At 53.0% G+C, this 69,446-nt stretch overlaps 1 protein-coding gene across 1 annotated transcript; it reads left to right on the top strand.

The window, feature by feature from the left end:
• The first annotated feature begins 24,349 nt into the window (after positions 1-24,349).
• Positions 24,350-45,035, top strand: LOC103824129 (cytochrome P450 26B1). Its single transcript, XM_030239006.2, has 6 exons — positions 24,350-25,503; positions 27,379-27,603; positions 39,803-40,078; positions 41,054-41,209; positions 42,966-43,247; positions 44,599-45,035. Exons 1-6 carry the CDS (start codon positions 25,300-25,302, stop codon positions 44,989-44,991), a joined length of 1,536 nt encoding a protein of 511 aa, XP_030094866.2. The 5' UTR covers positions 24,350-25,299; the 3' UTR covers positions 44,992-45,035.
• Positions 45,036-69,446: the final 24,411 nt, after the last annotated feature.

Genomic DNA, 69,446 nt, shown 5'->3' with positions numbered 1-69,446 from the left:
CCCCTCCCAGCGCCCTCCTGCTCCCTTGGCACTTTTGATCCGCCCCGTCTGCCCGGGAGTGCGATGGGCGGGGGAGATTTGCATGCTGGAATTCCAACCAGGAAGTTCCCTGGCGCGGGAGGGGACGGATTCCTCCCCTGCTCTGGGGTTTTATTTGTTTTTCCGGTCGTCCTGGGGACAGCCTTGGGTGGTTTCCCCTTCCGAAGGCGCTACTCGAAAGCAGGTGAAGGTGACGTGGGACATCCGTGACCCCGGGGTGACCCTGCCCGCCTTCCCAGATGGATAAGCCGGTGACTAAGGCACATCCTGGCTTTCCTGAGACACACCCAGCCGCTTGGATCCCTCCTAAATGTTGTTTTCCAGCCTCTCTCTCCCCACCCTCCCCGGGAAATTCCTCCCAGGGAAAGCTGAGGGGGTTTGTCTGGGGGCGATGCTGAGGGAAACACCAAAAACGATGGGAAAGGGAAGGAGTGAGCTGGGAATGCTCCAGCCATCCCGTTGTTTTGGTGACAATGATCCCAAATTTTGGGCTGTGGTGCTGGAGCCAGTCTGGAATTGGGCTGCTGGGAGATCAGAGGGGTCTGGGAATGCTGGCCAAGGGGGGAAGATCCCAAAGTCTGCAGTTCTTTGGTTGAGGAAAACGTTTTCCAGCGGCCTCCAAATCCATCACAGGCTTCTGGAATGTTCTCTGTGCTCGCCAGGAATTGGCTGGAATGGGATCCAGAGAGGTTGGGGTGGTGGGGATGGGGTGGGGGTCTTGGGGCTGCAGCATCTCCAAGGGTGGGCAGCCGACAGGAGGGGGCTGGGCTGGAGCAGGGCCTGCCCAGGGATCCTCGCACCGGTCGGGAATGGGCTGGAAGCTCCTCCAAAATCCATCCCAAGGCATCCTGGTCCTGCTGAGCACGGGCAGGAGCCAGCTCAGATCCCCCAGCTGTGGGGTCAGGAGGTGGTGGCAGCTCTCCCTGGTGGGGAGCTGGGATTCCAATCCAGGAACAAGCGCGTTTAAATAACTCCTTGGGGGCTTTCTGTGTTTTTATTCTGGGTCAAACCCAGCTCTTCCCAAAACTGGGAACAGTTCTTGGAGCAGCTCTCATTCCCACCTCTACTCTCGGGTGTCCCCCAGCAGAAATTTTTCCTTCCCAAACCCAGAACTGAGCAGTTACCTGAGGCTCTGGCCGAGGTTGGCCACGAGGCCCCTCCAGGCTCATCTCAGTGACAAAAATGAGGCTCCTTCTGTCCCCTCTGGGGGGGCTCCAGCTGGAATCAGCTCCCAGATTTTCCCACCTAAAGGTGGAGGGGCAATTCGAGCACCTCGGTGACCTGGGAGCCCCCCTGGCCCCCAGCTGTGGTTCCAGGAGGATGGAATTCTCCCAGAGGTGCCGAGTCCTCACAGTCATGGACAACCCCAGGATCCCTGAGGTTGGAAAAGCCCTCCAGGGTCATCAAGTCCATCCTGTGCCCCATCCCCACCTTGTCACCTGCACCACATCCAGAGTGGGGATTCCAAACCTCCCTGGGCGCTTCCAAGGCCTGACCACCCTTTTCCATGAGGGAATTCCTGCTGGTGTCCACCCTGAGACAATGTCCCCTTGTCCCATCCCGGGAGCAGCGCTGACCCCAGGCGTGGGGCGCTGCTGGGGTGGCTCCTGTGGCCTGGGGCTGAAGGTCACTCGTGGTCAGGGAGCTGCTCCCAGCTCTTGGTGTGGTCAGAGCAGCCAAGTCCTGCTCAAACAGGCTCCTCCGTGGGCAAACAGGGAAGGGGAAGGAGCGATCCCGGCGGAGGGAGCAGCACTGAGGCCTCGGGGGACGTGGTGACCTTGGTGGCGGTTGGGCTCGGTGACCTGGAGGTGTTTCCACCCTCGGGGTTCTGTGAGTCCATCCCTGAGTGTGGGAACTCAGCTCATCCCTCCTGATGTCCAAAGCTACCGAGAGAGCCCTTGGGGGCCTCGGGAGCCTTGGAATGTTGCCAGAAGCACTTGGTGGATGGATTTTGATCCATCAGGGATGTGCCAGCGGTGTGTGAGGAGATGGAACCTGTGGGAATCACTGGGGTGGGAATGGTGAAGGGAAAAACGTAATTATAGGGTAAATCACAGATTTTGGGGTTTTGTACAGGGGGGTTATGGAGACAAGATGGAGGAAACAAGGCAGGTCACAAGACTCTTCTTTCTTATTCTTGTCGTCCATCTCCTGGTGTGGTGTTGGCACTTGGGGATTGGTCTGGGGTGAGGGTGCACTGGATGACGAGGGTGACAGGTATTGGGGATAAAAGTAAATCTGATATCGGTAGTTTTTGTTATAAAAGATGTGCCCGCCTTGGGGGTGGTCAGAGTGCCTTTGGCTGCCCTGCTGGTCAGATCCAGGTCGGGCAGAGAAGGGACTTTGTAGATAAGAAACAATAAACAATTCTGAAGACCGAAAAACCCTGGAGTCCAGACTCATCTTTTGAGACACAGCCTGCCAGAACCGTCCTAAGCGTGTGTGGGGACAGAGACAAACAGCCGGACCCCACACCTGAGCGCTGGGGTGGAGCCTCTCCCCAGCCTCGTGTCCCTGTCCATCGTCCGTCCCTCCTTCCCCGTGTCCTGCACAGGCACAAAACTCCTGATTTCCATCAATCCCAGAACTGCAGAACATCCACAGGGATCATCCATCCAACCCAGGCCCTGCCCAGACACCCCAAAATCCCACCCTGGGCATCCCTGGAGCAGTGTCCAAACACTCCTGGAGCTCTGGAATTCCCATTCCCTGGGGAACCTTTCCCTGAAATCCAAACGGAACCTCCCAGACCCAGCTCCAGCCTGTGACAATTGTGTGGAGTCCTCGTGTGTCCCGTGGGACCTTCTGCAGCTCCGACTGCCAGGGCAGGTGAGAGAAAAAGGAGGTTTTATTATTTTTATTATTTTTTTCTTTTATTATTCTGCAGGACCTTCTGCAGCTCCGATCGTGAGGGAAGGTGGGAGAAAAAGGAGTTTTGTTTTTTTTTATTTATTTTTTCCTTTATTATTCTGCAGGATCTTCTGCAGCTCAAATCACAAGGGCAGGTGAGAGAAAAAGGAGGGTTATTTTTATTTTTATTTATTTTTTTCTTTTATTATTCTGCAGGACCTTCTGCAGCTCTGATTATGAGGGCAGGTGAGGAAAAAAAGAAGGTTTTATTTTATTTTTTTTTTCTTTTCTTTCATTATTCTGCTGGATCTTCTGCAGCTTTGATCGTGAGAGCAGGTGAGAGAAAAAGGAGTTTTTTTGGTTTTTTTTTTCTTTTATTATTCCTTATTATTCTATTTATTATTTATTTTATTATTCTTTTATTATTCTATAATATATAATATCATTTTTCTCTATTATTATTATTTTTATTATTTCTTTTCTTCAATTACTCTGTGGGACCTTCTGCAGCTCCGATCACAAGGGCAGGTGAGAGAAAAAGGAGGAAATTTGGTTTTTTTTCTTTTTTCTTTTATTGTTCCTTATTATTCTATTTATTATTTATTTTATTATTTATTTTGTTATTCTTTTATTATTCTATAATATATAATATCATTTTTCTCTATTATTATTATTTTTATTATTTCTTTTTTTCAGTTACTCTGTGGGACCTTCTGCTGCTCTGATCACAAGGGCAGGTGAGAGAAAAAGGAGGAAATTTGGGTTTTTTAAATTTTTTCTTTTATTATTCCTTATTATTCTATTTTATTATTTTAATATTATTTTTTTATTCTTATATTATTCTATAATATATATTATTTTTCTCTCATCATTATTATCATTTTAATATTTTCTTTTCTCCAGTTACTCTGTGGGACCTTCTGCAGCTCCGATCACAAGGGCAGGTGAGAGAAAAAGGAGGAAATTTGGGATTTTTAAATTTTTTCTTTTATTATTCCTTATTATTCTATTTATTATTTATTATTTATTTTGTTATTCTTTTATTATTCTATAATACATAATTTTTTTTTACATTATTATCATTACTTCTTTTTTTCAATTATTCTGTAGGACCTTCTGCAGCTCGGATCACAAGGGCAGGTGAGAGAAAAACGGAGTTTTTTGGTTTTTTGCCTGTTCCCTGGCACTCCTCAGGCCCCGAGGTGAGGCTTTAGCTGCAGGAGGGACTTTTTCCAAGTTCCTGCTGCAATTTGGACATTTTCAGACCTGGTGAGCCCAGAGCAGAGCCCGGATCTGGCCAAGGATGGCTTAACGAAGTTCCTTGGTTAATTAGACACAAACAGGTCCTTGCCAGGCACCAGGAGGGGTGGGAGGGCAGAGCTGATGGGGTTGTTAATCCCATAAACCAGGGAAAATCCAGGCAATAACTCCTGTGGGAGCAGCCTGTAAAACGCTGGGAGAGCAGCGCCGCTCCCAATCCGTCATTTTTAGTGCCAGAATTCCCCGTTGGATTCGTCTGCTCCTCTCCAGGGGGGATTTGCTGCTGGGCACGGGGCTGAGGGGTCACCCCTGGCTCCACATTTCCGTCACCTCGGCTGGGGCTGGAGCCTGGAGGGTGGCTGAGGGTGCCAAAAGGAATCGAGGGGGAAAAACATCGGAGAAAAACGATCCCAAAGTTGCAATGGGAAGAAATAACACCCAATTCCCTCATTCCTGGGAAGCTGGGGCTCCGAGGACCCCAAATCCTGCTCCCTCCTCCAGGTGTGGGTGAGGGGTTCATCTCCACCAGCTTTGGATCCCTGGAATCCTCGCAGAGCTGGAAGAGAGGAGGTGTCTCTGCCACCTGGGATTCACCTGTGGGATTTGGGGTGGCCAGGGCGGGGTGAGGGCCCTGAGGAAGCCCGGACAGGTGAAATGTCTGTGTCCAGCCAGGAGAAATGTTTGGGAATCTTGGTGTCTTCCCAGAGGATGTCCTGGCTCAGCCAGGGATTTTCCCAGTCTCTGCTCCCTTTTCCCAGCCCAGAGGGGATCAGCCAAGTTCATTCCTACTGCCATGGAATTGGGCCGTGCCAGGCCATGAGGCACTTCCAGGAGATCTATCCCATCCCCATCCCATCCCCATCCCATCCCCATCCCATCCCCATCCCATCCCCATCCCATCCCCATCCCATCCCCATCCCATCCCCATCCCATCCCCATCCCATCCCCATCCCATCCCCATCCCATCCCCATCCCATCCCCATCCCATCCCCTCCCTCCCCTCCCCTCCCCTCCCCTCCCATCCCATCCCATCCCATCCCATCCCATCCCTCCCATCCCATCCCACCTCCCATCCCATCCCATCCCATCCCATCTCATCCCATCCCGAGGCACTTCCAGGAGCTTCGTCCCATCCCAAGGCACTTCCAGGATATCCATCCCATCCCAAGGCACTTCCAGGAGATCCATCCCATCCCAAGGCACTTCCAGGAGCTCCATCCCATCCCGAGGCATTTCCAGGAGCTCCATCCCAAGGCACGGTCACTTCCGTGGGAGGACAGCTCCTGCCCCTCTGAGCCCTCGCTCTCAGGAGGAGATGCCTCCATCTCTGAGAGTCCCCGGGAATCCCAGAGAGCCATCCTGGAGCAGATGCCTCATTTATGGATCCACACGGGTGGGATGGACCCCCCACCCCGGCAGCAGCGGGATCCCAGCGTCGCTTTTCCACTGGGATTCCTCAAAGGTGTTGTCCCCTCACAGGTGACATCACTTAGATGCCAAGAGAACTCCTCTGGACAGACACTGGGAGAATTTTCCGGGAGCTGCCGATGGTTTTCAGAAGGAATTTGGGACCTCTGGTCATTCCATGACCCCAGGAGCGTCTCCCAGGAATGTCCTTCATGGGAAGAGGCAGGGCAGTGTCCAGGGAGGATGTGGGACATCCCTGAGGACAGCAGCAGCTGGATCTGTCCCTCAGCATCCCAGCGAGGTTTGGAGGGGATCTGAGGGGACTTTCCGCGTGTCCCTGGGAGGAAAGCTCGGGAAGGGCAGGGAGGATGAAGTGCCTTTCCCAAAATTATCCCCCTTATCCAAAATGGGACCTCTAAATGGGCAGTGCAAGTTGGGAATGTGGGGATTTGGGATGGGGGCTGAGCTTTGGGGCCAGAGCTGCTTTTATCCCTTTACGATCCTTGAGCCCCAGACCACGGAATCATGGAACGTGCGGAGAGGGAAGGGACCCCAGGGATCATCCAGTCCAACTCCTGGCCCTGCCCAGGATCATTCCCAAGTCTCCCATTCCACCTTCTGCCTGTCTGACAGGGCTCCTCCTCTTTCGTCTCCCTCCCTGATGGCATCTCCTGGCATTCATTTGTTTTTTCCTTGTCTCTCCCCACTGCTCTCCCGGAGCTCTGCTTCCGTGAAGGAGCAGAGAGGAGGGAAATCCCCCCAAAATCCCATTTTCCCTTCGCCCAGGGCAGGTGCTGAGTGGGATCCCAGCTCTCTGCTCGGCTGTGTGGGCCGGGAATCCAGGGAAAAAGGAACAGTAGCTTTTTCTCTCCCGGGCGACGCCGACGTGGTGATCAGAGGAGCTGGCCAGAGTCCTAATGAAGATAAATGAGTATTCCCACTCCTCCAGCTCTTCCAGCTTTTATTGATGGGCTGTGGGGTGAAAGGCGAGGGCCGGAATGCTCATTCCAGCCGACGTCACGGGCTGGGGTGGAGGGGAAGGTGCAGGGAGCAGCGCCTGGTGCCGGGAAGTTCCTCCGCCGTGAGCACACTCCAAGGCTTTACACGGCTCTCTCCATTCCTTCCCCATCCATCACTTCCCGGGATCCCTTTGTAAATGCAAATTGCACTTTGATAGGAATAATGCACTGAGCCCCATTAGTGTCGGGTACTGGCGAGGGTGATTTTAACGCCATCCTTCTTCAGACGGGGCACCGAGGAGCTCCTCTGGGGCTGTGCATCAAAAACCCATCTGGGACCGGGCTCCTCCCTGTCCGACCGGCTGTCTGTCTCTGTCTCTGTCGGACACGCGTAGGGTGGTTCGCGTGGGACGGTTCGCAGGCAGCCCGCGATGAACAGACGAGTCTGGACTCCTCTATAGTTCAGTCTTCAGGTTGTTTATTATGGCTTATCTCTAAGGTTTTTGTTCTGCCCAGCCGAGATCTGACCAGCAAGGCAGCCACAAGCACTCTCTGCCCCTTTAGGGCGGTCGCACATTCTTATACTGATAATTGTGTATGTGATATTTACAATTTTTCTCCAATACCCATCACCTTTATTAAACAGTGCACCTTTAGCATGAACCAATCTAAAATGCACACATCACAGAGAAGATGGATGACAAGAAGAAGGAGAAAAGCCACGAGGTCGGGCCTGAATCCTCCATCTTGCCTCCATTAGACCCCCCTGTACCAAAATCCTAAAACCCACATTCTATTCTACAAAAACACCTGCCCTACACCATTCAAACCTCAGAAACCTCCAGACCCTCATGCTTAGATAGCACGACCCTTGAAGGGTCAAAATCAAGCCACCAGGTGCTTTTGGCTACATTCCAGGACTTCTGAGCCCCCCAAGGAGTCTCCCTGGGACTCAGAGCATCCGAGGTGATGCGCTGAGTTCCCACACCTCCCACCCCCGGCCTTGGCAGGAGCTGGGATGGGTTTTATTGGGGATTCTGGGATGGGTTTTATCTGGGCCCGAGACTCCGGGGTGTTTTGTACCTGGGGCTTGGGAATCTTTGGGTTGGGGCTGGGGATGTGTGGGGCAGCGCGAGGGTTTGGCCCCGTTAACGAGAGCTCGGAGCTGGCCCTGTTCAACCTGGTCCCAGGGCAAGGAGGGATGGCTTTGAAATGGAATTGGGGAGATTCAGGTTGGATTTGGGATGGAATTGTTCCCTGTCAGGGCAGGAATGGGCTGGAATTCTATCCCAGCCCCAGGGAATTCTCTGGGAATTCCATCCCAGGAGAGCTGTGGCTGCCCCTGGATCCCTGAGAGTGTCCAAGGCCAGGTTGGACACTGGGGCTTGGTTCCACCTGGGATAGTGGGAGGTGTCCCTGCCCATAGAATGGGATGGTCCCTAAGGACCCTTCCCACTCAAGCCATTCCAGAATTCTGGAGCCAGGCTGGGAGAGCTGGGAATGTTCCCCTGGAGAAGGGAAGGCTCCAGGCAGAGCTCAGAGCCCCTGGCAGGGCCTGGAGGGGCTCCAGGAGAGCTGGAGAGGGACTGGGGACAAGGGACAGAGGGACAGGAGCCAGGGAATGGCTGCCACTGGGAAAGGGGAGATTGGGCTGGGATCTGGGCAAGGAATTGCTGGCTGGGAGGGTGGGCAGGGGCTGGGCTGGAATTCCCAGATTTGCTGTGGCTGCCCCTGGATCCCTGGCAGTGCCCAAGGCCAGGTTGGATCCACCTGGGACAGTGGGAGGTGTCCCTGCCCGTGACAGGGTTTTAAGGTCCCTTCCCACCTAAACCATTCCATGATTCCATGGCAAGTCTGGCCCAGACTGGAATGCCTGGATCATGGCCTGGTGGGATAACCCACTTCCTTCCCAGTTTTCCCTGTGGGGAAGGAGCAGATGGGATTTTAGGGGGCTGAGATCCCTCATCCCCAGAGCTGTTCCTTCCCAGGCTCTCCCAGGTATTCCCAGCAGGAAGAAGCCGGCTCAATCCCAGCTCAACCCATCTCCCATGGCATGGAATGCTGGAATGTGCAGAGCAGCCCCTCAGATCCCTGGGATGTTCCTGCACCACCAAGTGGATTTTCCTCATGTCCCAGCCCGAGCTCTCCCTCCCAGGGTGAGCAGCAGCAGCAGCTCCAGCGCTGAAATCGGTTAAAGCTGCTGTAAAATTCCAGAAAAAAGGAACATTTGAAGGCACTGAGATCCCCCTACACACTCACACTTTGGGAGGTCAGAAGAAAAACAGCTTTGAAGTGCTTAAAAACAAATCTGGGGCCTCGTTCATCTTCATTAATGAGATATTTAACCAGGCCCTTTTAATAACTTTTTGATGCCTGTGCCAAGTGAAAAAATAAAAAAAAACATTTTCTGCTTAAAAGACCTTGAGTTTGGTCTCTTTGCTGATTAAAAGACCATTATGCTCCCTGCCTTTCCCCACCTTAATCCCTGAATCCTCGCTTTTCTTGTTTTCCAGGTGTCATCATCGCATTCCCTCGGAGCAGCTGCACCATGGGCACCACCCGGATTTGTGCCAGCCAGGTCAGGGAAAGGAGGTGACTTCTCCCACCTCTCCCAGGTTTTCCACAGGGCTTCCATGCAGGATTCAGTCAATCCTGGGGAAATCAATCCCGCTGGATCCCTCTCCCTACCTGTTTGCATGTGAATTATTCCTGGGCTGGAGTGGATTTTCTCCGAAGAAAGATTCCCAGGAAGAACTGGGAATCAAAACCATCCCGGAGCTCCTTCCCCAAGGACGGCTCCAAAGGTGTGGCTCTCCGGCACCTTCCCAGCGGAGCTGGAATATTTAGAGCCCGTCAGGAACATCTGAGCGAGTCCCAGCGTGGCTCTTCTGAACTCCGGGGTGGGAACCACCGATTTTGGGGGTCCTTGACTCCCAAAACGAAGAATTTGGGGAGGGAAAAATCCTTTCATAAATCAAGCATGGAGAACAAAGGCAGGGAACATGGAAAACAGAGGGGAGACTTCCCTGTTTCTCCAGGAGCAGAAAAAGAGGGACGGGGATGGGGATGGCAGCGTCGTTAAAGTGAAATCCCGACTGGAACGACAAAAGGAAAAGAAATTAAAGCCAGACTTGTTCCCCTGGGCCGGAGGAAGGAGGATCCCGTTGGATTTGTTCCTCCTTTCTTGTTCCCTTCAAAGCCAGGAGATCAATTGCGGGCCTTAATGAGAACCGTCTCGTGCCAGAGGTGGACAATGGAGCGGGACGGGGACATCCCGGGGATTTTACGGCAGCTCGGAGCATTGGGATCCATCCCTGCAAGTGCCAGCCCATCCCTGGAAGTGCCAGCCCATCCCTGGAAGTGCCAGCCCGCCGTCCCTGGGCTTTGTGAGCATCCCGGCGCTGAGCCCGAGCGGGGAGCGCTGGTAGCAATTCCCATCCTGATCCCAGGGATTGAAGTGTCCGTGGGTCCATCCTTTCCATCCCACATTGGGATCTGGAAATTCGGGATCAGGATCTGCTTTTAAATCCCCCATCCCTGGGCTGTTGTGCATTGTGAGTATCCCGGCGCTGAGCCCGAGCTGGGAGCACCGGCGGCAATTCCCATCCCTGATCCTGGATCTGGGAAAGCAGCTCGGCCTTCCTGGAGACCCTCAGGGAGATGGGGAGGGTCTCATGGAAACGGGAATGGCCTCGGGGAGATGGGAATGGTCTCATGTTGATGGGAATGGTCTCAAGGAGACAGGGATGGCCTCCTGGAGATGGGAATGATCTCAAGGAGATGGGAATGGCCTCCGGGAGATGGGAATGGTCTCAAGGAGACAGGAATGGCCTTGGGGAGACAGGCATGGCCTCATGGAGATGGGAATGGTCTCAAGGAAATGGGGATGATCTCAAGGAAATGGGAATGGCCTCGGAGGAGATGGGAATGGCCTCATGGAGACAGGAATGGTCTCAAGGGAATGGGGATGGCCTCGGGGAGATGGGAATGGGCTCATGTTGATGGGAATGGTCTCAAGGAGACAGGGATGGCCTCCTGGAAATGGGAATAGTCTCAAGGAGATGGGAATGGCCTCCTGGAGATGGGAACAGCCTCCGGGAGATGGGAATGGTCTCAAGGAGACAGGAATGGCCTTGGGGAGACGGGGATGGCCTCATGGAGATGGGAATGGTCTCAAGGAAATGGGAATGATCTCAAGGAAATGGGAATGGCCTCATGGAGATGGGAATGATCTCAAGGAAACGGGGATGGCCTCAGGGAGATGGGAATGGCCTCAGGGTGATGGGGATGGCCTTGGGGAGACAGGGATGGCCTTGGGGAGATGGGAATGGCCTTAGGAAGCGGACACTCAACTCATGCCAACACTGAGGCCCCGTCTCCCACATCAAGGCAAGAAGGACGCAACACGGGGGATCAAATTCCCAATCATCCTGGGAATTACCCCCAGTCTCCCGCTCCGTGAGCGGCTGCAGGAACTGGGAGAGCCCGGACACATCCCGGTGCAGCGGAGCCTCCCAAATCCGCGGAGCCGCCTCTTCCGAGGCCTCCGCGCCGGACCCTGGGGATGAATCTTCTTTCAGAGCGAATTCTTTGCTCTGTCACCCGATCGGCCTCGGTCCTGGAGCTCCAGCGGAGAGAGGGCAGGGGAGGGGGGAGGGCTCTGCTAATCACCCCGGGCTCTTAATGAATGCAAATGAGCTCTGGCCGAGGGCTGTGCAAGGAGGAGCGGGTTCCTCCTCATTCCCAAATGTTAACAACTTCCTGCCCGCATCCCGGATCCCTGGGAAACTCTGGGCGAAGGATTTGTCCAGAGGTCTCCTCATCTGGAATGTCTGAGGCTCATTTGGGGATTTATTCGGGTTGGGGGTGTTTAAAGGGGGCAACACCCCCGTTATCCCACACCAGCACCCCACTTATTCCTTAAAATCCTAATTTCCCTTTCCGTCCTCAATCTGGGGTATTCCAAGCAGGAAAATGGGGTTTTTCTCCTAAAAATCTCCTGGTTTTCTCTTCCCATCCTCAATCTGGAATATCCCATGCAGGATAATGGGTTTTGCCTCGTAGAAATCCTGAAAATGGCTCAAACTAAATACAAATTCATACCCCTGAGTTTCAGCTGGGAGCGTGGATTGATTTTGATTTTAAGACAATTTTCCAATAAAGAAAAGGAAGTTTCCATGATTTTTCCTAAAAATAATGGAAATTTCTGAGTTTTCCTAAAAGGAAGGGAATTTTCTCTGAGTTTTCCTAAAAATAATGGAAATTTCTGAGTTTTCCTAAAAGGAAGGGAAGTTTCTGTGAGTTTTCCTAAAAATAATGGAAATTTCTGAGTTTTCCTAAAAGGAAGGGAAGTTTCTGTGAGTTTTTCCTAAAAATAATGGAAATTTCTGAGTTTTCCTAGAAAAACTAATGGAATTTCCGAGTTTTCCTAAAAGGAAGGGAAGTTTCTGTGAGTTTCCTAAAAATAATGAAATTTCTGAGTTTCCTTAAACTAATGGAAATTTCCAAGTTTTCCTAAAAGGAAGGGAAGTTTCTCTGAGTTTTCCTAAAAATAATGGAAATTTCTGAGTTTTCCTCAAAGGAAGGAAATTTTCTCTGAGTTTCCAGAAAGGAAAACTCTGTGAGAGGAATGGGAAAACCTTCCTGGAACTCGGTGATCCTAAGGGAATCTGGAGAAACCTTTCCTGTGCATTCCAGGGTGTGCAGAAACACTCGGAGCCAGCATCACCCCGGGGTGATATCCCGATTTATTCCATGGATTTCCGTGGGGCCGCTGTGTTTCCTTGGAACCACAAGGCCCCATCAGCAGTTTGGAAGATCCAGAGTGGTTCTGTTGGAAAGGGGATGAAGGATTTTGGGAAGGAACGGAGCCGTGGTGCTTTCATTCCACATCCTTAAGGGAAGTGGAAAACTCCCCCAAACTTCCCCAAATCAGGAAAAATTTGATCTGGAAAATTATCTTTTCTTCCTCTTCCCCACTCCCTTCCTCACTCACAAACTTCCCTCACTTTTTCTGGGAACGGAGAAGAAAATCCCTTCTTGCTTTGATAAAAATCCCACTTATTCCACATGGAACAGGCTCCCATCCCTTCCCAATCCCGCTTTTCCGGGCCACCTCTGCCCTCAGGGTGACATCCTCGCTCCAGGGCCTCATTCCAGAGGTTTTTCCCTGTTTTTAAGGCTCTTTGGCTTGTGGAGTGGGTGGGGGGGGTCCCTCACCAAGGATGGGCCCAAAATTTTGTCTGTTTGAGCCAAAAAAAAAAAAGGAATTAAAAAAAGATCCCAAAGGGCAAAGTGGAATTTCGGGAGTCCTCGAGGAAGAGGAACCCCAGGGTGGTGTCCAAGGGCACCGAGCCCTTCGCTTCGGCAGCAAATCCCACCTGGAATTTCCTCTGGATGAGGCTGGCATTTGGGGCTCCGTTTGGTTCCTTTCCTTTCTTTCCTCCCTGCTTTTCCCTGTTTTCCCAGTGGGTTCAGGAAGGAAAACTGCCGGGATTCAGGGATGAGAGCGGAGCCATGGGCAGGGGAAACGGGCTCGGCTCCAGCCTGGAATCCCCGCTCCACAAACACCCCTGGGATATAAAACCTCTTTTCCCAAGGATTTTGGGATGAGTGGGAAGAGGGACGGGAGCAGGTGGGAATCTCCAGCCCGGGGAGAAGGATGGAAATTCGGGATAATGGGATCAATCCCAGCCACCTTCTCAGGGAGGAAATCCTGGATTTGGAGAGAGAGCAAACATTGGGATATTCCCATTCTGAGGGTCCTTGGAGCTGCCTCCTCATCCAGGTTTCACATTCAAATGTTTGGGATATTAAATCATGTTTTAACCACAGCTCCAAAATCCCATTTATAAAAACATCCATGGATGTTTTATCCACGGATTTCCCCTGGATTGCATTCCCTGGAATTTTGTGTTGGAATGAAGGGAGAAAATTCCCTGGGGTTTCTTCTCCTTCCAGAGTGGGGCAAGATGGTTCTCATTACGCCTCTGGAATTTTCTCCATGGCCTGGAGAAGAGTGGAGGCTGGAATCTTGCAAGGATGCACAAACCCCTCACATCCCACCTTTTTTTTGGGAATTATGGGGAGATCCAGACCAGTGAAAAGCTGAATGGGTTGGAAAATCGGCTGGAATTTGGGAGGATGGATTTGCTGGTAGCAGGTTTTAAAAGAAAAGGAAGATTGTTTGGAAAACCAGGATAAATCCCAGGCAGTGCTGGCAGGTTGGGATTTAAAGATTTCTGGTTTTTCGGGAATGTTTGGCAGAGAAAGGGAGATAAAAGAAATGATCTGAAATAAATAAAAAATTTAAAAAATTTTAAGAGGGGATACTCATGAAAAGGATCTCTTCTTCCTGAGGAGAATTCCAGACTGAGAGACTTCAAGGAAAAACTCTGGACTCCTGGGATTACTCACAGAAAATATTCCCAGTTCCATCTCCGCTAATCTGACCCAGAAGGGAGCGGAAAATCCTGCAAAATTCTCCTGATTGGGGAAAAAAAAAAAAATGGAACAGAAGCTCAAAACTTTCCCTGTGCAGCCCCCACGGGGATTTCTGCTGGGAATTTGGGATTTGGGATGCTCCGAGGGGATTGTTGCCTTGGGATTGGGTTTGGAGGAGGAATGGAAGGATTTTGGGGAGGAAAGGGGCTGAGAGCAGCCACGAATTGCAGGGAAAGGGATTGGGAACGGGGATAAATCGGGTGGGGCTCCATTTATCGTGAAACCCCAAAAAAGCCGAGTAAAATCCTACAGAAACCCAGCAGGAAAATCCCATTTTTAGAGGGATTTCTTTGGATTTGGGTTGGGCTGTCCCTGGAGCATCTTCCTGAGGACCCATCCGGAGCTCGGGGTCAGAGCAACCCCAGCCCGGCCACTTCTGGAATTTTTAGGAGATCAAAAGTTGGGTTTGGGTGGGGTTTTGGTGGGGTTCTGGTGGGGTTTAGTGGGGTTTTGGTGGGGGTTTTGGTGGGGTTTTGGTGGGGTTTTGGTGACATTTGGTGGGGTTTTTGGTGGGGTTTTGGTGGGGGTTTTGGTGGGGTTCTGGTGGGGTTTTGGTGGCATTTTTGTGGGGTTTTGGTGGGGTTTTTGGTGGGGTTTTTGGTGGGGTTTTGGTGGGGTTTTGGTGGGGTTTTGGTGGGGGTTTTGGTGGAATTTTTGTGGGGTTTTGGTGGGGTTTTGGTGGGGTTTTGGTGGGGTTTTGGTGGGTTTGGTGGGGTGGTTTGGTGTTGGTGGGGTTTGGTGGGGGTTTTGGTGGGGTTTGGTGGGTTTGGTGGGGTTTGGTGGGGTTTTGGTGGGTTTTTGGTGGGGTTTTGGTGGGGTTTTGGTGGGGGTTTTGGTGGGGGTTTTTGGTGGTTTTTGTGGGGGTTTGGTGGGGTTTTGGTGGGGGTTTTGGTGGGGTTTGGTGGGGTTTTGGTGGGGTTTGGTGGGGGTGTTTGGTGGTTTGGTGGGGTTTGGTGGGGTTTTTGTGTGGGTTTTGGTGGGGTTTTGGTTGGTTTTGGTGGGGGTTTTGTGTGGGGTTTGGTGGGGTTTTGGTGGGTTTTTTTTGTGGGGTTTTGTGGGGTTTTGGTGGGGTTTTGGTGGGGGTTTTGTGGGGTTGTTTGGTGGGGTTTGTTGGTGGGGTTTTTGGTGGGGTTTGGTGGGGTTTGGTGGGGTTTTGGTGGGGTTTTGGTGGGTTTTATGGGGGTTTGGTGGGGTTTGGTGGGTTGGGGGTTTTGGTGGGTTTTGGGTTTGTGGGGTTTTGGTGGGGGTTTGGTGGGGGTTTGGTGGGTTTGGTGGGGGGTTTTGGTGGGGTTTGGTGGGGTTTTGGTGGGGTTTTGGTGGGGTTTTGGTGGGGGTTTGGTGGGGGTTTTGGTGGGGTTTTGGTGGGGGTTTGGTGGATTTTTTGGGGTTTGGTGGGGTTTTATGGGTTTGGTGGGGTTTTGGTGGGGTTTTGGTGGGGTTTGGGGGTTTTGGTGGGTTTTGGTGGGTTTTTTTTGATGGAGTTTTGGTGGGGTTTTGGTGGGGTTTTGGTGGGGGTTTGGGGGTTTTGGTAGGGTTTTTGGCGGCTTTTTGGTGATGTTTTAATGGGGTTTTGGTGGGGTTTTAATGGGATTTTAATGGGGTTTTTGGTGGGGGTTTTGGTGGGGCTTTGGTGGGATTTTAATGGGATTTTAATGGAGTTTTGTTGGAGCTTTGGTGGGGTTTTGGTGGGGGTTTTGGTGGCATTTTAATGGGCCTTTGGTGGGATTTTGGTGGGGTTTTTGGGGTTTTTTTGGGGGGGTTTTGGTAGGGTTTTTGGTGGCTTTTTGGTGATGTTTTAATGGGGTTTTGGTGGGGTTTTAATGGGATTTTAATGGAGTTTTTGGGGGGCTTTGGTGGGTCTTTGGTAGGGCTTTGCTGGGGTTTTAATGGGATTCTAGTGGAGCTTTGGTGGGGCTTTGTTGGGTTTTAATGGGGTTTTGGTGGGATTTTAATGAGATTTTTGGTGGGGGTTTTGGTGGGATTTTATTGGGGTTTTGGTGGGGTTTTAATGGGGTTTTTGGTGGGGTTTTTTGGGGGTTTTGGTAGGGTTTTAATGGGATTTAATGAAGTTTTGGTGGGGTTTTTGGTGGGGTTTTGGTAGGGGTTTAATGGGATTTTAATGGGGCTTTGGTGGGGTTTTAATGGGGTTTTTTGTTGGGGTTTTCGGTGGGTTTTATTGGGGTTTTATTTGAGCTTTGGTGGGATTGTAGTGGGATTTTAGTGGGGCTTTGGTGGGGTTTTTGGTGGGATTTTAATGGGATTTTAATGGAGTTTTGGTGGGGCTTTGGTGGGGTTTTTGGTGGGATTTTAATGTGATTTTAATGAGATTTTAATGAGATTTTAATGGAGTTTTGGTGGGGTTTTTGGTGGGGTTTTGGTGGGGTTTTAATGGGGCTTTGGTGGGATTTTAATGGGGTTTTGGTGGGGTTTTAATGGGGCTTTGGTGGGGCTTTGGTGGGGTTTTGGTGGGTGTTTAATGGGATTTTAATGGGGCTTTGGTGGGGTTTTAATGGGGTTTTTTGTTGGGGTTTTTGGTGGGTTTTATTGGGGTTTTATTTGGGCTTTGGTGGGATTGTAGTGGGATTTTAGTGGGGCTTTGGTGGGGTTTTTGGTGGGATTTTAATGGGATTTTAATGGAGTTTTGGTGGGGCTTTGGTGGAATTTTAATGGGATTTTAATGGAGTTTTGGTGGGGTTTTTGGTGGGGTTTTTGGTGGGGTTTTGGTGGGGTTTTAATGGGATTTTAATGGGGCTTTGGTGGGGTTTTGGTGGGGTTTTTTGGGGTTTTGGTGGGGTTTTAATGGGATTTTAATGGGGCTTTGGTGAGGTTTTATTGGGGTTTTATTGGGGTTTTTGGCGAGGTTTTTCCGCGGCTCGGCCGCGTCCCCCCTCTGGCGGCGCCTGGAGCGGGCCCAAGGCGCGTCCGCGCTCCTCGGGAAAAGGCGGATGCACAAAAAGGGGGAATATCAAAATGATCTCGTTTCTGTCTCTCCTCGGTCTCCTATGGAACAAAGGACAGATGGGAACAAGAAAGGAAGGAAAAAAGCATCACCTGTTCCCATCCAGTCCTGGAGCGATCCGGTCATTATCTCGGAGCTTCACATTTCCAAAGGGGCTTCATTTTCCTTTGAAACACTGGCATTTTGTTAAAAAAAAAAAAAAACAGGAAAAAAGCTGAATTCAAGCATTCTAACGCCTCCCCCCAACCCAATCCAAAGGGGTTTTCCATGGTTTCCCCCACAGCCCCGAGTTTAACACCTGGGAAAAAAAAAAGTGGGAAGGAAATCCAAGGAAAAGAGAAAGAAAGGGCCCCCCCAAGGGCGGCTTTTCCCGATCTGCGTCCGACAAAAGCCTTTGGTTTTCTGTCATTCTTTTCATTTCCTTGCTGGCTCCCCCAATTGTCAAAGCCCTCAAGAAAATGCACTTTAGCTCTTTGTCCCCAAATGTAATTTGATAAACTCCGGGCAGAAACATTCGGGTTTCGGAGGCTTTTCAGAAAAAAAAAAAAAAAAAAGAAGGGAAAAAAAAGGGGAAAAAAGGGGTGGAAGAATGGGGGGAAAAGGGGAAAATAGGAGGGTGGAAAGGGGGAAAATAAGAGGGGAAAGGAGGGAAAAATAGAGTGGGAAAAATGAGAGAAGATAGGGGAGAAAGGAGAAAAATGAGGGGGGGGAAGAGGAAGAAAGAAAGGGGAAATGATCAAATAATGAAGGGGGAAAAGAAGATAAAGGATAAAAGGAGGAATGAAAAGAAGGGAGAAATGAGGAGGAAATAAGAAAACAGGTGATGAGGGAGGAAAAGAATAAAAAGGAGGGAGAAAATGAAGGGGAAAAAGGGAAAAAAGGAAAAAGAATAAAAAGGAGAGAGAAAATGAAGGGGAAAAAGGGAAAAAAGGAAAAATAGATAAAGGGGGAAAAGAAGAAGAAGGGACAAAATGAGGGAGAAAAAGATAAAAAAAAAGGGATAAAGAAGGATAAGGAAAAGAAGGGACAAAAATTAGGGGGGAAAGGGGAAAATTATTTAAAAAAAAAAAAAAAAAGAAGAGGAGAAAATGTGAGGAAAAGAAGAGGTGGGAAAAAAAAAGAAGGAAAAGAAGAGGGGAAAAAGGGAAAAGGAAGGAAAACCCCCAGGAGGGGTAAAAATGGGGAAGAATCTCTTGGAGCCTTTGGAATTTAAAACCCGGGATTTTGGGAGCAGGGTGATGGAGCCAAGGCCGGAGGCTCGGGGAGGGAAGCTTGACATTGTCATCATCCCTAAATCCTTGGGAATCCTCATTTTCCAGCGGCACTTTCCCCCCTGTGGGCGGGGACCACGGCGGCTCCCACGCTATAAAACGCTCCGGGTTTTCCCGGGAGTGGGAAGCGGCCGCCGGGACCAACGTGGACCTGGAGGTTGGGTGAGTGGCAAAAATTCATCCGGATTTCCTTGCCAGGGATTTTTCCAGGTGGGGGTTTGGGGTTTGGGGTGCTGCCGCATCCAATCGCGCCCGAAATCCTGGGATATCCGCGCGGGATTCCCCAAGGGGGTTGGTGGTTGTTTGTTCTTCCAGAGGGTGGGAAAAGCCGTGATGACAATTCCCAAATTTCAGTGCAGGGATGGAAAGGTGCCTGGTTTGAAAAATATTTCGGGATGGGAAGCCTCAAACCAGGAACGAGGGCCTGTTCCCAGCTGTGGGAAGAGGTGGAATTCTGCTTCCAGCGGGAGAAGCGGCTCCCGAAACCCCAGCAGAGTTTTGGGGGGAGAAAGAGCAAAATTGAGGAAGGAGCAAAAATTAATTGGGAAGTTTAGGGGATAAGGGGAAGAAGTTGGAATTTGGATGCAAAAAATTCCAGTGGGGGGCTTGGGTGCAAAAGATTCCAGCTGGAAATTTAGCTGGGAAAAAAAATTCTGGTTGAAAGCCTGGATGCAAAAATTCCAAGCTGAGGGTTTGGATGGAAAAAAAATTCCAGTTGGAGATCAGGGAGCGAAAATTCAATAAAATTGGAGGATGAGTTAAAAAATGAAACATTTTTGGATATAAATCCCTGGGATGGTGGAAGTTGTCCCTGCCCAGGGCACGGGGCGGGAATGGGATATTTCAGGCCACTTCCAGTCTGGAATTCCCTGATTTTCCTGTCAGGGTTGGGGTGGGTTTTCCCTGCTCCTCATTATCAGCCTGGAAGGGGCAGCGGTTCAGTTCCAAAGGGGCTGGAGCTGGGATTCCCCTGGAATGTGAAATTCCCGGGATTCTGCCCTCCTGAGCTTCGCCTCTGCAGGTGGATGGGAGCTGGAAAGGAGCTTGTGGTGCATCCCAATTATTAAACCAGCTCTGAAGCTGTTAATTAATATTAATTAATGGAAATAAACCCCACAATCAAAGCAAAAAAAAAAAAAAAATGGGACCAACATTCCCAAAGGATCAATATCAGGAAACCCCGGATGGAAAATTAAAGAGATTTGGATGAATTGGGGTTTTTTAAATCAAATTTCTGAAATGACACATGGGATGAGGTAAAAAAAAAAAAAAAAAAGAGTCATGGAGTGGGACATGAAAATTGAAAATTCCACCTCTGCCTTCCAAGTTTTTCCCAGTTTTCCCTTTGGGAATGTTTTGCCTGGATAAGGAGAGGGGAAATTGGGGTGTGGGGAAAAATGAAAAGGGAAGGGATGTGAGGAAGCCTCGGAGAAGGAGAAAAATAAATGATGAATTCAGAAGGGATTTTGGGGAAAGGGAAAAATTAAAAAAGGAATTTAAATGGAATATTACCTGGAAGCACCTCTGGAATTTTCTCAGGGAATCCAATCCGTGCGTGCGGCCGAGGGGGCGCAGCTGCCCGTGCCAGGGAGAGGAAAACAGGGAAGGGAAATTCCCCCCGGGAAGTTTTGTGTGCAGGGAGAGAGCCCAGCACCTCCTTTGGGATAGCCTGGGCGGGCAGAGCTTCCCCAGCTTCCCTGGGAATGGGGAAATCCCGGGAATGCTGCTCCGGGTGCAACCTCCGGGACTCTCTGCTGCTCTCTCCAGCTGGAATCGAAGAGCACTGGGAATTTCAGGAGCTGCAGGGAGAGCATTGCCCGCTCCTGGCACGGGAAATCCCAGGGAATTTGGGGGGAAAAAAGGGAATTTTGGTGCTTTCTGGCCCAGGCAGAGGGAGAGCCTGGAGGGATCTTCTCCTCCAGGAAGGTCGTTCCCTCCTGAAATTCCCTGCTTTTCCCAAGGTAGGAATTCAGGGCTTCGTTTGCGTCACAAAATTGGACTCCAGGGTTCAACCCCGTGGGAAAAGTGGGATTGAACCCCGGGATTTGGGGGTGGTTCAGCCCCAAACCCCTCCTGGGGGATGAGATCCCGGCATTCCCATTCCCGATGGGAAACCCGGCTGTGCCATGGTCCCTCTCCCCTCTGGAATTGTCGCTCCCCCGGTGCTTTCTCCACCCCATCTGCGATTTCACGGCCCCTTGGCTTTGTTTGGGGATGATAAAATTCCCCAGGCTCCATGAAAAGTTGGGAATACCGTGGCTGCATCCCACGGACCCGGCTTGGGCTCCAGGTCTGACCTTGGAAAAGCCTGGATTTACCTCCAGAGAGTGGGAATATGCTCCAAGTGAAACCCTTTTAGCCCCACAAATAATTTATTTTTTAGGCTTTCCCACTTTCTCCTTCAATTTCTGGTAGCAGGAAAAGAAATTTTAGACATTTCCCTAAAATTCTTATGGAATTCCGTGCCGGTGGCTCCTCCCTGCCCCTTTCCCTGCTCCTTAGAGGGGCTTTTCCACACACCTGGAAAGATTTTGGGACGGGAATTCTGCTGCTTTGGGGAGGCCGGGAGCACCCCAGGGATGGATTTTTCCATGGAAAAGGAAGGAGGAGGGAAGGCTGGGAATTCCAGGGGGTGTTTTCCACGGCAGGCACTGAGGTCAGGGATCATTCGGGGAAGGCGTTGAGGGAAGGAGCTTTGGGAAGGTGAGAGGTGCTCGGAGCAGGATTTTGGGGAAGATGATTTGGGAAGGGGCTCCAGGAAGTGTTGGGAAGTTTTTTGGGGAAGTTTTTTGTGGAAGGTATTTTGGGAAGGTGGGAGGTGCCTGGAGCAGGTGTTTTAGGAACGTTCTTTAGGAACAGCTTTTGGGAAAATGTTTTGGGATGGGGTTTTGGGAAGGGGCACTGGGAGAGTGTGAGGTGCTCTGGGAAGATCCTTTTGGGAGCCACTTTGGGCAAGAATTTTGGGAAGATATTTTGGGAAGGGGCCTCAGGAAGATGCTCTGGGAAGGTGTTTTGGGAAGGGCAGCTGGGACAGCGTGAGGCGCTTTGGGAGCCACTTGGGGCCAATATTTTGGGAAGACTCCTTGGGAAGGGACTCTCAAAAAGAATTTGGGGGGGATTTCAGGAAGGTAATTTGGGATTTTTTTCAGGAAGTTTTTGTGGGATGGGGAGATTTGTGTGAGAGATTCAGGAAGACGCTTTGGGAAGGTTTTTGGGGAATGTTTTTCATGAAGGTTTTGCGGGATGGGGAGATTTGTGTGAGAGGTTCAGGGAGACGCTTTGGGAAGGTTTTTGGGGAATGTTTTTCGGGAAGGTGCTTTGGGATGGGGAGATTTGTGTGAGAGATTGAGGAAGACGCTTTGGGAAGGTTTTTGGGGAATGTTTTTCGGGAAGGTGCTTTGGGATGGGGAGATTTGTGTGAGAGGTTCAGGGAGACGCTTTGGGAAGGGGCTTTGGGAAGGCGTTTCGGGAAGATGCTTTGGGGAAGCGGTCGGGGCCGAGGCCAGGGACACCCGGTGGGGAGGAGGGGGCGGGACGGGGAGGGGACAGGGAGGGGACAGGGAGGGGACGGAGCCACCTCCACCTGCCGCCTCCTGCAGTTCCCGCGGCCGCCACCGGGTGGGGCCGTAGGGCCGGGAGTGAGCGGCGGCCGCGGGGGGGGCGCGGGGCCCGCCGGGCTCGGGGGGGCTCCGGGCCCGGGGTGCGCCAGCCCCGGGAAGGGATCCCCGCTCCAGAGGGGGGGATCCCACCCTGGGGGGACGCTCGGGGGGAGAGGAGGGGTCCCCGCACCGGGATGGTGACGGGAATTCCCATGGGATGTGGTTTGGGTGGGGGGGGGTCTCCATCCCCGGGGATGGGGAACGGGGTGGGGGGACTGGGGGTCCGAGGATGCGGGAATTGGGATGGTCCGGGGGGATCCTGCCCCGGGGAGGATGCGGGGGAGGGGGGGGGCACCCTGGCTCCCCCCTGGGGTCACCCCAAAAATAAAATGGGTGAGGGGACCCCCCCCGGCCCCTCTTCCCTGCTCTCCCAGCGGGAGCAGAGCGGACCCAGGCGGGAGGGGCGAGGAGGGGGCGCAGGGGAAGGGGGGAACTCAAAGAACTTTTGTTTTTCCTGTAATCTGAAGCAAATGCGTGGCTGCGAGCGGGCGGCCCCGGTACCTGCTGCCGTCCCGGGGTGGGGGGGAAAAGGGAATTTTGGGGGGGTTGGAGCCTCCTGGACAATGGGGACATCCCTGGGAAAAGCGGCGTCACCCAGCCTGGCCTGGGAAGCTCTGGGGAGGGCGAGCAGGAAAATCAAACCCCTCCAATAAAATAAAATAGAGCAAGACCCCCAAATGTGGTGGGGGCACTGAGGAAACCATTGCGAGGTTAATTAGCAGTGGTAATTAGGGGAGGTGTTCAGGATTAATGGAAGGGGGGAAATAATTGGGGGGGAGGGGGGCAGATCCTGGTGGGGGCGGTTCTGTAATGGGGGAAATCTGGGAAATAATGGGAAAAGGAGCGGGGGGGGGGGGGTCAGGAGCATCGAAGGGGGAGGGGAATGATTGCCAGGAGGAAATTATGGAAGGGGAACATCAATAGCCAGGGAGAAATTATTGGGGAGGGGGAAAAAAAAATCAGAGATTGGGGTGAGTTAATGTCAGGTTTGGGGTAAATCTGTGCCTGGGTGGGGGCAGAGAGGGAAATCACGGACAGGGGGAAATAATCAGGGATGAGTTGGTGGGAGGGTCACTGAAAAGGGGGGAATTGATGGGGGGAAGAAATTTTTGCAGGGGGAAGTGTTAAGGGTTAAATATTGGGGGGGAATTGGGGCTTAGACATGGGGGAGAGGGAAAGTCGTGAAGGGTTAAATATGGGGGGGGGAATATCAGGGATTAAACATCGGGGGAAATGATTGAGGGTTAAATTTGGGGGGGATCATCACGAGAGGAGTCAGGGTTAAATTGGGGGGTTTGTGGTGAGGGGGAACCACGAAGGGGTTTTAAATGGGGGAGGGGGGAATTTACCAGGGCAAAATGATTGAGGTTAAATATTGGAGGGGGGCAATCATGATAAATATTGGGGGGGTTAATCAATGATTAAATAGATAGGGGGAATCAATGACCAATTGGGGACTCTGTTCTAGGGGAAACAACCAAGGATTAAATCCTGGGGTTGTGGCGGGGGGGGGGGGGATGATCAAGGGGGGGATTTTTGCCAGGAAAAAATGATCGAGGGTTAAATATTGAAATATTGGGGGGGGGGGGGAAATCAAGGATTAAATATTGGGGGGGACAAATTAAGGATTAAATAAGGGGGGGGTTGTGGCAAGGGGAGAGCTGTCAAGGATTAAATATCGGGGGGACAATCCCGAGGGGATCGCTGTGGGGTGGGGGGATTGTGGCAAGGGGAGAAGGCCCAAGGATTGAATATCGGGGGGACAATGCCGAGGGGATCACTGTGGGGTGGGGGGGTTGTGGCAAGGGGAGAAGGCCCCAAGGATTGAATATCGGGGGGCCAACCCCAAATGGATCAAACACGGGAGGCGAGCGCGATCTCGGGTCCAACACCGAGGAGACAATCCCGGATTAAATATCGGGGGGACCCTGGCCCGGGGGGGTTCCTGCGGGGGCTGAGGGTGGCGGGGGAAGGCTCCCGGTGCCCGCAGCTCCTCTCCAAGGGTTAACGGGGCCGGGGGGTCCGGCGGGGCTGAGCCGCGCTCGTCTCTCCGCAGGCCGGCGGCGGCGAAGGAGCAGCGGCGGCAGCGGGAGGAGGAGGAGGAGGAGAAGAGGAGGAGAAAGAGCAGCAGGAGGAGGAGGATGAGGCCGAGCAGAGCGGCGTGACCGAGCCGCGGGCTCCGCGCCAGGGCTCGCACGCTCCAGCGCCGCGTCCCCCGGGCCGGCCCGGCCCCCCCGAGCCTCTGAAGTGCGGGTGGGGGCGCGGGGGGAGCAGCGGCGCTGGCGGCCGGCCCAGCCCCGGCTTCCCCGCCTCTATATAAACACACATTTGACTTTCTTTTGCCTCAAAGCGAACAGTGCAGAGGGGCTTTGCCCAGCAGCCCTGCCTCCCTCTTTTTTTTTTTTTTTTTCCCTTTTTTTTTTTTTTTTTTTTTTTTTTTTCCCTCCTCTCCTCTCCTCCTTTGCCTTCCTCCTCCTTACAGAAGTCTGGTGAAAAGTCTGGGGCTCCCAAATAAGCGGCGTCGCGAGAGATCTGTATTTATAGGGAGATATTTATATATATGTAGAGATAGAGCTATAAACCGAACCGGCTCGCTGCGTGTGTGTAGATACATATATACAGCTATTTAATTCTTCCATCTCTCCAGCTCGTGGCTGAATTATTTTCAGATTTTTTTGAACTTTTTTTTTTTTTTTAACCTCGCTCCTTTTTTTCTCCCCTTTTTCCCCCCTTTTCCCCCTTTTTCTTCTTTTTCTTTTTGACTTCTTCCCTTTTTTTCCCCCTCCTTCTGGTGTGTGTGGCTTTGCCTTGCAGGCGAGCGAGAGCCAGAGCATCTGCAGTTGGACTTTTTGGGGTCTTTTTTTTTTTCCGCCACTGCAAGGTTTTTCTTTTTTCCTTTTTTTTCTTCTTTTTTTATTTTTGCTAATTTTTTACCCTCTCCTTTTTCCCTCATCATCACCCCCACCCCATATTTTTTTTTGGGGGGGGGGGCGCTGCTTGTCCTCTTTTTTCCCCCCTTTTCCCCTCTCTCCGTGCGCGCGTGGTGCTTTTTCTCCGTGTCACTCTGTCAAGTTTACCCCAAACAAGCCCAAACTTCGCAGCGAGGGGCACAGCCACAACAGCTCTTTTTTTTTTTTTTTTCCTTATTTCATTTTTTCTTTTTTTTTTTTAAATTTTTCCTCCTTCCCCCCTCTTTCCCCTCGCCGCTTCCCCAACCTGCCAGCGCAGAGGGGGGGCGAGCCGGTGCCCCCCTCGCCCCAGGACCCCCCAAGCAGCGCCGAGCGGGCGCTCCGCACTCGCCGTCTCTCCGCGCGTGTGTGTGGGTGCGAGCGTGGTGCCTGTCAAGGGGCTGTTTCTCTCCCCACCCTCCTCCTCCTCCCTTCTTTCCAAATATGCTTTTTGCAAGTTTTGATCTCGTCTCGGCACTGGCTACCCTCGCCGCGTGCTTGGTGTCACTGACTTTGCTGCTGGCCGTGTCCCAACAGCTGTGGCAGCTCCGCTGGGCTGCCACCCGCGACAAAACCTGCAAGCTACCAATCCCCAAAGGCTCCATGGGATTCCCTTTAATCGGAGAGACCTTCCACTGGCTGCTGCAGGTAAGGAGGATTCCCTGCTCCGCGCTGGAACCGGGGTTGGCACCGCTTGGTTTTTCGGTTGGGGTATTTTTTTTTTTTTTCCTTCTTCTTCCCTTGGATCGGTATTTTTTTTTAGGGTCTTTTTAGGGCTTTTCCTCGCTGTATTTTTTTCTCCCCACGGTCTTCTTTCCCTTCCGATTGCATCATGCGGCTTCTCGGCGAGCCGGGGAGGCAGAGCCGGAGCCGGGGGAGCGGCGGCGGCCGCGGGGGCACCGCGGGAGCGCGGCCGGGCTGGGCTGCTCCCGGCCGGGGGCTGTCGGGGCTCGGCATCGCCCCCGCGCCGCCCACCCCCTTCTCCTCCTCCTCCTCCCCTCCTCAGCCGCAATTCTTGCCAAAACCCGAAATCCGTAGCGCCGGAGCCGCGGGCGGAGGCGGCTCGGGGTGGATGCGGGGGCTCCGCCGCTCGCGTCCCCCTCGAGCCCCGGCTCCGTCCCGTCCCTTCCGCGCTCCCGGCGCTGCTCCCGGCCCGGCTCCCGCGGCGGGGGAAGCCCGCCGAGGTAATCGGGAGATTAACCCGGGATTAACCTCGCTAAACGCCCAACAGCGGCGGGCGGAGCGGGATCCCCCCGCGCCGCGGGGCGGCTGCCAAAAAATCGGGGGGAAAGGGGAAAAAAATCCCGCAGGAGGAGAGGCAGGAGGCGGCCGGGGGGTGCTCGGCTCCGGGGGGAGCCGCGGGCCGGGCTCGGGGCGCCCCGGGGCTCGCAGCATCCCGGGAGGGAACCCCCGAGGCGAAGCCGCGCCAGGGTTTCCCCTTCTCTCCTCCCAGCAGCGAAAAGAAAGAAAGAAAAAAAAATTAATTATAATAATCAAAGGAGGATGCTCCCGCCCTTCACCGCCGCAGCCGGCGGCGGGGCAGGACAGCCCGGTCCCGGCGGGGACAGCGGCGGCGTCCCCCGGTGTCCCCCCCCGCTCCCGCCGCCGCCACCGCCGGGGAAGCCCCGGCAAGGCGGCCCCGCTCCGCCGGCCGCCCCCGGCGCCGAAGGGGTTAACGGCACGCTCTCAATAGGGCTTTATTTTTTAAAGAAATTTATCAGATTTTTACAGGGGGACCAGAAAAGGGTTCTCGCTTTTCCACAGGCTCCGTCCAAACAGAGTCCAGGGCTAAAAATACAAAAATTTTGTATAAATTGGACTCCATTCGCAACTTGTGCCGCATAAAGGTGCTCTTTGTGCTGCCCTGGAAATGGTGTACAAATAACTCTTTATTAATGCCACAAAAAGGACTTTAATTATATTTACGCAGATCAAGAAACAGGGTCACCTGAACATCTGAACCTCACAACCGCGCTTTTGTTTCAAAATAAACACCCGCGCTCCCAGCCCGGCGGCGCGGCCGCGGCGCTCGCAGCGCCTCTCCCCGCTCGCCAGGGGGGTTTTTTTGGGGGGACCCCCCCCCCGCTATTGCTGCTGCTCCGGCCGCCTCTCCGCCGACAAAAGCCCCTGGAGCATGTGGGAAAGTTATTAAAGTCCCTGAAATCTGGAGATTTACTTAGGCAAAGCGCTGCCTTTCTCGAGTAAAATCAGCCCGAGCGAGGAGGGAGGGGAGAAAAAGAGAGGGGAAAAAAAAAAAGAGACAAAAAGCGAGGGGGGAAAAAAGGGGGAGGGTGTGAAGGAGGGGAAAAAAAGGGGGGGCAAAGGAGGAAAATTAGGAATATGTTTAAAAGTGACAGGGGAGGTAAAGGGAGAAGCAGAAGGGAGGAGGAGGAGGAGGAAGGGGGGAAGGAAGGCACCGACCCCGCCGGGCTGCGGGGAGAGCGGGCGGGGTGACCCCGATCCCCCCAAAACCCTGCCCCAATTCCCGTCCCGTCCCATCCCAACCCCGCGGCACCCCCGCAGGGCTCCTGCTTCCAGTCCTCGCGGCGGGAGAAGTACGGGAACGTGTTCAAGACGCACTTGCTGGGGCGGCCGCTGGTGCGGGTGACGGGAGCGGAGAACGTGCGCAAGATCTTGATGGGGGAGCACCACCTGGTGAGCACCGAGTGGCCGCGGAGCACGCGGATGCTGCTGGGCCCCAACACCGTGGCCAACTCCATCGGCGACATCCACCGCCACAAGAGGAAGGTCGGTGTCGCTGCTTTCTCCCCCTCCTTTCCTTCCCCTTTCCCTTTTCCCTCCCGTTTTTCCTTCCTCTTCCCTTTTTTCCCCCTTATTTCCCTCGCCCTTTCTTTTTTCCCCTCCTTCTTTCCTTCCCCTTTCACTTTTTTCCCTTCCTTTCCTTTCCTTTCCTTTCCCTTCCTTTCCTTTCCCCCCCATTTTTCCTGCCCTTTTCCTTTCCCCCCCATTTTTCCTCCCCTTTTCCTTTTCCCCCGTTTTTCCTTCCCCTTTCCTTCCCCCCCCCCCCCTTTCCTCCCCCTTTCCTCTTTTTTCCCCCCACTCTCGTTCATTTTATTCCCTTTTATCTCCCCTTTCCCCCCGGGGCGCGCTGATCCCTTGAGGAATTTCAAGGTGGCTCGGGATGGGGGGGACACTCGTGTCGCCCCGAGCCCCCGCGATGGGGACACGCGTGACAGGGGCGGCGGGGAGGGCTCCTAAAAGGGCGGTGTGGCACAAGGGGGGAGGGGAGGACCCCCGGGGATTGTGACCCCTCCCCCCGATCTGCAGGGACACCCCGAGGGGCTTTGGGTGGAGGGGGTGGTGCTGAGAACTTCCTGGGATTTCAGGGAATTTGGGATGAGGGTGGGGGGCTCTGGGGTGAAGCAGTGGTTTGGGGGGGCTGAGACCTTTTTATGTCACCCTGAGGTGACACTCACCTCAGAACCCCCAGATCAGCCTGGTTTGGGGTGCTGAGACCCTTTTGTGTCCGCCTGAGGTGACACCCCCAGGGCAGCCGGTTTGGGGGTGCTGGGACCTGTTTGTGACCCCCTGAAGTGACGTCTCCCCCCTTTGGAGCCCCAGCCTGGTTTGGGGATGCTGAGACCCTTTTGTGTCACCCTGAGGTGACACCCACAGGGCAGCCGGTTTGGGGGTGCTGAGCCCCTTTTGTGTCCCCCAGAGGTGACACCCCCCCCTCTTAGAACCCCCAGGACAGCTGGTTTGGGGTGCTGAGCCCCTTTTATGTCACCCTGAAGTGACACCCCCCCCTCAGAGCCCCAGCCAGATTTGGGGTGCTGGGACCCTCATGTGTCACCCCCCCCTCAGAGCCCCAGCCTGGTTTGGGGTGCTGGGACCCTTTTGTGTCCCCCAGAGGTGACACGCCCCCCCAGAGCCTCAGCCTGGCTTGGGGTGCTGGGACCATTTTGTGTCCCCCAGAGGTGACACCCTCCCCTCAGAGCCTCAGCCTGGTTTGGGGATGCTGGGACACTTTTGTGACCCCCCCCCCCCCAGAGTCCCTGCCTGGTTTGGGGGTGCTGAAGCCCAGCAGAGGTGGGGACAGTCCCCGTGTCCCCCCTGCTGCAGGGCTGGTGGCAGTGGTGGCGTGGCTGTCACACCCCATGGGTCCATTCCCAGCTGGATCTGGGCTGGGAATGGTTTGGGATGAAGGGGGGGGGGGTGACACACCCCCCCCCCCCCCAGCACTGGTGACACTGTTGGGGACACGAGGCCGTCCCCATCCCTGCCCCAGGGCTGGGTCCCTGCTCCAGCAGCATTTCCTATTTTGGAGGGTTTTTTGTAAAATCCCTTCCAAACCTCCCAAAATTCCTTCCCTCTCTTCTCCTGGGGGAGATGACGGGAAAACAAACAGCACATGGCACCCGTTGGTCACAGCTGAGGAGTGACACCACAGCGTGCCTGTCCCTGCCCCAAACCCCGACAGCTCAGCCCCTCCAATTCTGGGGCTTTCCCTTAAAAATGGAGATGTTTCTCCTTCCAAGGGGGTGGGGATGGGGCTGCCTCCATCCAGGGGGAAAATTGGATTATTCCCTGTCCAGAGTGGGTTTATTCCCTATCTAGGACAGGTTTTATTCCCTGTCCAGGGCGGGTTCATTCCCCATCCAGGGCAGGTTTTATTCCCTGTCCAGGGCAGGTTTTATTCCCTATCCATGGAGGGTTCATTCCCTAACCAGGGCAGGTTTTATTTCCTATCTGGAACAGGTTTATCTTCCATCCAGGGCAGTTTTTATTCCCCATCCAGGGCAGTTTTTATTCCCTACCCAAGGAGGTTTTATTCCCTATCCAGGAAGGGTTTATTCCCTATCCAGGGAGGGTTTATTCCCTATCCAGGGAGGGTTAGGCAGGATCTTGCAGAGATCTGCAGGTGCCCATCCCCTGCTCCTTTCACACTCCTGCACCTCTGGATTATTCTTTTTGCTCATCTAAAGTGGCCTTTGCTGGCCCGGATGAAACCACGGAATTCCGGCCTCGGGAGCGGGCCCAGGGGACTGTGGGTTATGGGGTCATGGAAAAGGGAGGCCTGACCTCTGTGGGATCCTGGTGGGTTTGGGATTGGCACCAGGGCTGGGCTGGACACAAACCCAGCAGAGATTTCCTCTCTCCTCCACGGCTCTTCCTCGTGTTCTCGCTCCCGGGTTTTTCCCACTGGGAAAAATGACGTGGCCAAGCCTAAACTCGGAAGCCCAAAGCTTTTGGAATGTTCTCCATCCTAAAGGTCTCCACTGTGCTCCTCAAAACCCCTTCTGCATCCTGAGTGGATGTTGGATGTTGGGGAGGGATTGTGGCCTGGGAGGGTGGGCAGGGGCTGGGCTGGAATTCCCAGATTTGCCCTGGCTGCCCCTGGATCCCTGGCAGTCCCAAGGCCAGGCTGGGATGGGATTTGGAGCACCCTGGGAGCTGTTCCTGGCTGTGACAGGGAGTGGAATTTATGACCTTCAAGGTCCCTTCCAACTCAAGCCATCCCGCAATTCCATGATTTTTGGCGTCGTTTGTGATTCCAAGCCCGCAAGGATCCTAATTCCTAATTAATTCCTAAATCCCAATTAACTCTTAAATCCTAATTCCTGCATCAGGGGTGGCCAAAAGCCTCCCGAGCTCAGGTATTCCAACAAAACCCTGTCCCGGGACAATCCCAGTTCCTTCTCCTACTCCTTGGTGCTCCTTGAGCTCCCACAAACTCTTTTCCTGGGATCTGGGACACTCTGGGAGTTAATTCTTTTTGAAGTTTTCCCTTTCATCAGCTGGAGACTGAGTCCAGCAGTTCCCAGCTCTGGAATTCGGGAGTTTCAGCCTCATTTCTTCCCTCCATCTCCTGCTAATCGCTGCTTTTGGGAGCTGAGCACCTCCCACCCCACCCAGCCCGGGCTGATCCCGATTTAGGGAATCCTCCTCTCCCTAAAAACCCATCCCCCACTCGGAGATGAGCTGAGCCTGCCTCTAATGAGGTGAAAATCGATTGTTTTGCTCTTATCAAGATTTCCAAGGAGCAGATTAAGGCTCCTTCCTTCAGGTGTGGCCTCTTTGGAGCTCGTTAATCCCAAATTTTTCTTGTTCCACGGCTCCAGCTTCCATCTCTCCCCACCCTGGAACTCCGAGAGCTCTCAGGAGAAAGGACCTGGACCTAGGGCGAGCTTAAATCTTAAACCGAGCCTGAATTCTCCTCTTGACCTGCCAGGGAACCAAGGGAAGGGCTTGGAAGAGGCAGAATTTTCCACGGGATTCCCCAATTTCCGCAGTGAGGGCGCTGCTCTTGAGAGGTTCACGGAAAGGTTTGGAGCGGTGGGAAGCTCCGTGGAGAGGGGATTTCCTGGGAAATCTCCTTGGTGGGGGATGATCCAGCTCAAAGCCTTGTGGGGTTTCCCGGTGCTCGCTGACCTCTCGGATTCTGGGGTTTTGCTTCATCTCTGAGCTCGAGCCTTCGCTTGTCCCTTCCCAATTCCCCGATCCTGCCAAAAACTGACATGGAATTCCTCACCTGGCGCAGGATGAGGGAAAGCAGAGAGTGGAACCCACCTCTGCTGCCCTTCCAAGCCCTCGGGACCATCTCCAGCTCTTGTCCAGGGCCATAAATCCCCCTGATCTTCCCAACTCCCCTGGAGCTGCGTTTATTTCCAGCAGCTCCTCTCCCGGCGTTCCCTGGCAGGCGATCCGTGGTCTCCAGATTGTCACTGGGATGTGGAGATGAGCTCCAAACCCAACATGTTCCTGCAGGAGGGTTCTGGGATCCTGCCAGGGATCAGCTGCTCGCTGCAGCTTTCCAAGGAATTTCAGCTCCTCGGTGGAATTCCGGGATCAGCGAATTCCCGCTGGATCCGCTGGAGGACGCTTGGATGGGATCGGGGGTAGGTGGGATGATTCAGGTGTTGGAGCTCTTCTGTCTTTCCTGTTTCCATGTCCCAGCTGTTTTTTGGGATCTTTATGGATTTGTTATCCCATTCCACGTAGAATAACCGGAAGTGTTGATCCTGTAGGTGTCGGTAAAGGATTCCGGGATACAGGTGGTCTAATCCCAATCCTCACCCTATGGAAGATTTTTCCCATCCCAAATTTATCAAATTTCCCCTCCAGGAGGCTGCCAAAATTCCTATAAATCGGAGGAAATCTCCCTGTTTTGGGAGATGAACTCGGGAATTGCAAGATATGGAATCATCTTGGGGCAGGGACGGAAGGCTGGGAACAGGGAATTCCTGCAGCAGGGAATGCCTTCACTGCAGGTGTCACTGGCACTGAAAATTCCTAGGAATTGAGGAAAACCTCCGTGTTTTGGGAAACGAACTCTCCAGTTACTGAGAGGGTTTGGAGTCAGCCTGGAGCAGGGATGTGGGGCTGGGAAGAGGGAAAATTCCTGCCCCATGGAATGGCTTCCTTGCAGATTTCCCTGGTGCTGGCTCCGGCCTTGGCCTCGGACAGAGCTGGGTGACCAGAGCAGTTCACAAGGAATAAACAACAGCAGCTCCAAACTCCTCTCCCACTTTTCTGGGATATTAATCCCGGCTGGGCTGTTCCTGCTGAAGGATCATGGAGTTTGTGTTGATCTTGGAGAAGGATCTGGGCCACCCCTGCTGGAGCCGGAGCTCCACGGTGGAATTTTTGTCTGGAATCTCCTCCAGGTTCCTCACAGGAGTGACCCCGGTGGCTGAGCAGGGTCTTTGCTCCAGGTTTTTGGGGGCAGATCCCTCTCCCTGCCCGCCCCATGATGGATGAATGTCATCCCTTGGGATTGGAGCTCCTGCTCTCCTGCTGGAGCTCCCTGGGAAGGGTTGGTGGGATCATTCCAGCCCCTGCTCCATGCTCCGGGGCTCTCCCCATCCTGCTCTTGTCCCACCCTGGCTCTTCCCTCCATCCTTGTCCCATCCAATCCCATCTTGTCCTTGTCGACCTCTTCCATTCCCATTTCCACCCGGAAACCCCCAGATTTTGGGAGAGCTGATTCTGGGGGTGAAAGGAGCCGTAATGAGGGCAGAACAAACCTGATCTTAGGGATCCTGCAGCCTCTGCTTTTATGGGATCTAATTCCAGCAGGAAGCTGGAATTCAGCACTCCTGTGCCCGCAAGGGATCCTGGTGGAGAAGGAAATGGGAATTGGGAATGATCAGGATGTGGCCTTTGGGGCTTAGGTCAAGTCCGAGCAGCGCCCAGGGCCAGGAAGGAGATTCCCAGGATCTGCAGGGAAAGGTGGGATCAGACTTTCCTCGGGATCATCCAGCTTGGCAGGAGAGCTCCGGACTCATCTTCCAGCAGAGCCATCCCAAAATAGACACAGCCAGCTCCAAAAAAAGAAAAAAATATTTAAAAAGGCCAAGACGGAATAAAATAAAAGCAATCCTTGGGATTGCTGGGGAGACATCCCGGGATTCCAGGAGGGAGCAGCAGGGAGTGGAGCGGAGGGGCAGCCCTGGTTTGTCTCAGTGTCCAAAGCCCCATCGCTCATTAACACACCGCAATTAATGCTCTGCCTCCGAGGCACGCAAGTGTTGAGCTCATTAGCACCGAGTGGAAAGGTCCGGGGCTTTCATATCGTTTGCGAGGGGATTAGGAACACAAAAGGGGCCATAAATTTACAGGCAAATATAAACCAGCTGCCGCGGGCTGGGCTGGGGGGGAGGGAAGGATCGGGATCGGGATGGGGGAGAGGGCTGCAGGAGGAAGGAGCTGGAGGAATGGAGCTTTTCCTACAAAAAACCTGGACCGAGGTTGTTAACAGGGTTTTTTTTTTTTTTTTTTTTTAGGGTTTTTAGGATTTTTTTTTTCTCCATGTCTATCCAACCCTCCCAGCCTATTCCATGGTGGAAAAGAAACCATCCCAATCTGTCGGAGCCAGCTCCCAAAATTATAGCAAACAGGCTGGATTCCAGCTGCCATCAGCTCCAGCCCCTTCTCCGTGCCCTGGGAGCCTTAATCCATGGGCAAAAACCTCTGGAGCAGGGAAAACCTTCCATGGATGGAGGATGGCTCCTGCTCCCGTTCTGGGGGAAGAATTCCTGGGCTGGGTTGGCTCCTTGACTTTAGACCAAGCAGTGCTGTCATCCCCAGGGGTGTAAATCCAGAGCGATTCCAAGGGATTTTAAAAAAAAATGAGCAGCCAAATGGAGGAGCTCCTGGCTAAACCACAAATTTTGGGAGATTTCATGGTGCCTTCCAGCCCAGAACTCCCCACCAGCTCCAAGCTCGCTGTGCTGGAGCAGGATTGTGGCTGTGGGATCCCCTGGGATCCCCAAATTTGGATTTTCCACTTTCCAGGGCGGGAGTTTTTGGGTGTCTTGGGAGGCATGGAGAAGGTGAAGCCCCTCCTTGGGCAGCAGCTGAGTGGAGCTGCAATCCAGGCTCCGCTTCCAGAGGGATGGGGAGTGAATCCCGGGGATGTCAGGGACCAGGAGTGAATCCCAGGGATGTCAGGGAGTCAGGATCCATCCTGCACCGTGATCCCTTTGGTTTTTTTCCATCCATCCTCCCAAGCAGCTCCAGGAACCCCCTCAGCTGTGGTTTGTGATATTCCACTCATCCCTCTGGTGGTAACAGAGCTCTCCATCCTTTCCCAGGTGGAATTTTTCCCATGAAATCTCTCTCACCTGCTGGTTCTCCAGCTTCCTTCTCCTTGTAGGGTGGCCTTGAGCTGGGATCACCTTGTGGGGTCACCTCAGCCCCTGTCCCCTCCTCCCTGGAGGAGCTTTAATCCTCACCTGGTCTGCAGGAGCTCCTCGGGTGTTCGCTCATCCCACGGAGGCCTTGCAATCCTCAGGATTTCCTTGCAGGAATCCCTTTTCCAAGCTTTTTTCCCTCATTCCTGCCACGGGACCGTGCATGCTCTGGAAGGGGTTTTTATTCCTTTGGGATGAAGTGGCTGCACCATGGATTGGGAATTTCTCACTCATCCCCTCCCGAGCGTGGCCACCTCTTGCTCTGCTCTGTTCCCGTTTTCTGGAATTCTTGGCAATTCAAGGACTGGTTTATTTTTAAGGCTGGCTTTGTCTTTAGGAGAATCCTGCTCTGGGTTACTTAAATCCGTAGGGATCCTTCCCTTCTGTCCTCTCTCCAGGAAAACCCATCGGCTCCGTTAAAACTGGGATTTTTCCTCCTGAAATTTCACTTCCACTGCTTCCCTGGGAAAGCTGTTCTCCTCCTCCTTGTCTCCAGGGAATCCTTCATGCCCACACCACAGGCAGTGATCCATCACCCATTGGGATAACCCATCCCAGGGGTTGGAATTAGGTCTTCAAGGTCTCTTCCAACCCAAAGCATTCCACGATTCCCTGAGGATTCCCTGAGGATTCCCTGAGGAAGGAGAGCTCCGACCGTGCCCGCTGGGTTTGTGGGATTCTCCTTCCCCACGGCTCCATCCACAGGGATCCCAGCTGGATCCAGGCTGGCTGATCCCACCTTTCTGATCCCTCTTCTCTGGATTCAGCTCCCATTTCTTTCCCGTGACATCCACGGATGTGGGATCCCTCTCCCTCCTTGAGGAGCCCAAGGTGAATTTTATTCTCCTCTTTCTCCATAAATAAAGAGGGAGAGGACACTGGGAGCAGCATTCCCAAGCGGATGAATCCCAGTGCCTCTTGGTATCCCCAGAAATCCTGCCAAGAAGCTGAAATTTCTTGATGGAATTTTGCTGGGGCTGGAATTTTTGGGAATCTCGGGCAGTTTTGCAGAGGGACTGCTGAGGCAGGTCCTGCTCGGTCCCGGCTCTCCCCCACAGCCTCTTTCACCTCTCAGCCTTGAAAACTTGGGATTGAAAGCAGGGCCTTAAAGGGTTTGGGATTGAAATCCTCCCGTGCCGTGTGGGGGATTTGCAGGAGAGATTCTTGAACGTGGAGATTTTTGTGTTGTGGGGAAATGCAGATCTTGGGCTTGATTTTATTCTGAACTTGCCTGGAAATGCTGGATTTGGGACAGCCCTCGAAGGGGCATCGTGACATGACCCGAGGATCCGAAATGATCCTTCCGTTTTTCCAGCTGATTTTTTTTTTGGAGAACCATTAGAATTTCAGTGCAAGTGCCTTTGGCAAAGGCTCCTCATTCCTTTTAGCCTGGAGGCTCCAGCTCCTGTTCCCAGACTCCCGTTGGAGGCTGGAGCGTTCAGGAGAGCCTGGATTTCTCCAGGATGGAGCCTTCCATGTGCTCCATTTCCAAAAAAAAATGAGGGGGAGAAAAGGAATCAGTTCTTTGCTGTGTGCAAACCTGAACCTTTTATAAACAGAGTGTCCGGGCAGGAATGGGATTTTTGGAATTTTCTCTCCTTTTGTGGTGCCTTTCCAACTTTTTTGCTGTGTTTTCCCTTTGTTCATGCTCCCAGTACCAGGATGGCCTCTCGCCCATGAACCACCTCCAAAAATATCCCGGTTTCCAACCCCGCTGGAGCACGGGAATGGGCTCCAGAGAGGGGCAGACATCCAGGACAATGTGGTGATGGGACAGGGCTGGGACAAACACAGCCCTGGTCTTTGGAAATGTGGGAGGAATTAGGATGAATCCAGGTTGAGATGTTGCTTTGGATGCTTCCCGACGTCTCCTGTCGGCCAAACCTCCGGCAGGTGCCAGATTGGTTCCTGAAAACGTTTCCAGGCTCATCACTTTGGTCAGGCCAGCGGCTCCGGGCTGGATGGGATGCAGGTGGCTGATCCCAAAATTTCGGTTTTCTTCCTGGAGGGGAGGAATGGAAAGCTCCGTTCCCTCTTTTGGGAGCCAGGTGGGAGCGAGGGGCCTGGAAATCATGGATGGTCAAAGGCAGGGATTGGTGCTGGTGCTTGGAGTGGGAAGGAGAAACCCATGGAAAACGTGGATCCCCACACCCCAACCGTGCATGGAATCCCTGCTGGAGCTCACAGAATTCCCTCGGATTCCCTGACTGTGGTTTAAGGATGGGGCTGGGGCGTTCTCTAGCTGGGGCTGGGGGCACTTTGCCGTCACGTGGAGCTGGAGCTGAGGCACTGGGAAAGCTTTTTCTGCCTTTGGAAAACCATAAACCCTTAAATATCCTTTTTCCATGTGGGAAGGTTCCAGCCGGGCTCACTGGGTGGTGGGATCTCCATCAGTGTGGGTGTAGGCTGGAAATGAGCACCCTTGGATGGAGCAAATTCCCAAATTTGGCTCTTTTGGGACATAACCCCAACGTGGAAAAACTCTTTCCAGCATCCCCAAAAAACCCTGGCCCTGCTGCAAGCCCTTGAGGCCGGGTGTCACCACAGCCGGGCTGTGGCACCTCAGGGTTAACAAAGCCGAGCTTAGAGACGATTTGGTCTCTTGGCAGCTCTGGAACAACTTTTTCTTGCCCCGATTCTCCTCGGCTTTGCCTGGATTCGCTCCTGGAGCAGCCGAGCCGCTCGGCTCGACTTCACTAGAGGGCGCAGGAATTTTAGGCTAGGAACGCGCCGGGGTTCGTCGGGGAAAGTTGGCTGCCTTCTCCTCCTTTTTAATCAACTGGAAAGATGCAGGGTTGAACTGGAGGTGACTGGAAGGGGATCCAGACTTGTGTCTGGCCGGGGAAGGATCTGCTGACATGTGGGATTAGGCGGTGCGAGCGCGGCGGCGGCGGCCGGGACGGAGCAGCGCGGCCGGGGCTCGGGCCGTGCTTGGGAGCTCCAGGGAGCAGCCAGCTGGAGGAGCCTCCAGGCACGAGGAGACCTCCCAAAAATTGCAGAGAAAGAACAAAATCCCCCTCGCCCCCCGGCGCTTAACCTCCCCCTTGTCAGGTTCGTGCTGATCCCATAGGGAGGGGTTCGGTTTTCTCTTCCAGAGGATCCCCCCCTTCTGCTCGCACCAATCCTTAGGACAGGATCTTTTCTCTTGGGAGCCTGGCTTGATCCGGGGGTGTGGATCCAGCCCCCCACACCTCAGCAGCTGTTCTGGGACCAGAGGCACATCTGGGACTGTGTCCTTTCTTCAGGGAGCAGGGGGGGTCCCCAGGTGCTTTTCCTGCGGGGAATGCCAGGAAAGAACGAGGCCAGGAGCCCCCAAAGGCCACCTCCACTGGCGTGGTGGCTCCCAGCAGGGATGCAGACCAGGTGCTCCTAAAGCAGAGGTTGTCCCCTCATTTGCCCTGCTTCCAACTGGGAAACTGAGGCACGGGGAATGTTTTGGGACATTCACCGGGAGCCTCTGTCCTTATTCCAAGCTGCCCGGCATGGACGAAGGGCAGGTGAGGGCTGGATGGGGACACAGCAGTGTCCCTTTGCCAGGTGGTCTCGTCCCATCCCTGTGCAGGAGCTCACGGATCCTGGCTCTGCATCAAACCCCGGTGTCCTGCTCATGGACAAAGGAACCGTCCCTTCTCATTCCCTTCCCACCTTCCCCACCTCTCACCTTCCCCACTCCTTTCCCCCCTTCCCCACGCAGCCGAGGGTCTCGGCTTTACCCTCTCCAGCTTTTCCTGCCCGAGCAGCTGCTTTTTCCAGCAGAAAAAGCCTGACCGCCGCTGCCTTTCCAGGCTCTGGATGCAGGAGGCGGCCGCCGCCGCCCCGTCCCGCGCCCTCGCCGTGCTCTCGCTCCCTGCTGTTCATTCATTCATTCATTGATTCCTCCTCTCATTCATTCATTCATGCCTCAGCTCCTTGCGGCCATCCAGGGATGGCTCCCTGTCCCCAGGCTCGGATTCCCTTCCCGATCCATCCTCCCATCCCGGGAGCTCCGCGGGCAGCTCCGCGCCGGGCCCGCCGTGCGCTGGGTTTTACTGGGGGCTCCACCCGGGGCGTTGTGAAGCGGCTCTTGTGGAGGCTCCTGCCCGGAGCTGCGAGGGGACAGAGGTGTTTTTTCACCAAACAAACTCCCAGGGAACGCCGGGCATTAGCAATGAGGGGTCGCAGCCAGGAAAATATTACCTTTCCCTTGGAGTGCTGACTGCGGAGGAAATTCTCACATTTACAGCTCCGGCGAGCCCGGCGCTCATGGAAAAGAGGGGGCGGCTTTGATTTCGCTCCTCTCGGTGGGTTGATAACTTGGCAGCCCCCCCACCTCGCCTCCATTCCCGCCGGGAAGCGGCCACCGGTGGAGGCTCCGGCGCGCAGCTCCCTCCTTGGAATCCTGGTTTAATTGGATTTTCCTGGAGGCCTGCAGTGCGTGTGCGTCCTGCCCCGTGCGTGTGTGTAGGTTAATAAAAAATAAACAAACAGCACTTTCCCCCCTCGCTCGGCGAGGGATGCGGCGGGAATGCCGAATGAAAGCGCTGCTGTGCCGGGAAGGGACATTCCTGGCATTGCTGAGCTCCTCCAGCGGGCCCGGGCCCAAATTGGAGGAAAAAAATTGGAGTAAGGAGCCGTTAGCGTGGGGGACCTGGGGAGGCCCAGTCCTGCTCACTGTTTACTCGCAGGGCTTAAATTAACGCTGGCTGCTGACATCAGGAATTTTTTTTTTTCCCCTGGTTTCCCAAGGAAATGAGCCGAGGGCGATCGCGGCCTCTGCCTACGTGCAGCGGCTCTTCCCCGCTTGAACCCCTGTCGGAGTTCAGCCAGACTCCACAGAGATCCTAAAGGCTCCAAAATAATTATTTTGCTTCGGTTTGCATCCATGAAAAAAATAAAAAAAAAAAAAAAAAAGAAGGAAAAGGTGATGGAGAGGTGGGAGGAATTGTCAGTGCTTCCCGTTGGGAGAGTTGTGTTTTCCCCTTGTGTTGGATGCTGGAGAATCCCTGTGGAAAAGGTGCATGAGTGACACCCAAACCATGGGATCAGCAGAGCTGGGATCCTTTGGACACGGAAATGTGTCTCTGTCCCTCCTGCCACACGTGGGATGGAGGAATTCCTTCAATCCCTGGTTTGCTCCGTGATTCCCCGTCACTTGTGATGGTCGTGGTGGGAATTTCAGGAAGAGCTGGTGTTCCTGGCAGCTTTTTTAGGAACTGGGTGAAGAATTTGGAATGGCTACACCTCCCTGTAGGACACCTTGGACAAGGCTGTGTCGGGGCCGCGGACAAACCTCTCCTTGCCGTTTTCCGTAGGTTTTCTCCAAGATTTTCAGCCACGAGGCTCTGGAGAGCTACCTCCCCAAGATCCAGCTGGTGATCAAGGACACGCTGCGGGCCTGGAGCAGCGACCCCGAGCCCATCAACGTGTACCACGAGGCGCAGAAGCTGACGTTCCGCATGGCCATCCGCGTCCTGCTGGGCTTCCGCATCCCCGACGAGGAGCTCGGCCGCCTCTTCGAGGTCTACCAGCAGTTCGTGGAGAACGTCTTCTCCCTGCCCGTGGACCTGCCCTTCAGCGGATACAGGAGGGTGAGATTGGGGCGGGTTCTAGGCTGATAGCGCTGGTTAATTAACGGGCGGTGATTAATCGGCGCCTTTCCCCGTTGGAGGTGGGATCGCTCACCCTCTGACCTCAAGGAGTCCGTTTTGGGCCACAATTCCTGGCTTAGGGGAAAACGTGTTCCTTGGTGGTTGGAGTGGTTTGATGAGAGGAAACAGTCAGGACGTGCCCAGATTTAATTTGTGTTTTTCCTCATTTGGCACTTTGCTCTGTTTTTTTGCTTTGTGGGACCCTTCTCCTTTTAATTCCCTCCTGACCTTGGAGTGAAACAGGTCCTGGTAATTCCGGGAACTAAAACAGATCCTTGTAATTCCCAAAACTAAATCAGGTCCTTCTAATTCCCGGAGTATTCCAGGTTTTTTTCCATTGATGCAAAATGAAAACATAACAAAAAAATAGATATAATTTTTCTTTTTTCACAGGGAATTTTGGTAACAAAAATACAGAAAATTATTTTTCTGATATCCCTGCATTATTTTTTTATTGCTGTTTGCCCATGGGAACGATTCCATCCCCTCGGAGCCCGGAATCATTCCCAGCAGCAGGTTAGCCCCCAGCAGCTGCACTCCCGCAGGAATTGCTTTACTGGGACCAGGTGATCAAATTGCTGGGGAAGAGGATTCTTTGGGATGAATGGGCTTTCCTTTGAGAGCCAATTTTCCCAGGGATTTCCATACATGCCAGGAGGAGCCGGGGGCTGTGAACCGGTGCCGGACAGGGGCTCCCAGCCCAGACCTGTCATTTACACCTAGGTGTTGATTACTCCTCCTGTGATCTCCCCCACCCCGGCTTTACTCCTCCTGCCCAGGGGACACCTCCAACATCTTCACACCCTTCTTTGAGCCTCTGCTTTTATGGCTCGGACCTGTCCTGAGCACGTCTGCAGCTCCTGGGACGGGCAAGGTGCTGCTGGTGGCGTGGTCTGAGCGCTTCCTGCTCCACAGGGAATCCGGGCCCGGGAGACGCTGCAGAAGGGGCTGGAAAAAGCCATCCAGGAGAAGCTGCAGAACACGCAGGGCAAGGACTACGCCGACGCCCTGGACATCCTGATCGAGAGCGGGAAGGAGCACGGCAAGGAGCTGACCATGCAGGAGCTGAAGGTAAAGCCCTTCCCTGGGGCCACCTTGGGATTGTTCTGCTCAGGGCAGGGCCTTCCTAAAGGGAAAAGTGAGGGATGATCCCAGGAGGAATTTTTGGGGCAGACCTGAGAGCTGGGGGACCACGAAGCGTTGGTGGACCCTGGGGTGGTGGATCCATACCAGTTGCTTTATTTATTTGCTGGTTGTGCCCAGCCCTTTCTGCAAAGCATTCCGTGGAATTAATAAGCTTGGAAAAGGCCTCCAAGGTGATCAAGGCCAACCTCCATCCCCACTAAACCATACCACAAAATTCCACATCCACTCTGTTTTTGAATGCTTTCAGGGATGGTGACTCCATCACTGTCCCAGGCAGCCCCTTCCAACGCCTGGCCCCTCTTCCAGGAAAGAAATTTTTCCTGATATCCAACCTGAACCTCCCTGGTCACAACAGAAGCCTTGGTCAACTGCATCCCCCGAGTTTTCCACTTCTCCTGGCGCCTCCTTTGCAGGGCACAGGAGCCTGACCCTCAGCAGGTTCTTATCTGCAGCAGGGTCATGGCATGCCAGGAGCCATCTCCTGGGTTTTTGTCTGATCCTCAGAGGTTCTGGGTGAAGCTCCTCGTGGTGGCTGTCCCAGGAGTGACCTTCCAGTCAAACGTGACCAGGCCGTGGCTGCCCCTGGATCCCTGGAAGTGTCCAAGGCCACTGAGAATGGACACAGATTGGCTCAGATTTCCCTCATCCATCCTGGTGGGTGGGAAATCACCCAGGAGAATCCATCTCCCTCCACATTCCATTTTTTCCCTCTCCCAGCTTTGTGATGCGATCCTTCCTCAGGTCACTCGGTCCCTTTGCATCCTAAATCTTTGGAGCACCTGTTTTTTGGGAGAGTCTGTGGCTCCTCCATCCCTGGGAGCACCCAAGGCCAGGTTGGGCAGGGCTTGGAGCACCCTGGGACAGCGGGAGGTGTCCCTGGGGTTGGAACAAGGTTGATCCTTCACTTCCATCCAACCCAAACCATTCCACGACTCTGAGGCCAGGCTGGAAATCTTTTGGGGTGAAGAACACCCCGTGGCACCTTGAGGTGCTGAGGTTGGTGGCCTCTTGTTGGAACCCAGGAACTTTCTCTGGCTGCCCTAGAAGACTCGAGCCCCTGCCCGGGGGGGGCTCAGAGACCTTGGCACAGAGCCCAGGTCTCTTAACCCTTTGATTCAGCCTTTGATTTAGCCCTTAAAAAAAATAAATTCAACCTTATATGAAGAATTACAAGCCACAAAAGTTTAAGTAGAATGACAGTGAATTTATCACAAAGTGAAAAATAGATTTTTTGGAAGTTTTTAGAATGAGAGTTGAAAAAGCAAACTAGAAGAATCTCAGGCTGAACACACTTTCTCCTTCTTCTTCTTCTTAGCCTCCATCTTCTGCTGTGATGGTGGCACTTTTAGATTAGAGTAGAAGCTCACTGTCTAACAAAAGTGATAAGTATTAAAAAGTAATTGTAAATATTGTACACATAGTTTCTAGTATAAAAAATAACACCACCCGGGGGCCTCTGTCTTGCTGAGCAGACCTCAGCAAGTCAAAAGAAAAAATGTCATCGATAAGATACAATAAACCTTAAAACTGAGAAATGGAAAGCTCTGACTCCTTCTTCGAGCGCCAAGCTAAGAAAAGAGAGTTTCTAACGTGTCTCAGAGTCACTCTGACCAGCTCAAGTCCCAAAAGCCCCTCTGCCCCCACCCCTGTGTCTCACCCTGCCCTTCCTCCTGCCCCCCAGGACGGCACCCTGGAGCTCATCTTCGCCGCCTACGCCACCACGGCCAGCGCCAGCACCTCCCTGATCATGCAGCTCCTCAAACACCCGCGGGTGCTGGAGAAGCTGCGGGAGGAGCTGCGGAGCAAAGGGATCCTCCACAACGGCTGCATCTGCGAGGGCTCCCTGCGCCTGGACACCATCAACGGCCTCCAGTACCTGGACTGCGTCATCAAGGAGGTTCTCCGGCTCTTCACCCCCATCTCCGGGGGGTACCGGACGGTGCTGCAGACCTTCGAGCTGGACGTGAGTAGTGCTGCACCCCGAGCTCCCCAGAAAAGCCCAGCTTGCTTGGGCCTGGCTTAGAGGAGACCTCTGAGGGGATAAATGAAGTCCTGCCTAATTAAGTCCTTCTCCCAGGCAACCAGAGGCAGGACAAAGGGACGCAGCCTGAAGCTGCACCGGGGGAATTTGGGCTGGGTATTAGGGAAAAAGTTCATCCCAGAAAGAGTGGCTGGGCGTTGGAATGGGCTGAGGTGTTGGAGTCACCATCCCTGGAGGGGTTCAAATCTGGATGTGGCACTCAATGCCATGGTTTAGTGGATGAGGTGGTGTTAGCTCACAGCTTGGACTTGACGATTTCAAAGGCTTTTCCAGCCTAATTAATTCTGTGATCCCAGCAACGGGATTTGCTCCAGATCCAACAGTGATGGGATGTGGAGCAAGGGATGCGTGGAGCTGTCAGAGAGCAGACGGGCGTGATGCTCCAAAGCCCAGCTCGTGACAGTGACGCCAGATTCTGAGCTGGGGTGTGACAGGGGAAAGGTTTACGGCAAAGGGCATCTCCAGGCTGCCGGATGACAGGCGGATTAGTCACCACCATGGCTGGAATTTCCTCCCAGCAAAACAAAATCTCAGGAGCTGCCTTGTCACTGTAAATCCTCCTAATGCAGTGGTTTGAGTCAGAGACCTTTCAAAGTGCTCAGGGGATGATAAATCCACCCCATTTCTCATCACCCAGGCCCCGACGTGGGTGTTGGGTGTGTGGTGCTGACAGGCAGCGGGTGTGGGATGCTGTGGGATCCTCTGGGATCCTCTGGGATGCTCTGGGAAGGGCTGGTTGATGTGTGGGGCACGGCACGGCACGGGAGAAGCTGCATCCCCTACTCGGCACCACGGGGTTCCTGGTAGGCAGCTCCTGCCAGTGACCACAAAGCAAATAAACGGATGGATCGTCCCACGAATCCTTGGGATGGAGGGAGGAATAAAGCCAGGATTCTCATCTCTTTGTGCTGTGCTGTCTGGCTTTCCTTTAAATCTGCATCTCATTTGTGGGATAAACTCAAAAGAAATGGGAAATAAACAGGGAAAACTGTGAGGCTGGTGTAGCCCGGCACAAATTGCCCAGGGATTGGGGATGCCACATCCCTGGAAGTGTCCAAGGCTGGATGGGGCTTGGAGCACCCTGGGGTAGTGGAAGGTGTCCCTGCCCTGGAGGGGGGTGGGACAGGATCAGTTTAGGGTCCCCTCCCGACCTGAACCATTCCACCATCCCACGCAAAAAAAATTCCTTTATCCCATCCCCCTGCTCCCGCTCCCTCTCCAGCAGGATTGACCCACTCTCCTCTCCTCTCCACCCCTTCCCGCCTCTCCTCAGGGTTTCCAAATCCCCAAGGGCTGGAGCGTGATGTACAGCATCCGGGACACCCACGACACCGCTCCCGTCTTCAAGGACGTGGACGTCTTCGACCCCGACCGCTTCGGGCAGGGCCGGAGCGAAGACAAGGACGGCAGGTTCCACTACCTCCCCTTCGGAGGAGGCGTACGGACCTGTCTGGGCAAGCACCTGGCCAAGCTTTTCCTCAAGGCTCTGGCCATCGAGCTGGCCAGCACCAGCCGCTTCGAGCTCGCCACCAGGACTTTCCCCAAAATCACCCTGGTGCCCGTGGTCCACCCGGTTGACGGACTCAAGGTCAAATTCTTCGGACTGGATTCCAACCAGAACGAGATCCTGACGGGCACAGACGCCATGCTGGGGGCCACCGTGTAAAGCCCGCGCCGGTGGCACCAGGGACGGGCGGCCGGGGGAGGCAGGGGTGGGGTGGGGGCGAGGGGATGGACAGGAGGGGAGGAGAGAGGGACGAGGAGCTTCTCCACGGCGCTCACCTCCGGATCGGGACTGCTTTTCCAGCAGGGAAGCTGCCGGAAGCGTTTTGCTCTTCCCGCGGGACGCGGAGAAGGTCGGGGCGTCGTCGTCTTGTTTCGTCGGGAAGGAGGAAGATCCACAAAAGCCGAGTCGAGCTGGGATGGCCGACCATACACAGTATCTAATTATTATAAATATATATATATAAATATCTATAAAACACTTCTGCTGCCAGGAGAAGAAGGCCCGACTGCGGGAAAGGCTTGGGAATCAGCCGAGGATCTGAGGTCTGGTGTCCCGGGGCAGCTCTGGGGTGACCTCTGACCCTTTTTTTTTTAACAGTGTTAAATTAGCTGGTGATAACAGTGTTTTTATGTTTTTTGAGGTGGTTTTTTTTTTTTTTTTTTGGTTGTTTTTTTTTGTCATTTGTTTGGTTGTGTTGTTTGTTCCGGGGCGTTGGAGCCTTTCCTTGGTTGGGGGGAGACAGCGCTGCCCATTCCCAGCCCCTCTCCCGCTGGTGCCGGGGCAGGCTGGGGAGGAGGAGGGGTCATTTGCTTTCCCAAAAAACCCCTCCTGTGGTGTCTTGCCCGGGGCTGAGTCATCCCCCAGGCCTCGGGAGAGTCAGATTTGCATTTTCCAAGATGTTTTGAGGCTCTGGGGAGGGGGATGCCTTTTTTTTTCTCTCGTTGAATTTCCTGCTGCTGCTACACGGCCTGTGAGCGCCCCCTCCTCCGCAGCCCCCCGCCAGCCCTGGGCACAGGCACCCGGCTTTGGGGACATTTCGGTGCCTTTGCTCTCCCCTCGAGGTGCTGGCACCAGCCCCCGACCCCAGCACGGCTCTGGGGGCACCTGGGGGCGCCGGGGCTGCTCCTGCCAGGGGCATTTGCATTAAAGGTGATCTCTCGAATGAAGCCAAGGCACGCATTTGTTTGTCTCGTGTTTGGGGTTTTTTGGCCGCGGGAGAGCTCAGCAGGAAGGAGAGGGCTCCGTGTCAGCTTCCACCCCGCATCCCAGGAGAATTCCAGAGCCTCTCCAGCACCGGGCAGCAGCCACCAAGAGGTATCTTGCCTTCCATTTGCTGGGGGGATTATTTTATTTTGGTTTTCTGCATGCAGGAGGCTTCTGGGCTGAGTTGGAGGTTTGGGGGGGTTGGGTTGGGACAGTGTGGAGCAAAAGCTCCCGAGGCACCGGGGCAGGCGTTGGGTTCCAACCAGAGCCAAACGCCAGCTTGGGAGATCCCTGCGTGACTTGGGGCAGCTCTTCCAGCCCCACTCCTGTCCCATCCCAATGCCCCGAGATGGAAGGGGTGACACGAGGAGGCCGAGAACGGTGACGGGCACCGATCCCGCGCTCACGGGGGCAGCTTGGCTCTCTGCTCCACAGGGATCCAGAGAAGTCCGAGGGCTTGGAAAGGGGAAGGAGAAGGGGCAGGTGTGGCTCACCAGGTGGCTTTGCAGGTCGTGCCTTTGCCTCTTTGGCAAGAGGTGCCTCTTGGGAAGGTGGCGGGAAGTGAGAAGCGAGCGGAGGTGAGGCCGCCTTGGCCGGCGCGGTGCCGGCGGGGGCAAGGAGGAGGGAGGCAGGTTTGGAGCCAGGGGAAGCACTTGAGGTTGGAATGCCGTCAGCCAAGCAGCCAGAAATCCCCCTGGAGCATCCCAGGGGATGGTGGTCCCTCCCACCAGGCTGCACAGCTTGATTTAAGCTGGAATAGAACTTCTGGGATTCCCCATTCCCATTCCGATCCCAGCCTTATTCCTGGGTGGTGACCGACGTGCCAAACCCCACGGGAAGGTCTCAGGAGCCCTGGAGCAGAGGCTCAGAGTTTTCCAGTCTGGAATTTTTAAATGGAACACCACTAGCTCAGGCCCTGTTGGGATTCCAGGTGTTTCCTGGTGGAGAGACAACATTCCCAAAAGGAGCTGGGTGGAAATCCAAACCCCAAAGGGCAAAGGGGAGCACAAACCTGGATGTGGTGGGAATGGGAGTCTCCCAGGGACAAACATCCCGGGAGAGGCACCGGGCACAGGGAGGTGTCCCTGGTTTTTGTAGGATTTGGGAATGGGGATGGAAGGTGGATGAGCTGCAGGGTGAGAACCCAGCGGGTGCCCTCCAGGAGCCCTCGTTTCCATCTGGGATCTGTGCCTGGGGACGAGTGGGCTGGGAAAGGGAAAGGCTGGAGAGGGGGATGGACAGCCAGGATGGAAGGTCTGGTTAAAGACAAATCCCTCGGATGGACGGGCAAAATCTCTTGGATAGACTTTTCTGGAAGGGCTCCGTCCCTCTTTTCACGGGGAATCAGGGAAGGGCTTTTCCCTGAAATTTCAATTTTTAACTTCCCCTGTCCTTCCAAAGCGAGAACCAAACCTGCTCTGGAGTGAGTTTTGATGGGAATGGGAGCTGCAGCCATCCCTGAAATTCCATTGACATCCCGTGGATATACAGTGTTTGTGTGGGGGAGTATTTAATCCAGGCTGAAGTAAGCCAGGCTTTGTTGTTCCAGTCCTAACTAATATAACTTGACTAAAAAAATAAAGTTGCTGCAGTGGGTTTGCAGAATAAAGCACTTTGAATCTCAGATTTTTTTTTTGTTTGTTTTGTTTTTAATTAGCACAGTCCAATTTGCTATAATATTATTTTATACACAAATTTTTTTTTTTTGGTCTGTCTTTATAAACTATTATAAGTGCTATTTTTGTTATAATTCAAAAATAGATATTTAGGATAAAGTTGTGCTGTTAAATATTTGTTATTTAGTAAAAATATGATTTTTTTTTCCTTCTATTGTAAACGTCGTCTGGGAAAAAAATATTAATGTTTTATCCTATTTGTTTTTAATATTAAAAAAAAAAGGAAAAAAGCACTTGTGGGGTTTTTTCGTTCGGGAATTGGTGCCGTGTGCGGTTGTGTTGCAGTCATGTGGGTTTTAATATGTACAGAATATTCTGTGTCCCATATTAAAATGAATGTTGTGTATTTTGTGATCCCAAAAATAAAACAAAACAAACCAAAAAATCACGTCCCTGTGGCTCCTTTCTAGAATTCCGGATCAAAAAGGGTCGGAGTTCCTAAGTTTTGGTGTCGAGTTCCAGCTGCTGCTCCTCTGAAGGCCTCGTGGCCTCTGGGTTTCAGGGAGAACCATCCCAAAAATTGGAGCATCCCACAAAGTGGGAATTTGGCTCCATGGCCAAGGTGAACCCCGGCTGGTACGGACCCCAAGAGAGGAAATTCTGCCTAAAAATAAAATAAATTATGGGGATGGTGGTAAGGTCAATGAATTGAGATGTCCAGAGGTTGGGAATCCCTGTCCCTGGGGATTGGGAATCCCTGTCCCTGGAGATTGGGAATCCCTGTCCCTGGAGGTTGGGAATCCCTGTCCCTGGAGACTGGGAATCCCTGTCCCTGGAGGTTGGGAATCCCTGTCCCTGGAGATTGGGAATCCCTGTCCCTGGAAGTTGGGAATCCCTGTCCCTGGAGACTGGGAATCCCTGTACCTGGAGATTGGGAATCTCTGTCCCTGGAGACTGGGAATCCCTGTCCCTGGAGATTGGGAATCCCTGTCCCTGGAGACTGGGAATCCCTGTCCCTGGAGACTGGGAATCCCTGTCCCTGGAGGTTGGGAATCTCTGTCCCTGGAGACTGGGAATCCCTGTCCCTGGAGACTGGGAATCCCTGTCCCTGGAGACTGGGAATCCCTGTCCCTGGAGACTGGGAATCCCTGTCTCTTGAGGTTGGGAATCCCTGTCCCTGGAGACTGGGAATCCCTGTCTCTTGAGGTTGGGAATCCCTGTCCCTGGAGACTGGGAATCCCTGTCCCTGGAGGTTGGGAATCCCCGTCCCTGGAGACTGGGAATCCCCGTTCCTGGAGACTGGGAATCCCTGTACCTGGAGATTGGGAATCTCTGTCCCTGGAGGTTGGGAATCCCTGTCCCTGGAGACTGGGAATCCCCGTCCCTGGAGACTGGGAATCCCTGTACCTGGAGGTGGGAATCTCTGTCCCTGGAGACTGGGAATCTCTGTCCCTGGAAACTGGGAATCCCTGTCCCTGGAGGTTGGGAATCCCTGTCCTTGGAGGTTGGGAATCTCTGTTCCGGGAGGTTGGGAATCCCTGTCCCTGGAGGTTGGGAATCTCTGTCCCGGGAGGTTGGGAATCCCTGTCCCTGGAGATTGGGAATCTCTGTCCCGGGAGGTTGGGAATCCCTGTCCCTGGAGGTTGGGAATCCCTGTCCCTGGAGACTGGGAATCCCCGTTCCTGGAGACTGGGAATCCCTGTCCCTGGAGATTGGGAATCCCTGTCCCTGGAGACTGGGAATCCCTGTCCCTGGAGATTGGGAATCCCTGTCCCTGGAGATTGGGAATCCCTGTCCCTGGAGACTGGGAATCCCCGTTCCTGGAGACTGGGAATCCCTGTACCTGGAGATTGGGAATCTCTGTCCCTGGAGGTTGGGAATCCCTGTCCCTGGAGACTGGGAATCCCCGTCCCTGGAGACTGGGAATCCCTGTACCTGGAGGTGGGAATCTCTGTCCCTGGAGACTGGGAATCTCTGTCCCTGGAAACTGGGAATCCCTGTCCCTGGAGGTTGGGAATCCCTGTCCTTGGAGGTTGGGAATCTCTGTTCCGGGAGGTTGGGAATCCCTGTCCCTGGAGGTTGGGAATCTCTGTCCCGGGAGGTTGGGAATCCCTGTCCCTGGAGATTGGGAATCTCTGTCCCGGGAGGTTGGGAATCCCCGTCCCTGGAGACTGGGAATCCCTGTCCCTGGAGATTGGGAATCTCTGTCCCTGGAGACTGGGAATCCCCGTCCCTGGAGGTTGGGAATCCCCGTCCCTGGAGACTGGGAATCCCTGTACCTGGAGACTGGGAATCTCTGTCCCTGGAGGTTGGGAATCCCTGTCCCTGGAGGTTGGGAATCCCTGTCTCTTGAGGTTGGGAATCCCTGTCCCTGGAGACTGGGAATCCCTGTCCCTGGAGATTGGGAATCTCTGTCCCTGGAGGTTGGGAATCCCCGTCCCTGGAGGTTGGGAATCCCTGTCCCTGGAGGTTGGGAATCCCTGTCCCTGGAGGTTGGGAATCCCCATCCCGGGAGGTTGGACATGGTCCTGAGGACCTGGACCAAGGTGAATTCTTGCTGATACAGATCCAAATAGAGGAAATTCCACAATTAGATTTAAAAAAAAAAAAAAAAAAAAAAAAAAAAGAACTTTTTGTGGGGAGGACTGTCAACATTTGGATCAGGTGGGAGATGTTTGGAGTCTCCATCCCTGGAAACTGGACATGGACCTGAGCCAGCTGTCCAAGGTGAATGCTGGTTGATATGGATCCAAATACAGAAAATTCCACAATAAAATAGAATAGAATAAAATAAAGATAAATTTTTAAAAAGTCTTTTTATGGGGCAGAATGTCAAAACTTGGATCAAGTGGGAGAGGTTCGGAGTCTCCATTCCTGGAGATGGGATGTGGTCCTGAGGACCTGGACCAGGATGAATCCTGGCTGATACGGATCCAAATACAGGAAACGCCATAATAAAATTAAATAAAATTAAATTTTTATGGTCAAGTGTTGAATTAAGTGGGATTGGTTTGGAGACTCCCTCCCCAAAGATTGGACATGGACCTGAGGAAGGTCCCACAGCTCTGAGGTCCAACCCATCCCAAGTTTTGGGAATCTCCAGGATTCCCCGTTTCTGCCCAGAGCTTTCTTCTCTCCCCAGGAGGAGAAAGGAGGGAAGGGAAGGCAAATATTCCAGCTCTGTGTGTGTCCTGGTCCTTGCTGCTGGTTTTTTTCAGGAATTGCTCCACATGGAACAGGCACAGGAGACCACCACATTTTGGGGTTTTTTTGGCATTTTAAAAGATTTTTTCCCCTTCTCAGTCTCGATGAAGGGTGAGACATCACAGATGTAAAACCCAACACTATTCTATCAAAAACAACCTTATTTCTTTGTTACAATGCTTGATAAATATTTTTTCAACTTATTAACTTTTATTACACAATAGTATCATTATTTTAACATAATCACCTAAATTTTACCCCACATAATCCTGCTACAATACATCTTTTGCAACTCTAATTCTCTAAAATACCTAATATTTGTAAAAAGTTTTTTTTAGAATTTATTAAGACTTATTTTTCACTCAATTTCTCTCTCAACAAGATCACCTCTATTCCACAACCTTCCTGAATCAACACACCTCATCTCACTACTTACATGCAAATTTACATATCTATTAACATAAAAATTTACATATCAATATACAAAATTAAAAAAAGAAAAAAAATAAAAACCGTAAAAACAAAACCCAAAAATCCTAAAAAAATCCAATCAAACCTTAAAAATCCTTTACAAATCTATTTCTCACACCCAAGGTGGGGATGAGCCTGTGATGAGCACCAGGTGATCACCTCCCATTTGGGTTCCCACCGTCTCCCACCTGGGTTCCAGGGAATCTGACTCCACCTCCCCACCCAAGCCCGGAGTTTTCCGGGAGCTGGGGCTGCTCGGAGGTTTTTACACCATCGATATTTCAGGAAGTTCTGGCCCCGGCTGGTGGGAGCAGAGCTTTGGATGGTGAGATGTGCCAGGACAAGCTCCTGGTGGGAGCCGCAGCTGCAGCCGCTCCGGAGCGGGCTGGGAGTGCTTAGGGTAATTAGGCAATTAGTGAAGTAATTGGCTTCTGTCTCCTTCCTCTCTTCCCCATAAATAGAGCCCTGGCGGAGCCCTGGCCACGGTGGGAGCGGTGGAGAACAGGATGTTGCTTCCAGCGATGACATCCCAAGGCAAGTGCGGGAACGAGCGGAGTTTTGGCTGGAAAATGTGACCGTGAAAGCCCAGCCCGGGTCCCTCCGGAGCCGCCCGGGGCTCCGAGGCTCCTCTCCCTCCCTTCAGAGCTTTGTGGCCGCTCTTTCCCTACTTCGGGATGTGTCCTGCCAGCCAGGATTTTGCCGGCTCTGTCCTGGCTGTGGCCAAACTCCACCTTTGTGTTGAGCTCATCGCCGCTCCTGTCCCCTTCCCACCCTGGGGTGGCACCTCCCAGTCCTTTCTGTCCCATCCAAACCCCGTCTGTCACCTCTGTCCGGGCAGGGCAGATCATTTCCTTTTGGGATTTCTCCGCTCCCCTCCCTTGGCTTGGATTTATTTATAATTTATTGGTATTTTCGGCTGTCAGCGAGGCGCTGCACCACCCCTGCGCTGGGATGAGGTGTCTCGCTGCTCTCCAGCAGGAGCAGGGAGAGGGTTTTTTTTTGGGATGGCCTCACGGGAGCCGCTGGATCCCGCGCAGGTCCCTCGGACTCCGTGTTCTTTCCACTCGGCTCCGGGCCTCACGTTACCGCCTTGGTTTTAACTCGAGCTGAACTCTTGGAAAGTTTCTTTTTAAAGGTTGTGTGTGAGAGCACAGAAAAGGTGTGTGAATGCATCCAGGGATTGGGTTTTTCCCCTTTTCCCTCCCTCTTTTCACCTCCTTTTTTTTCCCCTTCTGAACACAAAAGGGAATTTTGGCTCCTGCTACATCAAACGGGATTCTGGAATGGTCTCGGGTCTTCCTGAAATGTGGATTTAACCTGAAAATCTCCAGGCTCAGCCCATTCCAGAAGAGAAGGAGAGCTATTTGGCTGTTTAGAATGTAGAGCTGAGCTAAAAGTTGAGCTAAAATCCTGCCGTGTCCTTAAATAACATTTACAGGAATTATGGAAAGGAGGGAAATGGGAGAAAGGGATGGATTTCCAGGTGGTTTCTTGGCCTCCTTTTTCTCCAGAATATTTTAGGAGCCCTGGTGGACCCTGTGCTCCGGTCTTGGCTGGAATTAAAACATGGAAGGTGCCTTGGAATAGAATAGAACAAAACAGAATATTCTGGAAGGGAAAAATCCAGGCAGAGCTCAGAGCCCCTGGCAGGGCCTGGAGGGGCTCCAGGAGAGCTGGAGAGGGACTGGGGACAAGGGACAGAGGGACAGGAGCCAGGGAATGGCTGCCACTGGGAAAGGGGAGATTGGGCTGGGATCTGGGCAAGGAATTGCTGTCTGGGAGGGTGGGCAGGGGCTGGGCTGGAATTCCCAGATTTGCTGTGGCTGCCCCTGGATCCCTGGCAGTGCCCAAGGCCAGGTTGGATCCACCTGGGACAGTGGGAGGTGTCCCTGCCATGGTTTGGGTGGGAATGGTTTGGGATTTAAGGTCCCTTCTCACCCAAACCATTCCATGGAGGATTCACATTCCAGTTTTAGATTCCTGGTGTAAAAGGAGCTCAGAATTCTCCGTGCATCCAATTCCCTGCTGACATCCTGAGAAAAACTGGATGAAACCCTAAAATAAATCCTAATAAATCTTCCAAAGTGTTGGGGTAATAATTCAGAGCACCTGGATGGCCTCGGTGCTTGATCTGGAATTTTAAAAATGATCGGCTGTGGCAGCAAACTGGATGTAAAGTGCTGGAATAGCAAACGGATTTCTGGCAAATATTCCCTTTTCAAGGTCTCCCTCTGCATTCGAATGAAGGATTTTGATTTTTATCCCAGGCTACAAATGAAAATTTCCCTTTACACGAGACGATCACACCAAAATCCTGACTTGGAGCATCTCCCTGATTATTTATTTAACGGCTGATGTGGGATTTTTGATGGGATAAGATACAAAGGAGAAAGGTTTGCAGGGAAAAATGTGGGAAAGGGAGGGTCAGGGAAGCTTGCAGGCTGTGGCTGGAGTTTTGGTGGATTTGTGTGGACTTTTTGGGAATAATCTGCAGCGGAGAGCTCCAAAATGAGGGAATGAGGGGTGGGTTGAGCTACAACATCCCTGTGAGGTTTCCTGTTTGTTCCTGGGGGTGGTTTCACAGGAGATTACTGAGGTTTTCATGGAATCATCCTCATAAAAACATGGAATGAGTTGGAAGGGACCTAAAAAATCCCTGAATTCCAGCTGCCCCTGCCACGGGCAGGAATGCCATCAATTATCCGTGTGAAAACCAGGAATTTGTCCTTCCATGTTGGCTCGAGCTTCCCAGAGAGCAGGAAGGTCCATGAGGATACAGGGCCAGGTCCTCAGGATGGAGACCTCGGGGAAGGAATTCCCAAACAGGGAGAGGTGATGTGAAATTCCCTCAAGGTAAAGAAGCCTGGAATATCCTGAGTGGGAATGGACCCACAGGGATCCTGGATCCAACTCCTTCCCTGCCCAGGATGATCCCAATAATCCCACCCTGTCCCTGGGAACATTGTCCAAATGCTCCTGGAGCTCTGGCATCCTTGGGAATGCGGCCATTCCCTGGGGAGCTGTTCCAGTGTCCCACCACCCTCTGGATGAGGAATTTTTTCCCGATTTCCAGCCCAACCCTGCCTGGAGCAGCTCCAGCCATTCCCTGGGCCCTGTTGCTGTCCTAGGGAACAGAGATGGGAGCTGCAGATCCCAATGGATCTCCCTCAGGCTCCTCTTCTCCAGCTGAACATTCCCTGTGCCCTCATCCACTCCTCACGTGGCTCCTCCAGACCCTTCCCCATCCTGGTGTCCCTCCTTTGGGAGTTCTCCAAGAGTTTTGGACCTTTCTTGGGTGGTGGTGCCCAAAGCTGCTCCAGAGCAGGGCAGGACAATCCCCTCCTCCGTCTGCATCCTTGGATCCACAACTGATCCCGAGGATTTCAAACCTGAGCATTCCCTGAGAATTCCAGGCAGCAGCTTAAGCATTCACTCCCACTGAGAAAATTCCCCGTTTTTCGGTAGCCGGAAAATTCCCCGTTTTTCGGTAGCCGGAAAATTCCCCGTTTTCCGGTAGCCGGAAAATTCCCCGTTTTCCGGTAGCCGGAAAATTCCGTTTCAATAGTTGGAAATTCCCTTTCAATAATCAAACCCCATCTTCCAAATGACCTTCCCAGCATTTCCCAGTTTGTGTTGCACTTCCAGGTCCTCCTCCAGCACTGGACAAAGCCAATGGATGTGTTTTTTCCCCGGTGCTGGAAGCTGGATCAGGCCTTTCCATGCTTTTTCCCCCCCATTATAAATGCAGGTGGGATCCATATTTGTGGATATTTGTCCTGAGGTGTCGAGCTGGAGCGTTTGTTATGGAATGAGAGCTCCTTTTCCAGGGTGAGGAGCAGTTTTCTCTGGCATGGGAGCCGTGTTCAGTCTGCATTCCCAGATCCCTTTTCCTTGAACAATGTTTGCCCAATTACGGCCTCATGGATTCACTTGGCTCGGCAGGGAAGGGTGATTTTTGGGACGTGCTTGGGGTGGGATTGCAGGGAATGACCCCAAAAACTGGGATGTGCTCCTTGGGTATCCATGAAATGCAGGAGCAACTCTGGTGTCCTGCTGTAGTGAATTCCTGCCTTTGAGCACAGCCAGGAATGTGCAGGGAAGGAAAGGGAAGATCCTGGGATCTGTGAACGTCAGCCCAGGTGGGCACTTGGATTGGGAATGGTGTCCAGCAGGATCCGGGAAGGGAATTGTCCCTCTGGGCTGGACACTGCTGAGGGTTGTGTCCGGTTCTGGGCCATTCAGTGCTGGATGTGGAGGGGCTGGAGCGTGGCCAGGGCAGGAACGGAGCTGGGCAGGGGCTGGAGAATCCCTGAGGGAGCTGGGCAGGGGCTGGAGAATCCCTGAGGGAGCTGGGAAGGGGCTGGAGAATCCCTGAGGGAGCTGGAGAATCCCTGAGGGAGCTGGGCAGGGGCTGGAGAATCCCTGAGGGAGCTGGGCAGGGGCTGGAGAATCCCTGAGGGAGCTGGGCAGGGGCTGGAGAATCCCTGAGGGAGCTGGGCAGGGGCTGGAGAATCCCTGAGGGAGCTGGGCAGGGGCTGGAGAATCCCTGAGGGAGCTGGGCAGGGGCTGGAGAATCCCTGAGGGAGCTGGGCAGGGGCTGGAGAATCCCTGAGGGAGCTGGGCAGGGGCTGGAGAATCCCTGAGGGAGCTGGGCAGGGGCTGGAGAATCCCTGAGGAGCTGGGCAGGGGCTGGAGAATCCCTGAGGGAGCTGGGCAGGGGCTGGAGAATCCCTGAGGAGCTGGGCAGGGGCTCAGCCTGGAGCAGAGGAGGCTCAGGGGGACCTTGTGGCTCTGCACAGCTCCTGCCAGGAGGGGACAGCCGGGGGGTCGGGCTGTGCTCCAGGGAACAGGGACAGGAGCAGAGGGAAAGGCCCAAGGGGAGGATCTGGGTGGGCATCCCAGGAATTTCTCCATGGAAAGGGTGCCCAGGCCTTGGAAGTGCCCAGGGAGGTTTGGAGTCCCCAACCCTGGAGGTGTCCAAGGCATTCCTGGATGTGGCACTCAGTGCCAAGGTGGGTGTCAGGCACAGCTTGGACTCGATGATCCTGGAGGGATTTTCCAACCTCAGTGATCCTGGGATTTTGTGCATTTGGAGGCTGGACCAGATAATCCCCTTCCAACCCAAATTATTCCAGGAAATCTTGGAAAAATAGGGAAGGTAGAGATGGAAACCTTTCCTGGCTAAGCCTTAGGCGGGGTCTAGGAGTTGGTTGGGAGGTCCTGGCCTGGGGGAGCACCAGGATTATTCCACAGCCCCCAGGTAAATCCAGGTGGGATGTGTCCCACGCAATTCCTGTGTGGACGAAGCATCTTCCCAAATAAATTCACATTTGTGTTGGGTTAAAACAGATCCATCCCTGATCCTGGAGAAACAGTGGAGTTTATCCACACAGAGTTGAGGATGACTCAGAACCCAGCAGGAGAGACGGGAAAGGGGAGCAGCTCCCAAATAAACTCAGTTTGGAGGGAATAACTGGATAATTTGGGGTGGAAAGGACCTGCAGCGATCCCTTGTCTGCCCAGGAAGGGATGATCCATCTGAAGTGGGATCTTCTCTCCCGGTGTTGTGGCCTGGAGAGCACTTGGGAAGGAGGGGAAAGGTTGGGAAAGTGAGGGGTAGGGAAGCACTGGCAGCGCTCTGGGTTAAGCCTGGCTCGCTCCGAGGGCTGGGCTTTACCACAAAGCCTCATCCCAATCCCAGGGGAGGATGTGTGGGTGTCCTGGGCTCCCGTCATGTCACGGGGCCGGACACTCCGGCGTTTCCCATTCCCAAGCTCCTCCTCTGGCTGAGCCAGAGCTTCTCCTGCCGGAGTTTATTTAAACCCAGGAGCACCAGAATGGCTTTTGCAGGAGCCTCATTAAGCCATTATTGCGTCTATTAATAAAGCAGAACATTTCCTCTGCTGGACGTTCATCCCTGGGTGGACGCGCTCCATGGGGCAGGAAAGGGGCCTCTGGACAAATCTGGAGCGAGGAAATTGATGGATCAGGTTACTCCTGGAAAATTAACCAGTGTTTGTCCACGGAAAAGCAGGAAAAATGGATCCGGAGAACCCCCAGAGCCATCCTGCTGTTTGAGATGGGGGAGGCTGATTTATAGGGAAGGCCCTTGGGATCAGTTAATTAGGGATTACAGCATCTGGAATGTTGGGATTGTCTGAGCCACCCCTGGAGTCTCAGCAAGAGCCGTTATCAGGTACTGCTGATAAGGCCCTGGAGCCTCCCGGGGGCAATTAATTAATATCATTGTCCCACTCATCCCCAAAATTCCCCATCTTCTATGGATCATTGTCCCACCCCAAAATTCCCCATCCCCATAATTCCCCATCTCCTGTGGATCATTTCCCCATCTTCTATGGATCATTGTCCTACCCCAAAATTCCCCATGTCCTGTGGATCACTGTCTTATCCCCAAAATTCCTCATCTCCTGTGGCTCATTTCCCCATCCCCAAAATTTCCCGTCTCCTGTGGATCCTTGTCTTGTCCCAAAATCCCTCATCTCCTGTGGATCATTGTCCCATCCCAAAATTCCTCATCTCCTGTGGATCATTTCCCCATCTTCTATGGATCATTTTCCCACCCCAAAATTCCCCATCCCCAAAACTCCCCATCTCCTGTGGATCCATGTCCCATCCCAGAATTCCCCATCTCCTTTGGATCCTTGTCCAGTCCCAGAATTCCCCATCTCCTGTGGGTCGTTGTTCCATCCCAGAGTTCCCCATCCCCCTGTGGATCCATGTCCCATCCCAGAGTTCCCCATCCCCCTGTGGATCCATGTCCCATCCCAGAGCTCCCCATCTCCTGTGGATCCTTGTCCCATCCCAGAATTCTCCATCTCCTGTGGGTCGTTGTCCCTTCCTGGGTGCTGATGGGGTGGGGTGACCACTGCAGGTCCCTTCCACTCCGTGTTATCCAAGGATTCCCTCCAAACTGAGTTTATTTGGGATCTGCTCCCCTTTCCCGTCTCTCCTGCTGGGTTCTGAGCCACCCCCAGCTTTGTGGGGATGTTTTCCTGGGATCAGGGATGGATCTGGTTTAGCCTTTAACCTGTGTTGTGCCTTGCCGCAGGAATTCCATCGGAGTTTCCCAGGGAAAATTCCCATCTTGAAGAAATCAGGAGAATCCATGACTTCCCTGATTCATTCCCCTCTCGGTTTGTTCCACTTGGGATTTTTCCTACTCCCAGACATTCATTCCTGCTCTGCCTTTCACCTTCGGGATAAAGATTCCTGCAGGATCCAGATTTCACTTCCTGGGAAAGAGTTTCTGGTTTTTAACTTAGTCAAAAACCAGATCCCGGTTTTTGACTAAGTTATTGAGCTGCCTCAGGAATAATTTCCTTGTGCTTTCCTAAAAATCATTCCTTAACTCATCTTCCTTTTAATCATCTGGAACACAAACTCTTCCCACATTTCCCTCATCCATCCTGGCAGGGGGGAACCCACAGAGGAGAATTCATCTGTCTCCCAAATCCACCTTTGGAGATCCCATTCCATTCTTCCTTCTCCCAGCCTTGGTCGTGACCCATCCTCAGGTAACTTTGGATCTGAAATCCTTGGAGAAGCTGTTTTTTGGGAGATGCTGCGCCTGCCCCATCCTGGGAGTGTCCAAGGTCAGGCTGGACGGGGTTTGGAGCAACCTGGGAAGGTGGGATGTGTCCCATGGCAGGGGGTGGGATAAGCCAGGCTTTAATCCTTCCAATCCAAGGCATTCCATGTTCCATGTGTCCAACAGCTCTGTTTAGTCAGGAGGGCTGTGAGAATTCAAATTTATTTCCCCAAGAATTTCCCCAAGAATTTCCCACTGTGTTTTAAAGGAAAACCTCTCCAAGTCAACTTAAAAAACCAGGTTTTAGTGTTGCCATGAAGTCCAGACTGCCCAAGTTGGGATCTCCTGGGCTGGGTTGCGGCTGTGTGGCTTTGGTGGGTCTGGGAATGCTGTTCCTGCCTGGAATCCCACACGGGCACAGGTGTGGGATCAGAGGCACTGTGTCCATTCCATGGGAGCTCCTTGATCTCCCGTTTTCTCCCGGCTGACCAAGAGCAGATGCAGGTCGGGAATTCGAGGCCGGCCTTGAGGCTCCGCAGGTGACCTTGACCGTGGGGGTTGGGAAAAATGGGACAAACCTTTTTGCACCAGGATTCTCAGAGGGGAAAATGTGAGTGATGGGAAAGGATTAGAGGGCTTAAACACCTTTCCCGTGGGAAAAGGCTGGGAGAGCTGGGAATGCTCCCCTGGAGAAGGGAAGGCTCCAGGCAGAGCTCAGAGCCCCTGGCAGGGCCTGGAGGGGCTCCAGGAGAGCTGGAGAGGGACTGGGGACAAGGGACAGAGGGACAGGAGCCAGGGAATGGCTGCCACTGGGAAAGGGGAGATTGGGCTGGGATCTTGGCAAGGAATTGCTGTCTGGGAGGGTGGGCAGGGGCTGGGCTGGAATTCCCAGATTTGCTGTGGCTGCCCCTGGATCCCTGGCAGTGCCCAAGGCCAGGTTGGATCCACCTGGGACAGTGGGAGCTGTCCCTGCCCATGGCTGGGCATGGAACGGGGTCTTTAAGGTCCTTTATAGCCCAAACCATTCCATGATTCCATGAAATTATCCCCACGTCTGAGGTGTTTACAGGGTCTGGTCCTTCTGTTCATGGCCCAATCCCACTTTCCCCACGCAGGGATGAGCTTGGGGAATTAGAGAACATTTCATCCCACTTCCAGCCAGGGTTTCCAGACCCTCCGTGTTCCCTCTGAAATTCTGTGCAGAAACTTCCAGGGATGCTCCAGCATCCTGCAGGGAGCTGCTTTGGGAATGCCAGCAGCAGGAAGGGAACGTGGCTCCCAAAAATGCCCTTTGGGCTCTTCCTGCTCCAGGTGGGAGGATGCAGCCAGAGGACAGGATCCTGCTGGCAAAATTCCTCCAGAGCAGTGGCTGTACTTTGGCTACTCCATAGGAATTGTGGAATCATGGAATGGTTTGGGTTGGAGGGACCTTAAAGCCCATCCTGTTCCACCCAGGGACACTTCCCACTGTCCCAGGTGGATCCAAGCCCAGTCTCCACCCTGACCTTGGGCACTGCCAGGGATCCAGGGGCAGCCACAGCAAATCTGGGAATTCCATTCCAAGGTCTCCCCCCCTCTCCTGTGCTGATAAATCCCAGGATAGAGAGTGAAAGGGAATTTCCATCTCTTCCACGTTGGCTTTGGGAATTTTTGTGCCAGGGCTGAGTGTCCTGGTGTCGGTGCTGGGGCAGGGAGAGGAGCCTGGATCAGGATCCCCCATCCCACATTCCTTTTTATTTTTTTTTTTTTGGGAGAGACCTTCCCAAGGTATCCCTGTGATGGTGGCAATGGGGGGAGGAATTTTTGGGATGTTTCCCTGTGGGATGAATTTCATTGCTGCTGCAAATCCAAGTGCAAGGGAGCAGGGGCTGCCCAGGCCCATCCCACTGGGATGTGGGATCATGGAAGGGGCTGAGGGAGCTGCTGGGAACACGGGGGTGGGAAGGACGCACCTGAGGCTGGACACGGGCATGGACATGGCTTTTTGGGATGTCACTGAATCCCAAGACCCATCCAAGAGCTCTTGGAGCTGGATCCTGGCATTGGGCATGGGGATCCAGCCCATTCCATGGCTGTGCCGCCTGGCTGCCCTCTGCAGGTCCCGTGTCCGGGCTCAGCCCATCCCGTATCCCAGGAAACAGCCCTGGCCTGGCTCAGGCTGCTCCCCCCATCCCAATATCCCAAAATAACCGTGCCCTGCTGCAGCTCCCCCCATCCCATCATCCCAAAATAACCGCACCCTGCTACAGCCAAGCTCCGAGGGCAGCCAGGCACTGGAGCAGCAGCCGGAGCCAGCTGTGCCAAAGGGCGCCCGCAGCATTCCCGGGCAGTTTTTCCATGGCTTTTTGCCGCTGGAGGAGCGCGTGGGATGGATGTGAGTCAGCCCAGGAGTGGTTCTGGATGCGGAGGTGCCCGGGAGATGTTTCCTGGAGGGATCCGTGCTGGGTGGGAGAGCGTGGAGGGATTCAGGGATGCAGGAGCTCGTCCAGCTGAGAAAATTCCCTCAATTTCCTCGGATCAATTCAAGTGTAATTGAATTGGTCCAAAACCCCAATTCGCGGTGTAATTATCACTGCAGGCAATTCCCAGTGTTGTTCGGGAAGTTTTTCCATGCACAGAGAGGACCTGGAGCTTTCCCTTCCCCTCTTCCCTCTCTTTGCTGGGTAAATCCAGATCTCTGCTCCCTTTCCACCCTCCCTATTCCTTCCCGGGAAATCTCTCCTGGCCCAGGAGCCAGAGCTGGAATTTGGGCTGGTTCAGAACATTCCCCCCCCCTTTCCATCTGATCCCTGCCCCAGAACAGCAGGAATGTGGACTTGGAGCTCCAGGATATTTCTTAGCACCTCTTCCAGAGGCTGTGATTGGATGGGATCCAGAGGAGCCCAAACAAAATTCCAGGGGCAGCCTGGGTTCTGCAGGCACTGAGGAAATCCAAACATTAAAAAGGAGGAAAAACTTGAAACCCTCCCCACCCCCAGGTTCTCCAACACTTCATTTTCCTGGGCAGGGCTTAGATTTGGCATCCAATGAATCTCCAAACACCCCAAAATCCAGGAGCTCTGCAATTCCAAGGGGCTTTTTCCCTGGGAATACGGAAACACCTTGTTCGAGAAAGGGGCTTTGCAATTATCCCGAGTGTCCAAGTGGAAAAACTGAGCTCAGCTGGGGCTTTGCCAAGGTTATCCCAACAGTTGCAGGGTGGGAACGAGGTGGCAAAGGCACTTCCCAGAAAATCTGAGTTTAAGTGAGAGGCAGGATCCCTCTGAGCTTTCCAGGAACGATCCCAGCTCCTGCCGCACTTCCCAGAGCCGCCTTTTACAAAATTCCACAGGAGCTGAGTAGCTCCACGGTGGGAAAATTTGGGATTAAACCTGACTGTGACCACCACACCTCTGGATAGTGGGAACACCTGGGAGCTGGAATTGTTTTGGGCTCCTCTGGGATGGGAAAATCCCACTTGGAGGATTGGGGGATTCCACCATCCAGAACCTGGAGTCCTGCATCCGTTCCTGGGGTTGCCCGGATCACGTTTTCCTTTCCATGGGAATTTTTGGCGGCTGAGTATCAAAGCTCTGCTCGGCAGGCCGTGGATTTCCTCTGGAGGGATTCCCACTGGGAATGTGGGAGGTGGCGCCCGAGGCTAAACAGGAGGAGCAGATGGGTCAGCAGAAGGAGGAGCAGGAGAGGGAATTGGTTTGTGATTCCTTCACACACCAAACAGCAGAAAATACGGGAATTTTGGGTCACGGCTGAAAAAATGGAGTCAGCGGGGTGGAGAAGCAGCTGGAATTTGTTGTAGATTGAGTCAAGGTGGGAAAAAAACAGAAGAAAGGACGTTTTTGTGGAAAAATTGACATGATTTTGGTTCCCTGCCTTGCGTCCCTGTGTGTGCTTCCCTGGGCTTGGAAAAAGACCCCATGGGTTCCATCCTGGGACACGTGGGTGGATCTCATCCTCCAAGCTGGTGGTTGGGAATTCTGAATCCCCAATCTTCTCCAGGCTGTTTGGACCTGATGGATGGAATAAAAGTCCCCAAAATTCCCTAATTTGTCTTGTTTGAGGCTTTGCTGGAGCCTCTGCATGGAGGATGTCGGATCCTGCTCGGATCCGGGGAGATCCTGTTAATCCGAGGGAGATGGGAAGCAAATAAGCACCAAGAAACTAATTAAATTAATAATTCATTAATTTTAATTAATTTCTCCACCTCCAAGAGAGGACACAGCTGCCAAAAAAAGGGACAGACCCTGAAATGTTGGGTCTGGAGCGGAGGATTTGGGATGAAGGATGAGTTTGGCACGCGAACGGCAGCGGAGGGAATTCCGAGGGCAATTCCGGCTTCCCGGTACCTTTGCCCAGGTAAGAGCTCACTGGAATTCCAGCAGCAGGCACGGGGATGGGGTTGGATTGGAACCAGATGTCAGGAAGTGCGAGCTCCAAACGTGTGGAAGGGCCCCCCGGCCATGGCGGCGCGGCCCGAACAAGGGGTCATTCACCGAGCAATCATCGGCATCCCGCGGCTCCGGGCCCCGAAAAACGGGAATCGACCTCCGGGAGCTGAGCGGGAATTCCAGGGAGAGCTGGCTGGCATGAGTGGAGCTCCCACTGGCTCTTGAAATGCTCCCAAGAGGGTTTTGCCTCAAGGCACAGCTTGGGGAAAAATAAAAATAATTGGGAATAGAGGCCAGGATCTCTCCCTGTCCCTCAGCTCCCGTTGGAGCTTCCCTGGGTTGTGTTTTCCATGTTTTCCCTTGGGAGCTGTTTGATCATCCAGGCACAAACCTGCTGTCGTTTAGTCCGGGGTATTCCAGGTGTTAAAAACAGGTTGGGAGACTTTTGGATGCAGATTCCATAAATTAACTGGGAGTTGTGGTCGGAGCAGGGATATCTGGGTGGGATTTTCCTGCCTGGCTTTTGTAGGAGGTTGGATTCTCTGGATTTAAGGAGTTTTTGGTGCTCTCACCAAAATCATTGAAATTATGAGGGAAATTCCCGTTTTCTTTCCTCTTTGTTATCCCACATTGCTCCAATTTATATCAGCTTGGTCCAAAACCCACGAGGATGGGTTTGGGAGATCCCATTTAATATCCCATTATAATATCCCATATAATATCCCATTTATTTTCATGGATAAACCTTCAAGAATAATGGTGAAAAAAAAAACCAGTTTTGAGGCTGGAATTGTGGCTTATGATTTTAATTTTTTATTTTTCAATTTTCCTTTCTTCTCCACTCTTTCTGCTCCAAAGAAAACCTCCCAAAAACTCACCAGTCATTCCTGGAAGTGTCCAAGGCCAGGCTGGATGGGCTTGGATAGTGGGAGATGTCCCTGCCCATGGCAGAGGATGGCAGTAGATGGGCTTTGAGGTCCCTTTCCATCCAAACTATTCCAGGATTGTGGAGCTCCTCTGCTCTGGGAGAGCTGGGATGTTCCCCTGGAGAAGGGAAAATTCCAGGGAATCCTCAGAGCCCCTGGAGGGGCTCCAGGAGAGCTGGAGAGAGACTGGGGACAAGGGACAGAGGGACAGGAGCCAGGGAATGGCTGCCACTGGGAAAGGGGAGATTGGGCTGGGATCTGGGCAAGGAATTGCTGTCTGGGAGGGTGGGCAGGGGCTGGGCTGGAATTCCCAGATTTGCTGGGGCTGCCCCTGGATCCCTGGGAATGCCCAAGGCCAGGTTGGATCCACCTGGGACAGTGGGAGGTGTCCCTAAGCTGGATCAACCTGGGCAGGGGTGGCCCTGGATGGGATTTAGGCTCCTTCCCTCCTAAACCATTCCACGATTCCATGTGCTTACACCAGATCAATTTTCCGAGGTCAAGATAATCCAATGTTTGGCTTCTTTTCTGACTGCATCCTTTGGCCTTTCCATGCTCCTGATTTTCTTCAGGAGGAGGAAGGTCGAGATACAAACTCATCCCATGGAGAGGAGCTTATCCCAGAGAATATTTGGGAATTGCCAGTTCCAGCTGCTGATCACTTCCCAGTGGATAAATCCCACTGTAGGGTAGGAGAAGATGTCCCAGTCCCTGCCTGATGCCCCACGAAGTCTCCATGAAGCCATTCCAGCTCCCAAGATCCATGGAAGCTGCTCCACAAGGAACAGGACACACCCGCAGTGCGCTGGTTTTAAATGGAGCCGCCATTTATGAGTGTGGATATGGAAACTGTTCCCTCGGGATCCATGGAAGGAGGGCTTGTTGGGCCTCATGGGAATGGAGCAGTTGGAGTTTGGATCAGCCCCTTCCTGAGGGAAAATATTCCTGAGGTTCGTGGTGGGGAAGGTGGGCGTTTAAACCTGGATCAGATCCTCGCTCCCTGCCTGATCTCCACAGCCCTGGAATGTGTCACACCTGGCAGGGTGAGTGGTTGGGTTCCCACCTTGCTCCCAGCTGGATTTGGGGAGGTGAGGGAATGTCCAGCTGAGGGGGTCCCTCGTTCATCCTTTAACTAAACTCCAAAAAGGAGCGAATTCCCTCAGATTTCCCGAAATGCTGCAGGCTCTGAGGATCCTGGGGCAGGATTTAGAATGGTGGGATTGGAGGGATTATCCGGAACAGGGGGAACACCCTCTTCTTCCCTCTGCTCCTTCCGAGTGTCGCCGAGTGGAAAAGTCCGAAGGGTTTTGTCTTTCCAAGCACTCGGTTAATGGGATTGGAATGACTTCGGAACTGTTCCTCTCCGACCAAAAATAACCCCAAACATTCCCCGCTCTGCCCACCCCTCCCAGGCCTCTTGCCTTTAAAAGGATTTGTGCCTTGAGAAAACAAACCCAGATGAATTCCCATCGGTGGAGACCATTCCAAAGGTCTGCGTCTCCTCCTCCCTGCTCCACGGAAAACCACGGCCTTGGCCAGGGCTGGAAGAGGAGCCATTCATGAATTTGATTTCCCAGATGGAATCCCGAGGAATGCTCTCAGTCATCCCTAAATGAGCTCCGTGGGGATTCTGCTCCTGGCATGTGCCAGCTTATCCACAGAGGGCCGGACAATGCCCTCGGCACGTTTTTGGGGTGATCCTATAACCAGGGGTGTCTGGGAAGGGGATGGCCTCAGCAGTGGGATAATCCACCTCTGGAAATTCCCAGTTTTCCCAAATTTTTCCATTCAGTGCTTGGGAGAGAGATTTTAAAGCAGGAGATGCTGCCTCTCCTTTTTCTCCCTGAAGTGGGATCTGGGGGACTGGAATGACTCTGGAACCACTTGAGGAAGGAAAGGATGGCTTCTGGAATTCCTTGGGCTTGGCAAAGGTGGATTTTGGATTTCATTGGGGTGTGAGAGGATGGTTTTTGGAATTCCTTGAGGGTTGGAAAGGATGGTTTTTGGAATTCCTTGAGGGTTGGAAAGGATGGGTTTCAGAATTCCTTTGGGTTTGAGAGGATGGCTTTGGGATTTCATTGAGGATGGAAATGGTGGATTTTGGATTTCATTGGGGTTTGAGAGGGTGGCTTTTGGAATTCCTTGGGGGTTGGAAAGGATGGCTTTTGGAATTCATTAGGGTTTGAGGGGATGGCTTTTGGAATTCCTTGAGGGTTGGAAAGGATGGGGTTTGGAATTCCTTTGGGTTTGAAAGGATGGCTTTGGGATTTTACTGGGGCTGGAGAGGATGGCTTTTGAATTCCTTCAGGCTGGAAAGGATGGTTTTTGGAATCCGCTGGGGTTGGAAAGGGTGGATTTTGTATTTCACTGGGGTTTGAGAGGACGGCTTTTGGAATTCCTTGAGGGCTGGGAAGGATGGGTTTTGGAATTCCTTTGGGTTTGAAAGGATGGCTTTTGGGATTTCACTGAGCATGGAAATGGTGGGGTTTGGAATTCCTTGAGGGTTGGACAGGGAGGTTTTTGGAATCCACTGGGGTTGGAAAGGGTGGATTTTGGATTTCGCTGTGGTTTGAGAGGACGGCTTTTGGAATTCCTTGAGGGTTAAAAGAGTCGGAAATTAGGCTTTCCATGGCTGAAAAGCACCATTTTTGGCCAGAGCACAGAAATCCTCCCCTTGCTTGGTTTTCCTGAAAAGGTTGGCAGAGAAGTGGCCAAAACTCTTCTCATTTGTTTTGGAGAATCCCAGAATGGTTTGGAGTGGGAAGGACCTGAAAGATCCTTTAGATCCAAATCCTTGGGACGTTCATTGTTCCGTGGTTTGTAGTTGTTAAATTGGTGTGGATTTTCTTCCATTCCTCTTTGGCACTCCGGGGCTTATTGGGATTTTGGTGATAAAAAGAGAGCGGAAACAGATTTTTTTTTTTTTTTTTGAGAAATCACATTTTTTGGGGAAAGGCAGAGGGGGAAAAAGTATTTTCAACTCCAAAATGATTTCAGCTCCAAAAAGTATTTTCAGCTCCAAAATGATCCCAAATTCCAAGTCCTACTGATAAAATTCTGGTGTTGGCTCATACAGGTGAGCACAATGGTTGTGGATTCCCAACACCTTGTTCTGGGAATTTTCCTTGCTGGAAAAAAATTTCCTGCTTTTTGTGGCTGGAGCTGCCTCACCTTCCTCTGCCTGAGTGGTCCCGTAATTTATGACTTAATTTAGGGGCAGGACTTTTCCTGGCATTTCCTGTGTCCACAGAGCGAACTTTGCCTAAGGAATTCTCGTGCTACTCCAGCACGGCAAACCCAGATGGGCAGGGAGTGGGAAACACCATGGAATTCCCTGGAAAATCCTCTGGAGATGGCCAAGGCAACAGATCCCACCAAACGTCCTTTCCTACTGGAATAACAGCTCCCAGCTCCCTCCCAGCCCCAATCCAAATCCCAGTCCATGGGATTGTGGGGTTTATTCCTGCAGCAGAAGCTGTTCCAGCTCGGGGTTGCTCCATGTGAGCTCCGGCACCGCGTGGAAGTTTTGGTTCTGCCTGGAAGAGCCTCTTTGATGAGCAGAATTCCTCATTTTGGGAGGGGGTCAGGCCCATCTCCCATGGAAAACGTGGACTGACTCTGGCTGCCGGTGCAATTATCGGTGAGGCGGAGCGGTGCCACCTGGGATAATTTTATCCAAATTCCAGCGGGGCGTCTGATCCCAGGCTCCTTCCCCAGGCCCTGCAGCAGCTGAATCACCTAATCTGGCTCAGACATCTGGCTCCCAGCGGGATGATTGCTTGGAATTGCCAGCCTGTCTCCGGTGACTGGGGAAAAGGAGTTGGGAATTCATTGGGAGGCAGAGCTATCCCAGTGAAATCACCTCTCCCGGTAAAATGTTGGCACGGCCTTCCCAGGGCTCGCTCCAAAAGTTGGGAAATGCATTGTTCCCTTCAGGACACTCGTGAGTCGCAGTCTGTGGACTTTCAGGATGAATCCTCAAGACAAAATTCCAAGATCCCCTCCCAGCACTTTCCCTTTATCCAGAAATGTGATCAGGCTCGGCCTAAGTTCATAGGACAGTGTTTGTTAGACTGCTCCCGGTTTTCCAGCTATCCACAGGCTTTGATCCATGAGCCCCATGCATCATCCCAGCTGGAAATGGATGTGCTGTTCCCTCAGCAAATCCCTCCGGAGCAAGAGGAGTGGGAGGGGAAGCTGCCCCTGGAGTGAGGGTGGAAATGCCAACGGGGTTCCTGATCCTGTCCTGGGAGCTGGGCTGGATGGGCAGAGCCAGTGGGAAAACCCCTGGGAATTGCCCCAGAGCTGGGCCAGGAAACTCTGACCTGCTGCAGGGATTTCCAGGATCCAAGGTCTCATTCCAGGTGTGCAGGAATTGCAGGTTATTCCATGCCTGGATAATGGGTGGCTCATGGACCACCCTGCCTCTGTGGCAGCTCCCTGCAAACTCCAGCTGGGATGAGGCAGGGATGGATTTCTCCAATGAATCCATGGAAAAAGAACTGGTAGAGATGAGCTGAATGTGGATAAAAGGGAAAGGAAGGAGGTGGAGAGGGTGATTCCCAAAGGGATTACGCATGAAGTGCCACTTGGAGGTGACTCCAGCCAGGTCCTGATGTCACCTTTGGGATCACCCCCTCAGGAAGGGGGTGTGGAAGGCTTGGAGTTACCCTAAAATTCCTTTTTATTCCTGCTTGTCCCTGCATTCCTCCATTTTCCCAGAATAAGAGCAAAGGAATGAAAAACATGGAATAAAAAAACACGGAATAGAAAGCAGGGAATAAAAGCAAGGAGACCAGAACAGCACTGAAATTCCAGCTGGAATTATGAACTGCTGAAACAGCCGAGGATTTAGCAGCTCTTAATTGCAAATAAACCAAATAATTGCGTTTTGGGACCTGCTAATTTGTAACGGGGAGAGAAAAGGACAAATAAATCAAATTGGGGTTTCTGGCCCCCAATTAAATTAAATATTTGCTTTAATAAGAAATAGGATTAAGTAGGGAGGCTCTGCCAGGATAGAAAATGCGTCTGCCTGGAATTCTCCTGTGAAACACTTGGGATGGATGGGACTTGAAAGGATTTCATAGGAATCTCCTGGCTCATCCTTGGAACTCTTTGTTTCCCCTTGCATTTCATGGAGTCCTGGAGGGGCTCTCACGAGGTTAATCATTAATTAGTGGTTAATCATTAATTAGCGTCAACTTGGTTCCGTTAATGAATGGGTTTTTTTTTTAGGAATCAGTTTTTCTTCCAG

The sequence above is a fragment of the Serinus canaria genome, chromosome 4 (assembly GCF_022539315.1).
Source record: "Serinus canaria isolate serCan28SL12 chromosome 4, serCan2020, whole genome shotgun sequence".
NCBI classification, from domain to species: Eukaryota; Metazoa; Chordata; class Aves; order Passeriformes; family Fringillidae; genus Serinus; species Serinus canaria.
This window is presented reverse-complemented; position numbering and strand designations above follow the sequence as displayed.

Excerpts from the sequence above, each read along its gene's own strand:
- LOC103824129 (XM_030239006.2), top strand. The coding sequence starts at position 25,300 with ATGCTTTTTGCAAGTTTTGATCTCGTCTCGGCACTGGCTACCCTCGCC. Across the intron at positions 27,604-39,802 it reads TCCACCGCCACAAGAGGAAG|GTTTTCTCCAAGATTTTCAG; the intron begins GTCGGTGTCGCT and ends CGTTTTCCGTAG. Across the intron at positions 40,079-41,053 it reads CCTTCAGCGGATACAGGAGG|GGAATCCGGGCCCGGGAGAC; the intron begins GTGAGATTGGGG and ends CCTGCTCCACAG.